This window comes from Syngnathoides biaculeatus, chromosome 13, assembly GCF_019802595.1.
Source record: "Syngnathoides biaculeatus isolate LvHL_M chromosome 13, ASM1980259v1, whole genome shotgun sequence".
Classification (NCBI taxonomy): Eukaryota; Metazoa; Chordata; class Actinopteri; order Syngnathiformes; family Syngnathidae; genus Syngnathoides; species Syngnathoides biaculeatus.
In genome coordinates this window covers 28561179-28612867 of record NC_084652.1, presented here as the reverse complement: position 1 = coordinate 28612867, position 51689 = coordinate 28561179, and the positions used below count along the sequence as shown (strand labels likewise).

Here is a 51689-nt window from a genome sequence, read left to right as displayed (position 1 = left end):
CGTAATAGCAATAATAATAATAATAATAATAATAATAAGCGGTCAAGAGAATAACGCATGGATAGCGATGTCTGTTTATGTAAATCGAGCAAATCTGATTAGGAAATAGAATTTGCAGAACGCTGAAGTATCAAATGCTGGCAAAAGAGTGAAAAATAACCCCCTTTAGCGGGATTATGAATAGTATAAAAATGTGCGACAATCTGAGTTTGACAAAAAACAAGCGTGTGTGTTCATATTATGGGACAGAAATTGAAGATTCAACAAGTCGTAATTGTTTCGTAAACTTTATTAAACATCTGATTGGGGACTCTGTTCTTTTCTTCCCGTTTCATTTCTTTTGTTAAAGTGCCTCCAGATAATCTCTTGGTAAACATTCCTTCGCGAAACCATCCTGGTCCCATACAGCAGCTGATCTGTTTCAATATCCTTTATGCAATTGTTCGATTCGCATTATGGTCCCCGGTTCCCGTCCGCGTTTCGTCAATATCTTTATACGATACTGCCTTTTACATCATTCACAATGGAGGAAAGAAACGCGAAACTAGTGCAAAGACACAAAGGGGGACTCCTCAGTCGAGCTCCCATAATAGCGGAAATACATTGAATACGTGTGACAATAAATAGAACTATATTACGGTAAGTGCGCCCAACTCCATTCTCCCACTCCAATGCAATTTCCTTGCAATCAAAGACTCCCAGTCACGGAAATCGATCGAAAGTTGACGTTTCACGCGTCTCACACGCAGCGAAATATTAATGAGGAGGAATAACGACGCGCACAATTTCCGCTCGATTCTTTGGCCGACAAATATTTCAATGACCCACGATTTACATCATACAAATAATCACCACGTTAAAATACCTGAATCTGCATACATTGAAAATTCAACATTTTCTATATGTGACTAAATACTTTTTCAGAACACGTAAACGAAATGGGAATCACACACGAACACAAATCAAAGACGGCAACGGAACGGAACAGAACGCGCTTCCTCCGGAGATTTCACACTTATATTTACGAGCTTATCTTGAGTAAATGGCATGCCTAAAATACTTATCCAGTGAGTATTGTAAATACACGCACGGTTGTGTCCAGAAAAAAAAAGAAAAAAAAAAATGTGCTGACCCTCGTCAGGTTTTGAAGCGTGCTCGGCTGCTTTTGGCGCACACCCACAGAAAAACGCACGACGCGAAATGATACACGATTGAACGCACGCACGACGAGAATTCCCGGCAGGACGCGGCCACCACGTACCTGCAACATGTTGCCATCGAGCTAAAGGGGGACGAATGTGTGCACATTAGGATTGGGGGGGGGGGTGGGGGGGGGGTCCTTGCCGTCTTATTGTTGGGTCTCTCCTCGGAGGGGGAACACGTAGAAAGAAGACTGCAGGTCGGTCTACAGGTCACGACCCAGCCTCTCGATCTCCTCGATGAGGAAGTCGATGTCGGATCGGGTCGCCGCGTGATTGGACACGACCATTCGGAAGAAGTTGACTTTGTTTCCCTGAGGCTGGTAGCCCACCATGGTGGTTCCCGACTCCATCATCATGGCCTTGATCTTCGGTGCAACCTGCGGCCGATCAACAATACCAAATGCTGTGCTGTCAATAAATAATCACGTCCAGAGCGCGTTTTCGTTTCGTCAGATGGAATGATGGCCGACGAAGTCGAGCTCGCTTTCAGAAAACACGCTTGAAATCTCCCAAACGCACGTGAGATCATGTGTTCCGGTCCGACGAAACCGAGGCGGAACCGGCATCCGGGAATTCAAGCAGGGGAATATTTGCCACGTACGCGAGAGCGCTCGTGCCCCAAAAGAACGCCGACCCTAAAGTAAAGCACGGCGGCGGCAGCCTCGGGGCTTGGGGCTGCTTTTCTCAAAACTGGGGTCTTCGTCAAGGGGAGCGGTGGGGGGGGGGGGATTCTGAACACATCTAAATCGCTGAAATGCGTCTGAGGGTAATCGATGGGAGGTACCCACTGACTCACTTAAGATGAATCTGAAGGTTTGATTCTGAAGACGGCCACGTCGACCGTCACGAGCACGTCGGCACAATTTTTCAACCACATGATGAGGAGCTGTTTATTTTTTAACTCTCCTCAGGAAAAGTTTTTGGTTGTTGTTTTTTTTTTTTAATCCAGATTATGTTGTTGCGTTGGTCACATTAAGGGTGTCGATGTGATTCATCGGGGAATGGATTTCTTTTTTAGATCACCTGACAATTGAATAAAAGCATGTTGACTTTTTATATCCAGGTAAAACCAGATGACGAAGGTTCGACAACTATTTATGAAATCCGGTCCGTTCGGTGGATCGCTTTTGCTTTTTTAACTCGAGCTCTCGGGAGGTGTCTCGGGTTAGGGTTTTTGCCACCCGGAAGAACCCTGGCGCCGACCGCTTAGCGACATGAGCAAAGATTGGACTGCGGTGTCTCACCCTGTGGAGCTTCTCCCGTCGCTCCTCGCTGTCAGGAACTCCTCTGAGGCTGGGCGGGATGTACCAGAAGCAAACGTTGGTGTGCTGAGGCTGCGGACGGAAAGAGTCCCGATTACCCCGCGAGCACCGTGCGGAAGCATCCCGAACGGGGACGGCTTACCACGCCGTCGAACACCATCTCGTATCCCTCCCTGTTCTTGATCTTGTTGTACAGATACTGAGACAGATCCAAGCACCTGTCTATGTGCTGCTCGAAGCCAACGGTGCCCTGCGAGGAGAAACCCAACATTCAAACAAAAGCACGTTAAAAAAAAAAAAGAGTGACGTGCTCTTGTGGGTTGGTGTCTTACCTTGGCTTCCACATGAGCCAGAACTTGAATATGTCGACATGGCGGCCGCACTGAATGGCTTTGTCGCCGGTGTCGTACGTGACGTCGTACTGCTTGTCTTGTTGGAACAAATAGCCGGCACACATGGAGTTGCAGCCCCCCATCAGCCCCTGCGCCAAACACGCACCCATGTCAGTCTCCGGCTCCAAGCCGTGACCTGCCCCACCCACGTTTGTCTACCTTCTCTCTGACCAGGATGGCGGAACACTGCAGGGGGACGCCCATCATCTTGTGGGGGTTCCAAGTGACGGAGTTGGCCCTGCGCGGCGGAAATGGGACGCCGCCGTCAAAACGGAACGGGAACCCTGCTGCTAGCGCGCAGGACGCGCTTCGGGATCGCAGAGGGAAGGGAGGAACGCTCGCCTTCCGCCGACCCGCCGGCCGTTTGCAGTGACGGTGGCCGCTACTACGTCCGACCGACAACTGATGCGATTATTTGCGAGGAATAGCCCAGATACTGGACCGGATTACGATAATACACACGAGAGATATTAGAAGACGATAAAACCGACTAGAGCAACGGTCATCAATCAATAGTGAGCGATATTATCTCTGTATGACAGGCCGGGAAATGAATATAACTTTTGCAAAGATTTCGATTGCGTGCAAATCAATTACCGTAGCATCAGATACTTGATGACCCTCAATTGTTCATTGTTGCAAATGATCGGTCAGCCGCCCGCTGCGCAAGCACCTCTCAAACGTGTCGAAAACGGAGAAATCTGGTTTTGCGTTTGACTTACCTCTCAATTCCGTTGAGCTTATGGCGGTGCTTCCTGGACATCAGCAGACCGCCGCCCCACGCTCCCTTGCGGGACAAAACCACAAAGGCGCCAAAACAGTCACGTTTCGCAAGGATTGTCGTACCACGTGATGCCAGTCGTCGGGGGACTTACGTCAACGTGCAGCCACAGGTCGTACTTCTCGCAAATGTCAGCAATCTCGTTGATGGGGTCGAAGGCGCCGTAGACGGTGGAGCCGCCGGTGGCGTTGACAAATAACGGCACGTAGCCCTGGCAAAGGGAAACAAGTGTCGGCGCTTGGCAGGCAAACAAGAGAAAAGTCCGACAGAGGGCGCGCCCACCTTCTGCTTGGCGTCAATGATCTTCGCCTCCAGGTCGGCAGGAATGACCCTCCCCCTGCAAAGATTGTGACATGACACCTGCTAACGCTATCGAGCGGACAGACGGGAGGCCGTCGGCAGTTGCCAGCGTCGGCCTCGCACTTTTTGGAAGCCTCCCGTTCCCTCGCCCGGAACTCGCCAACTGTACGCATATGCAACGGCCGCCCGGAAAGATGTTTTTCCGTCTCGGTTTGGCGCCGCCGTGAGAAGCCGGCTGGCCGTCACGTCGCTCCATCTCGTAGAACTTTGCACGCTATCTGTGGCGAGGTTCTCCAAACGGAATCTGCTCTTGACGGACCGCTACCGCCGCTTGAACCTCCGCAGTAGGCGTTTGCGCGAAGCCAGGCAAGGTCCATCCAGACCTCTGCACGTCAACGCAACATCGGAAAAAAATCCAAATCCTAAATCGTGGCGACTCGGGAGCGTCAGCAAGCTTTAGCCAGACGCACTCGAGGTTGTCGAGTACGGTGATCAAATCCTCTGCGTCAAATTGTCACCGGGGAAGCTGGATCACTTTGGGAAGCGTCGGCAGAATCGAACGTGACCTTGGACTGCGGAGTCCATCAAGAACAAATCCTGTTTTGAGAAACCTGCTCTGGATTGCGTCAGTTCTTCCGCAATTTCATCTGGCGAGGGAATGACGGGCTTCGAAAAACTGTCCAATGGCGGATGGGCTCACATCTGTCCCGAACCCAAATTGAAAAGGGAAAAGTATCGAAACCTTGAAGAGACCCCGTAAGGTTGGAGGCCGGATGTGCTGCCTACATCTTTGTTTGTTTCTTTGTTTGTTTGTTTGTTTGTTTTACGTGTCACGCGTACCTCTCGTCCGTGCTCAGCAGAATGACGTTCTCGGTACCGAAACCCAGAGCGGCGCCCGCCTTCTTAATGGAGTAGTGACTCTGCGGGGACAAAAGACGTCAGGCGAGCGCTCAAAAGGGAAAACCCATTCCCGCCCGCATTTCTTCAAAATGGAAAAGTATTTTAGGAGATGCTTTTGTTTGAGCAAATAATTGCTTGATCAGCTGCAGCAAAACTATTTGTGAGGTCGCAGGTTCAAATTCTTTGCGGAGTTTGCGCATTCTCCCGGTGCCTGTGTGGCTTTTCTCCGGGGACGCAGCTTTGCTCATACTTCCCAAAATCCTGCACGCCAGGTTGATTGAAGATTCGAAATGGCCCGTCGGTGACCAAAATTGTGTGTGCGTGTCATACAACGTACGTGTTCCGACGTGAAGAGAACCAATCGAGGAGCGGCAGACATCCCTTTGGTCTTGACCTCGGGGAAATACTTGTAACGTGCGATCATCACGCTGTACATGTTAGAAATAGCGCCCCCTGTCGTGGAGAAGAAATGGTTGTAAACCTCGGTTCGTGAAAAATGTTTGCAAACAAATTGCTTTGTGACGGGATTGTGTGATTTGCAAATATGTTTTAGTGATATTTGGAAGGTAAATTGTCTTGCTGTTCAAAAAATAAAATAAAATAAAATAAATGTAGTTATGTCGTGTGGCCAATGCTAGGAATTGTGCTGGGTGAGCACGCAAATGGACGGGAAAGCCAGCCAACCAACAGCACGTCTGAAAAGGGCTGAAAATGGTCCATTTGACAAGTCGCAGTTCAAGCATTTGATTGAGGTTTTCAGCCTGGAATTGATTCGTTCGACTTGCGGTGCTGAAATTGCTGACGGCAAAAGACAGAGAGCGGGAAAGTGGCCGGTTGCTGGTTTCGCGGCTCACCTGGCGAGAAGAGGCCGTCCCCCTCGCCGCCGGGCCAGCCGATCATCTCGCGCATCTTCTTCAGGGTCAGCTGCTCCATTAAAACAAACACGGGTGCGATCTCGTAGGTGAACCTGTCAATCAGACAAAAAAAAAAAAAAAAAAGCTGGCATCAGCGCGCGCATCTCCAGCTGCGCCATTCGCAGTTTGCCCATTTCATAACCTTTCATAAAGACTCGGCCCACTCAATTTCCTGATGCTGAAAATCTTTGGCCATCAAAGGCTGTCATTGTTTCGAAGGGAAAAAGAGTTCCAAGTATCAAAATGTGCGAGGTGACCCAAATGAGCTTTCGGGATTTTGCAGCAGGTTTTGGGACTACGGTCTTCTTCTGCCGTTTTCCCATGAGCGTCGCCGCTTCCTTCCCGAATGTCGCTGTCAATTTTTGCTTTAGCGATTAATGACTGAAATGTGACGTTAACCGGCAACTTTTTCAAATCTGCGGTGGCTCTCGGGAGACCCAAATGGGAGACGTCGACGCGCGGAGAAGCAGCGTGGGATTCCAAAAAGGTGGGAAATTGCGACACGTTTCTGCCACGAGTGATTGGATGAAAATTCCGCGTACGGGAAGAAAAGTGCGCGCACACAAAGAGGGCTTGCTTTTGCACGAGCTGCTGCTTGATTCCAACCCAAGCGCAAATTGGAGCGAGTGCGCTCATGAAAGCCGGCGATAGCGGCAAACATTCATGTTCAGATGCTGCCGGACGGACGAGCGCCGCCCTTTCATTAAAGCGCACAATGCGGCGATGGCAATCTGGCAATGCGGCGTCTGTTGGCCGAAGATAACGCGGCGCGTGCGTCACACGTCGCACGCAGGCGGCCCGGCATCCCCGTAGGAAAACGTCGTCCGCACGCAAAGTGGGGGGCGAGAGAGACCACTTGCGCCACGAGGCACGCGAAGGACGCCGAGGCCAAAACGGGAACGTCTGGGTCATTTCGTCCAATTCAATGCAATCAATTCCAAATTCCGCATGCAGAAATCAAGGAAAAACCACGGAAAAATGTATTCTCCCGATTTAACCTTTTGTTTTGTTCCTCCCCGGAAATTCCGCGGCTAAGCGTCTCGCATCCTCAAGTCAGAGTCCAAATTTTGCTCGAAACAATTTCAAATTTGCGGCTTTCGTAGGCTGGGGGTCGTCCAAGTGCGCTTTTTTTTTTAATAACAGTAAAGACGTAAACAGTTTCACAACAACAACAAAAATGCTTCCCATGGCGTGCCCTTCAAACTCTGCGGGGATGTGACGGGCCAGAGACGGAGGCTCGGACGCAAATGCAGGACGCTGAGGCGAAGGGAAGTTTCGTACAGGCAGAGGTCAGCGGCCGGCCCAAAAACGTGGCGACAAAAATCATCAAATCAGGTCACGTACTCGGAGGCCAAAAATATTCCACATTGACTGGACGGTGGCACAAGAACGCCGGGACGAGGCAACGAGGCAAATCCCTCACACACAAAAGTCACAACCAGCTGGTAAAATAAGACGTGACGCACCAGGCTTAAATGCATGGCGGGATTCGCAACCAGGGGGCAGCCACGAGCAAGGTGGCAGTGTGACCGGCGCCCCTCAAGCGCAAAAATGAGCCCAACTACTTCATAATCCTGACACACACACACACACTCAGTTTTATCCGATCGTCATTGCGGCAAAGAGATTTTCATCCGTCAACGCAAAATGGCTGCATCGTCCCAGATCCCTCTGGTGTACTGCGACAACTTCACGAGGCTCTCTTTGGCGGCGTTAATGCAAAAGACGCCTCGAGTAACGTTTGGAAAAGAAGCGACAAACGCAACAGTCCAGGCGCTCGGTGTTCAAAAAAAATTGATTACTTCATTTGGCACAGCGACCAATCAGAAGATTTTGCCATTCAACTTGTCAGCCGACAACTAGCAAGAAATCAAACGATCATATCAGTAAAGTTGCTCTTCAAAAGGAAATTCAGTGGGCCAGAGAAGACGACGGCGTTGTTTCAGATTCAAGACGGCATTTGATGTATTCCAGCCCCCGCAGACGACCCCCCCCCCCCTATTCTGTTGTCTCGTTTCACGCCATCATGCCGATAATGGCGACGATTATGGCAATCACAGGCAATCACGGGTCTTTTGAGGGTGCAAATGAGCCCCGAGTCTCCAGGGAGAGCCCCTAAACGCCCCCATTAGCGCCCCCCGGGGGCACGGGCGCCTTTTGTGTGACCGACCCCGCCACGTGCCGCCTCCATGCCCCCCCACCCCCGGGCCTTTGTGGGACCGCGAGGGGGCCGGTTGGTCGGGCGATCTGCCCAAACCAGCTCGCAACGAGCCCACGTTCAATGGGCCGGAAAGGGTCGCTGCTGCTGCTGCTGCTGCTGGTGCTGCGTGTGGTCGTGGGGGGGGGGGGGGGGTCGTGGGGGTGATACCAAGGGCGTGGCTTCCTGACTCGTCTGCTGGCAAATTGGAGACATGAAGCCTCCCAGTCTGCAATGATTACACATTGATCTTTTATTCCATCTTCGTATTTGCAACACTTTTTTTGTTTGGGGGGGGGGGCTAGCATGAATGCATCACATTGTTGAAAGAGTTCCTTTTATTTATTTATTTATTTATTTTAGGGGGGGGGGGCTTTGACAAACGTGTCTCCTTCATCACTAAAGCGGTCTTTAGCCACTTTTTCTGCCTGGACTCGATGCGGAGGCACAAGGCCTCCTGAGCGAGCTTCTCCGGCGTTCTCGGGTCAACTGCTTTGGGCCGCCCGTGTCCGCCGTCTCGTCCTTTGGGTCCCGACCTGAAGCCAGGGCAGGAGCGGCGCTCGAGCGCTAAATGGAGAATCTTCCGTCACCACGACGAGGATGACTCCGAGATCCGAGGTCCACGGCCTCGGATTTGGAGGTCCTGCTTTTCTCCAGCGAGAGTTTGGCCACGACGGCTCGATGACGCCGTCGAAAAATGGAGACGATGCCGTCATATGGACCTCGTCAACACAAATTTTGTTCGTGAAGGCAATGAACAAAATGGCGGACTCCATCCCCAATTGGGAACCAATTCTCTTTAGCAGCACGGCTTCTGTACTTTTCATTTTCCGAGCTGCTTATCCTCACGAGGGTCGCGGCACAGAGGCACGGGGAGAACATGCAGGCGTGGCCGGGATTTGAACCCCGGTCCTCAGAACTGGGAGGCCAACGCTCCACCGTCCCACCACTTCTGCACTTTCTCCTTTTTCCTCCTTATTTCTCATTGTTTTCTTCTGAGTTTTATGCATGTAAAATTCCAAAGTTGGGCCGCTGACCTTTGGAAACGTGTGAGTCTTCCGTCGTTCTGACGCCGCACGGCGGCGTGCGTGAACGTTTTTCGCGTCGGGGTGCGCCCGCGTCACGACAAGCGGGAACTCGATACGGTCGATGCCCTCGATGGGACCGGGCCTCGGTGACCCGGGATCAATATGCAATCTAAGTTCCCCTGAGGCGGGAAAGAACTAGACACGCCGGGCGGCTCCACGACGACCACGGCGGCGTGGCTGCGGAGAGCCGAGTGGCCTACAAACGCCAAATGCCGACAAACGTTTGTCTCGCTTCCCGACGGCCGGCGTGCGTGACTCACATGTTGGTGTTGGCCGTGGACGTGAGCCACTCGCCCGCCAGGCCGATGATGTCCAAACCCGACGACAACTGGTTGAAGAAGCGAGGGTGACCTGAAAGACCGAAAGCCACATAATAAGTGGCCGGGACAGACGGACGGGTTCTGTGCAAGCCCGGCACGTCATTTCACTCCAAAATGGAACCACCTCCTCACCTGAAATGATTGATCGATCGATCTATCTATCTATCTATCTCATCCCATCTCATCTCATCTCATCTCATCTCATCTCATCTCATCTCATGTAACCCATCCGCCATCATCTTGGCAACCTTCAGTCGCAACATATGAAGTGGCTGAACGTGTTCGGCATTTTGGGCTTGCATTTGTCCGGCGGCACCCCGCTAACAATCTTTCCAGTTAGCGTGCGACAGCCGTTTCGACTCCGGGCTGCCCCCCTCCCGACTCCCCCACCCCAAAACCCTCCAGCAGAAATCCACTCAAGGAGAGAAATCCCACGTAAATGTGCCGTTCGTAGGCCTCCAGCAGCGGGGACGTTTTCGCAGAGTCTAGAAAACGAAGGCGGTGTCCAAAACACAAATGGTGGCATTTCCAGCTCGTCTTCAGCGCCACAGATGTACTAATACTAGCAATTAGGAGCCACATATTGGTGTCGGGGGCCCGTTTTTCGCGTGTTATCCAGCCGTACCTGTGCGGACTCCGTATTTGAGGGTGTCCCTGCAGTCCACCAGGATCTGCTCCAGAGACTCGGGCTGGTCGGACAGCTCCAGGTTGAAGCCCTCCATGCCCTCCAGCAGCTGGTGAGGGTGGTGGAAGTCCAGAACCTTGGTGGAGCGCTCGAAGGTCTTCTTCACGTAGTTGGTCAGGATGTCAACCACCTCCAGTAAAAACTGCATCGTGGCTTCTTCTCCATTCTTGGCAGGCAACAAGTCTGCAAAAGCGGGGAAGGGGGATGAGGTAATAACATCTAAACATCTTAACGTTAAAAAAAAAACATTTTCACGCAACTTTATCCTATGGGTAACAAAATAATAATGAAAATAAAAGTATCGTACGTCCAGGCTTACATATATGTGCAATAAGTCATGCAGGGCGCATCGTAAAGATGCTCAGTGCTCACAGGAACAACAACAACAACAGCAAGAAAAATCATTTTAACTACGGGAAATAATGACTGGCGCTCCAATCACAACGCAGGCTGCGGGTACTGGTTCGAAACGTTTTGCGTTCTTTGGTTGGGCGCACCTCGGGCGAACAGGTTGGAGAAGTCGGTCTCGGTGCGTCGGAAGCGGGCGTCCCTGTCGCTGTTGTCGCAGGAGAGCAGCTTCTTCTGCGCCAGCCTTCCTTTCTCCTCCAGGCTGTTGTTCTTCTGCAGGAAGCCTGAAGCGGAATTGCGCGGGGCGGGGGCGGGAGCGGGGCACGAGTTATCGCCCGACATTTCCTTGCCGCAAAATTGCAAAGATGTCAAATCGAGGTGTGACGTTGGCGTCCAGTTGCGCTTCAGCATCATTTCAACATTTCTGATGGAGGCCGAAGCGAGGCTGGACTACGTAGAGAGAAGACCACGCCCCTCCCCCCACCACCCTACTCATTGGACAGCTTCCGGCTACTCCCATCCCAAAAATACAAATGAAAATTATGCCCTACCGTGAGCGATCCGCCGCCTTTCGAGGCCCGCCAGGCCCGCTGATTGGCCAACAAACTCGAGAAAATTGACCGCGGCCATCAACGCAAAGCCACGATTTATTATTATTATTATTATTAATCATACGATTTCACTTTGGGATAAATGGGGTCTTGCGTTTTTTAGAATTCCGGAGTCCGTGTCTGAGACCAAGGGATTTGCACCCATCGATTTCAATTTTCAATCGAATTCACTTTTGATCCGTTACAGTTTCAATTTCGGTCAATCTCACATGCATTGTTTATGATCAAAAACGTGGTTTTTGCTGGGGGGGGGGGGGTGTCATCGAAATGTATTTGCACAAGCATTCATTTTCTAATTTCATATCATGTAATGTAATTATGCTATGTATGTAGTTGCAAGAATTGTTTGTCAGAAAATTAAAACCAAACATTTTGGTTCACGCAACGCAACTGCAATCTTTCCCAAAATGTTTTTTGTGCTGCCCGAATTTGCGAGTGTGCGCTTTCTGGCATCTTTGTCCGTGTGTGCAGCGTGAAGAGCTTAGTGTGGACTGGCAGAGGGGGCGGGAGGGCCCGCAGGGGGAGCCAGGGGGGGTCAGAGTGGGCGAGAGGGGCTCTCACGTCCACTGACCTTTTCGGAGACGTTAACGCACTGCGACGCTTCCCTTTGGGCGGGCCGCACGTCACGTGACGCGGATGCTCACCTGACACTTTGGGGTTTTAATTTGGGGTTTTTTTTCCTAGCGCCAGACAAGATCCGCCGTGCCGCATCTTGCCATCATTTTCGGAACCGAGCGCATTATAAAAATGGGCCTTCATTCGTTTTACTGGCACCCAATAATAAAACGGAGGCCTATTCAACGGTGCAACATTTTGAGGTGACGAACGACGCTCCGATTTGCGTTTAATTCCATTGGTTGTTGGCCCGCGTTTTTCATCCAAATATTTGACCATCATCATGCCAGCATGTTCCGACCCACGTTGGCATTGTTCGCAAAAGACAGCCCCACGGAGCCCCCGCTGATACGATTTCTTGGATGCAGGAGACGACTTACCGCAGATCCTCATGCCCAGTTTCCGTGTACAGCCATGCATCCACGCATATTCGTAGGCTACAACACAATATAAACATTTATCAACCTTGGAGTTGCGGCGGGGACGGAATCGTCAGAATATTGCAAATGTTCTGCTTGTGTCCTTCCATTCGGGAACTTCTTTGGTCCAGGAAAATTGCCCTCAAATTTTATTGGCTACCTTCAAATATGCGTGGTTAGTTTTTGTTCATTTATTTATTTATTTTTATTTTTTTTTTTTCTGGATTTTGGACTCTTAATCGGATTTGAAGCATTCCTGGACGCCGGGACACAAGACGACGACGAGTCAGAACATTTCCAACCTCAGGTCAAATCAATTGGAACACACAGGCACGCGCAGGCAGCCGACAAGCAGCCAAGGGGCGCGTGGGAATCAGTGTCCGTGAAATGAGCCTACGGGGGGGGGGGGGAGAAATTAATTGAGCAAAACCTCGCCCATGTGCGGCCGATGGTCGGGGAAGTCCAGCAGACGCTTTTTACACGCACGCGCACAGGCACGAGCGCCCGGACATGCTCGAGCGGGCAATCGGGAGCGACGACAACAGCGACAAACATCCAAGAAACTTTTGCAGCAGCAGCAGCAGCAAGCACCACCACCACCACCACCACCCCACGTAAAAATAAAAATTAGCCGTTCGAAAGCGCACAGACACGCGCACGAGCCCACGCGCGGCCGGCCGCAACGGCGGACGTCGTGACGTCGTCCGACAGCAGCGCGACGTGGGCGAGTCACATCGAAAGAAGAAATTGGGGCCGACGGCCACGAGGCAGCAAGAAGGCATCGATCCATTGATTGGGAAACGATCGGCACGTCGCCTGCGGCCGAGGAAATCAGACAATTATCCATATTAATTTTGCACATTTCAATCATGCGCAAGCGAGGCTGGATGGAAGGAAATTGGGGGGGGAGAGTGATGCAGACAAGAGGGAGAATGTCTCAAAGGCGTCCATGCAGAACAGCGCAAAATTGTTTTTTGGGGAGGGGCGTGGGGTCAATATTCAAATGATCGCATATTGTTCATTTGAATATGATGAGAGTACGAAAACTCCAGGATGTCCCCGCCGGAAAGGTGCACTGCAGACAGACGTCGATGTCACTTTTGAACCGCGGCGACCGGCCAACCCCCCCCCCAGACGCAGAAGTGGGCGACGGGGGCGCGTCGAGAGTGCAAAGCGCTTTGAGCAAGGCAGCCTTCGACCGCTGGCGAAGTTGTGTTCGGTCGTGTTGACGTACTGGCGGTCGAGGGCCTTAAATTGCCGCTGCCGGGGTCCAGGTCTCCGCCGGCGCTTCTCCCCTCTGCCGCGGCCATGACTCGCGCTCGGTCAGAGTTCCGCTTTTCAGCTGCGAAAGGAGCACAAGAGCGACAGCCGTCAACGTCAGTCTGCAGCCACTTCAACGCGTGTCAGTGTTTCAAAAAAAAAACAAAACAAAAAAAAAAAAAAGACAAATTTCGTGCGCGATGCTGGCTCGCCCACTCGGCGCACTGACACAAGTGACACGTGAAGGACAAACGGGTGCGCATTCGACATTTCCGCGCCGATAATAATAATAATAACAAAAACAACATTATTATTATTATTATACTAATTGTAATCATATCAAGCAGCAACAAAACAAAAGCCACGGGAGAAAATGTGATCATTTTTCCCTCAGTGCGAAACATATTGTCCACAATAGCTTGCGCCGACGAAATTAAAAACGTCAACTGCTGATAAATGAGCTCGTAAATCATTTCTTCAATTGTTGCACAACGAATATGAGCGGAAAAGACAACGACGACGAGAGGAAGAAAACAAAACAAATTGAAAAAAGAGCCAATTCGTTCGTGGCCGGTCGTCTGCGCCTGATATTTTTCCGTGTTTTTCTTCAAGTAAAGCCGACGTGTCGCGAATCTTTTTCAAGCTTTGCGGGCGTCCGTCTTCGGCTCAAAGTCGCGAGTGTCGGCCGGGCCGCGAGGCGAGCGGACGTCGTTACCCGCACGCCGGAGCAGAATCCACAAAGTCCGCGCCGGCTGGAAATGGAGGCTCTCGGGGGTGGGGGCGGGAGAGGGAGGGAAGGGGGGGGTCGCCACCAATATCCAAGTCTCCACCGGCTCCCCGGAGAACGTCGGGCGGCTTCTTTATAGGAGCGGCGGCGGCCGCCCATTGGTCGGCCGCAGTCGTGCGTGACTCACACCAGAACGCCGAAGACGACACAAATTTACCTGCGAGACGCCCCCCACCCCCCCCCCCCCCCGACCCCCTTGGAGGTCCTCAATGCGCGCACGCGTGTGACCTTGAGAGGACGGCGCTTCGGTTCGGGAACCCGATCCGATCCGGATTCTGCACTTTGAGCAAAAGGAACATTTTGCCGACCCGACACGAGCCCAAATCGGGACTGTCAGAACGCTCCGACTGGGGCCCACCCCCACCCCCATCCACATCCGGAAATTCCGATTCCTATTCATAAATGAAAACTTGGCATTTTTCTTTCAACGCCATTTTCTTGGTCTTGTGTTGTAATGAGATTTGTTTTTTTTTTTTCCGGAGTGTTTGTTTGAACTTGAGGGGGGAACTGGAGGATCGCCCGTTTGTGTCCCCGCCCTCGCGTTGGCCATGTTTTGCAGCTGTCGGAGGGGTCGCAGGCGCAGAAAGGCAGCCGAGCTCGCGTCAGATATATATACTGGGTTTAGCACCACCGGATGTGAAATGTGCAGTCAGCGAAGAACGTAGGAAATTGCCAAGCGTCCTTGAGTGCCTTGAAAAGTGTCACAGAAGTAATAAAAAAAAGATCAAATGATCAATGCTTGCGGGGGAGGGCGATTGTACATCAAATATGACAACATAAACATGTAGAAGTAGTAACATTTCCATCTTTGCATGTAACGGGGGTTGTTTGACGATTTTCCTTTTTCTCTTCTGTTGTTACCGATGTAATAATCATTTGGATGCAGGAAATCTTAATATTTCTAGCTTATGACTGATTATGAAGAGGAAGGCTCAGATTAAAGAGGTTTGATTTGGTCTTACTTTTTCCATTCCTCTTCACCCTTTGAGATATTTTGATGCATCCCCCGTTTGTTGTTGATTTGTTGTTCTTTCAATGTCACTTTTCCAGGTGTGAAATAAAGACGTCAACAATTGGATTTGATTGATTGTGTTCTGTTGCACTTCCCCGGCCTAATGCGTCCCGCGTTTTACTTTTGCGTCTCCTCTCGCCGCAAAGCCGAAGCGCCAACAAGGTTTGGACTGTTGTTTGTGCATCTATGGAGTGCAATTCTTCTTTTTTTCTTGGTGGGTTGGTGGTGGTGGTGGGGGGGGGGTAGGTGTCAGAACAGCACAGCGGGCATTTCCCCCCCCCCCCCCGGCCCCCTCTCCGCATCCCCTCCACAAAACCCTTTGAGAGGAATGTCGCATAATGTCAGCAGAAAGGGAACAAAACCCTCGCAGTCGGGTTTGTGGAAATCCATTTTCCTGCGACTCGCGACTTCTTTTTCCGTCGTCCTTGTGGCGAGTCGTCTTCGCGTTTGTCGTCTGGTGCCCCTTTTTCTCATCTTCAAATCTTTGGATGCGTTTTTGTGGACTGGTGAAAAAGGCTTTTCACGGTCTTTCAGCTTACGCGGCGGTTTTAATTCTTCTCCGCAGTCAAGCCGTACCGGTGAAGACAAAAATATTCACAACACTGCAAGCGTCGTCATTTTGTTTCCCGTGACCCGAACGCCTCTTTCTAATCTCGATATTCCCGAGGACGGCGCCTGGCGACGGATCGCCCATCGACTGCGTCAACGGGAACCCCGGACCGGGTGACCTCAGCTGAGCTGGCGTTCGTGGCCAACAGCACCTGAACATATTAAGGACATATTTGGCTTTCGCGTCCCCATTTGGTGCCATCTCTCCATATTTAATCGGAACACAGGTTTAGGAAGTCAAGGTCCAGATGCGGGACGAGACCCCGTCACGCCGGCGAGCGTTTCCCGACCTTTCCTGGCAGATAGTTTGCAGTCTCGCGGCAGGTCCCCAAAGAAAAATGTCACAAAAAGTACCTGAAAGTGATCCAACCTCAAACTCAGTTGACTCCCCAAAGCGCTACTGGTGCAGTCTTTTGCAAGCGGTTTTCCCGCGATCGCTCAAATGATGCGGACGAGAGCCGCGAGGTCGCTTTGCCGGCGTTTCCTCCCCACTTTCGGCCTCGTCCTCATCCGACGGTGACGACAAGAAGTCGGAATTCCGAGACGATCCTTCGCCACTTCCCGAGTCGTCGTCGTCGTCGTCGCCGTCGGGCTGCTCTGCAAAGAAGAACCGACGTGCGTTTGTGGGCCTCCGCTACGTGCGGCCTTTGCGTTGGCGCTTTACCTTCCAGCAGCTTCTGGCGGATCAGAGGGAGGAACGCCGAGGCTTCCGGATGATGCGGCTCGTAGATGAGAACTGAAAAAGAGGGGAAAGAGTCAAGAGGCTCGACGTGTCGGCGGCGCTCCCCGTTCTCGCTACGTACTCGCCCGGCACAGTCTTTGGGCCCGCTGGAGGTCCCCGGTCCTCAGAGCTCTGAGGAACTGAAGGCAGAGATTATTTGGGTCGCAACCACCGGGAGATGTCGCCTCACCTCAACTTTCAGCGGCAGCGGAACATCAAGGTCTTTGTCCCCGTCGTCCTGGTTGTCCTCTCTGGGTGTCGGATGGGGTTCCGTTGGTGGGCTGGTTTCGTCTAGAATGCATCATCATCATCATCATCATCATCACCGTCCCTAAAATCCCTCCTGGGCTTTATTTGGAATTTGGCGAGCAACCTGCTGGTGAGCGCGAGCCGCGTGCAGCCGTCCCGTTTTGCCTTTGCGGCTCCCGACCGGGTTCTGGCGCCCCTTCGACCCTGAAAGCAGAGTCCGACACGGCCGAACGCTCGCGTTCATTCGGCACAAAATTCATTTTCATTTCTCTGTGTTGTTTTGCTGTTGTTGCGTCAAAGTCACTTTGACGCACTTTGAGAAGAGTTCTCGGCGACGATTCTGGCCAGCAGCGTGAGCGTGAAACAACTTTTGAAAGAAGTTTGTTTATGCCCGCTAGAAAGTTCAAATTTGTCATTTGTTTTGCAAAGTTGCCCCTCATCATCATCATCACACTTGCAAACAAACAATTCAAAAGCAACAATGCTGGCGGCGCCGTTGACTCAATCCGCACTCAGAAATAAAATCACCTCATCGCAGTTTTGCGGTGAGCTCGAGGGCTCAAATGTGCATCGTTGAACGATTTCATTCCTTTGCATCGCTTCATGATTATGATTATGTTTCAAGGGTTAGTTACATAACGGTGGAACAAAATAGAGTTGCTTTACCTCTTCGAAGTCATTGGACTCGTAGCAAAATCAATGGAAAGACAAGCCGAGTTTGCTGCCGGAAAGGTTGCCACGCAACAGAGGAGCGACGCACAGCGGTTGCCGTAACAACGCACCAAGAGTGGCTTTTCTGCAAAATACCGCCCCCTACCTCGAAGAAAATATTGCACCTCAGAAAAATGATATTTCACTGGAAACGTTGCACTCCCACGTCCAGAGGAGAAATTGACAAATTTTCATTATTGTTATCATCCGTGATGCTTTCAAATGAGCTGCTATGAGTATTTTAATGAGTTGTGTGGCATAAGTAGTACGCCAGAGTATGTACTGTAAGTACATCTACAAAAAGTGGACACTCCGCAGGGTTATTATTATTCATTTATTCATTTTTCTTTTTACAGAAAAAGTCATATTCCTGCCCGACAGGTGGGATAGGCTCTCCTGCAGCCCTTGTGAGGATACGCGGATGAGAAAATGGATGGATGGATGGATGGATGGATATTATTATGGTTGCCCCTCAGACAATAAAAGTTATAACTTGACAAGGGGTGGGATTTTTTTAATCTTTCAAGTGGACGATTTTGTTTCTGTTGGGGGTCCACGCGCTGCTTAGTGAAAAGTACGAGACGGCCCTCCGCCGCTTTCTTGGCAGGTCGGGCGCCGGCTAACGTCCGATAAAGCGGCGTGAGCATCGACCAAAACTTTTCAGCCGTCAAAATGCAAATAGGGCAAACGCTAAATCGATGCCGCGATACCGTCATCTGCTTTTTAATGGGGCCCGACAACAGCTGCTTAAAAGCCGCACGCGAACACAAAAATACACACGAGGAGGCGCAAAATCCATCAGACGCACTCGCCGAACAAGTCGGACGGGCAAATACAAAAACCGTTGCGCCCGGGACGTCGTTTGCCGCTCGAGTGAGCCTCGGCAAATTCTTTGCGAGTCCTCTGAGGTGCGGTCCGTGTGGCCCGGGGGGCATCTCGGAGACCGCTTGACACGTCGAGTCCTTTGTGGAACGACCGCTTCACGTACGGCAAAACAGTCGCCGTACGTCGACGCTTCAACGTGTCGTCGGACTTCCGTTCTGATGAAACCGCCAGCGTGAGGCAGGATGTGACAATTCGTCCTCGTGCTCACAATAATTAATGCAGAAAATTACAATGAGAGCGGCCCGGAGAGGATAATTGCTCAATTATGTCTCAAGTGTGCGCACCACAGAACACACACACACACACGTTCGGGCCACAAAAGAGGACGAAGGCAGACGTGACAAATATGGATCCAGCGCACTGCGACGTTCCAAATTTCCGCTGCCATCGCCGAGCAAGGCTAATTAAAGCGTGATGATGTAACCGCTACTCAAAAGAAAAAAATCGATCTACTCTAGATGACTGGTTGGCTTTGGCCTATAAAACCAAGGAAAAATGGCATCCGAAATACGTCGTAGGGACGACGGTGCCGGCAATCTCACTGCTTACTGAAACCAATCGTATAAAGAATCACGGCGCGACGGGGTGGGTCTCCCCAGCGATCCCGAAGTCCTTCTGGTCTTGGGAGAAGATGGCGGCCGAAAGAGAAGCAAACAAGAACGAAGATGTTGAGGCAGATGGATGAGATGCCAGGACGGAGCAAAATGAAAAAGCCTCCGGGAGGGGCAACGGCGGCCAGAGAGAATTCGCAGATGATGAGTGAGGAAATGAGCAATGAGCTTCGGAAGCAGCGACAAATGGGCCGGCGCCGTATTTTCCAACTCGTGGGCGGCACAATCGGAGAAACGGTCCAGTGAAATGTCGATGAAATGTTCACCAACTGAGGCGCGACATCTCCCAGTCAAGCGCGTCACGGCGGCAAAAATGCGCCTCCAGCAGGGTGTTTTCCCCTTAAAGCCGGTTCTTTCTATTCCGTCTTCTCGCGGGAAATCCAGAATCGGATCTAAAGTCCTTGCTGTGAAAGAGACAAGAGAAGCCGTTGCTGTCATGCTCCCGGATTCCAGCCAGGGCTGGGCGTGGCCAGCTAATCGGAAGGTGCACACCTGCGCCTCATGACCTTTGATTAAGACCCAGTCCATACAGGACCCGGGGGGCGACAGAGACTCTGCTAGATCGTTGCCTCTCATGCCTCGTGCCCGCACTACCGTACTCCGGACGTGTACCGACCAACGCCCGTCTCCCGACCTACCCCGTGAGCCTGCCGTTACTGATCTCGCTGCTTGTTTGGACCGACTCCCTGGTAACCGACATTGGAACGGATAAAGGCTTATTCCGCACTGCTTACCTCTCACCTGAGTCGTGCATTTGGGTCCACCCCCGAGTCTCGTCCGTGACAGTTGCCAAGAGTGTCGATAGAAGTCCAGAAGAGCTCGGCCAGCCGAGTTTTCCGCCACCGTCTCGTGACATTTGGAGTCGATGGCGAGGTCCCCCATCAAAAGTCATCTCGGTCAGCGAGCACCGAAAGCTTGCACGTCATCTGGTGAGGTCGCTACAATTGTCGTTGCGTTTTTGCTGATCGCCCAAAAAGATGCGGATTCCTCGAGCAATTCAAACAGTTTGGATGACTGATAGAGGAATAATCCGGAATAATGACCATTGCGCAAAGGATGCAGTTTGAAGCTTCCTGGGACGATATTGCAGTAGATTGCGCAAATGGTGCAGATGCCACTCGAGTGCAGGAGTATTGGTCGACGGCGGATTTGCAAACGGTGCAGCGTAGCGAGACTACGACAGTGAGCGCACGAGTCACGTCGAATCGGCCCGAGAGAAGTGCGCCAACAAAATTGGGAGCAAATTGCGAACGAAATTCATTGGTAAAGAAGTTGGCTGCAAGACGGAAGAAGCGGGAAGAGCTGCTGGCCCGGATGCGGAGGCTCCGAGAGGACCTGGCATGCTCTTGTCGCAGTCCCGGCAGCGTTCAAGTCCTGCAGGGCGGGCAGGGAGGCGCCGGCAATCTTTTCCGCAGTTTTGATTGTCCCTTGCGGTCGCAATTTGTCTCGTGTAGAACTGCCGCAACGGTTGCCGTGGCAGGCGACGACGCTTCAAAGACAACAACAAAGTTTTCGGCTGCTACGAAACTGCAGGACCAGGCCCGCTAACTGCAACTGCTCAATCTTGAAGTCGTCTCCGTGCCAACTAGGCAGCGAAGCGATGAGACATCAAAATGAAAGAAATTGCAGACAATGAAACTCAGCCAGGAGAGCGGGTGGTCCGGTAGCCAAACGGTCGCTGGTTCTTGCCCGAGGGTTTGGGTCCCCGCGGACCCGCCGGCCGCTCATTGGTGCAATGAATGTGGGCGTCGGGCTATGTGACGCGCTTGTGGCATTCCAATGGTGTGGACGAGCGCGAAAGAGCCGCAGTCCATTTGCCATTTGCCGCTAACGGTAAAGACATTTGCCTTTCTGCTGCCTTGGGTTTTTTTTTTTTGTATTTTTTTTCCTCTGGGTAAACGTCTCCTGCGCTGACACCGCCACGCTTCAAAAAGATCACCGTCATTTCAAATTGTCGCCTTTTTTAAGGGGAAAGACAAAATGTCTGCCTTGTACAGTTGACGCGTTGACCTGCAAACTCTGCCCACGAAAGTGCAAGCGGGATCCTTACAGTCGGCGGTTGGATTCCCGATTGCAGATCGTCCGCCGGTGAAGTGCCTTTGGGCGAGACCATCCGGGTCGCATTCCGAGAGGAAATGCAGCGGCCCGTGTCCAACTTGTTTCCACGTAAGAGCCGCGCGTGCCACACGACCGACGACTGCTTTTGTCCAGCGCCTTCATTTTCCGAACGGCCCGAGCGCGAAGGCGGCTAGTGAGCCCCGACCTCTTAGTTTCCTGTTCCTCCATGCCAACGATCGCGCCGTTTGAGCGACGCTCCGAGCTGGACGGATGCAACGAGGCCGCAGCGGCGCGCCAAATGACCGAGATTTATTCCCCGGCTGCACGGCCGCGATTATGATAACAAAACACGAGACGCCACAAAGAAGAAGCTGTCAGCTGAATGAAAAAGAGGCCGCGGAAGCGCGACGCCATCCATCAGAAGCGTCGAGCGCGGCGGGAAAGATGGCCGCTCCCGACGCCACCTCCGCCGTGGGCTGAATTTGATCGTGCGCGACGGCCCCTTTGGCGTTTCGTCACCTTTCCCTCGGCGGCCTCGAAAACGGGAACGCCGATAAGAGCCGGCGCAATAAGCAAACACGTCGGACGCCGTTTAATATTTCACCGCCACGGAAGAAGAAAGCGGCGCATCCGTCACGGTGACAGCGGCAGAATGCAGAGACGTTCCCGTCTTATCTGCACGGGCGCACGAGCGCCGGCAGAGATTTACGGGACAGGAACGTAATCGTGGCCTCGGCGGCGCATCCATCCATCCATCTTTCTCCTTCCCCTGCGTGACTTCACTTCCTCCTCTCATTTGCCTCCTTTTCCCCTTTTTTCGGCCCGACGGATGTCTCGTGCGGCTCCGGCGGCCTCGATTAGTTTTCGGGAGCGTGTCGACATCCGTTTAAGGCCTCCAATAAAGAAGTTGCTGACAGCCCGACGAGACTCTCTAATGGGCGGCGGTTAAAGCTCAAAAGCGCAAAGCATTTATCATGATTTGTGGAGAGTCTTGTTTTGCTCCTGCAGAAAGAAAAAGGAAATGTGCCTCCGAGTATTCTTCACTTCTCGTTTGGTCCAAAATGATGCCGGCAGGAAAGATGGCCGCTCCCGACGCCACCTCCGCCGTGTTATTTCAGTAGAGAAACAACAACACACGCAGTTAAACAGACTTCGGGTCGCCAGAACCTCAAACGCGTTCCCCGCTCCGACCTCGGTTGACCTCCCACTTGCTGTAATTCCGTCGATGCATTTTGGATGCCGCTTATCCTGTCCGGGGTGACGACGGGCTGGAGCCCGCGCCGACTGACTTTGGGCGCAATCGAATATCGTGATTGGCCCGCAATATTTCCGGGACTTCGACGTCACGGGCCCGTTTTCTCGGCTGCTTCTCCTGTTCGGGGGGGGGGTCGCCGCCACGGATCGGCTGACCCTCGGTCTGACCTCGGGCTACGTTCGTCTGCGGGGAGTCGGCTTGGAGTTGAGTGCCGGCAAAAGCCGCAGGACTCGAAGATGAAAGAGCTCAGCACGTGGGCAAAATAATCTGCCGCTAATATTTCTGAATGAATTGAGTGACTGCTCAAAAGGCAGATTTGTTTGTTTGTCTTTGTCGGGATGCGGAGATGGCGCAGGTGCAGAAAACATGGCTCCTTTGCGTGCAACACGTCTACAGGTCTTCAGAGCTTCTCAACGGACTGGTGTCTCCCCCGAATCGGCCGCTGAATGTTTGGCGTCAAGTTCGTCCACAAACTCCACGCGAGATGAGCAGAGGTTGCTTCAAGGTCGCTGGATGAGTCTGGTCTTCCATTTGAGTCCCATCACGGCTCAGAAAAGGTAATTATAGCGAGAACATCATGGACGCAGGCTTTGTTTCTTTATTGATTTTGCTGTTATCATAACAATAGCAATCATCATGAGGCGCGTTTGTGTGTAGCACCTGCGATCGATGGAGTGGAAAATAATAATTGATCCTTTTTTTTCCCCCCTGCTTTCTGTGCACCTGAAGAAGACATTTTGCATGCGGGAGGGGTTCGCGGTCTCCTTCTCGCCCTTCAACGCAGCCCCATAATTTGCCAGATGCTGTGAATTGCCTGTTACTATGGCAACTAGACGGCGGAGACTTTTTCGTTTTGCTCAATTTGGGCACACACACACACACACACGCGGGACCGCTGAATGTTCCGAATTGCAGCTCTGCAGCAAATGGTCACTTGACACGGGGATGACGTGCGGGCGGGCGGGCGGGCGGGCGCGAACATGCGTGGCGTCAAATAGTAGCAAATTCGTCAGCTTCGTTATTTGAGCTCAGCTGACAAGTTCGGCGTAAAAGCATCATAAAACATCACATTAGGCGCATCATTTTGCTATTTGTGATCTTTCGCCGCATTAGAAGTCTGGCATTTCAAAAATCTCGCCGTATGAAACAAGAAACGAAAGCGCGAGTCACCACCTCCACTAAAACGGGCCACGACTGAGGCACTAAGAGGGAATTAACACACACGCACGCACACACACATCAGTGCATCTGGTTGGCGCTGATAAGCGCCCCCCCCCCTCCGCCCCCCACACCTCAGGGAAGCCGGTTCAAGTCAAACACCTAAAAAGCCCATGTGGAATCTGTTGGGGGGAGGAGAGGAAAATCGTTCTGCGGGTGTGGGGGTGGGGTGGGGGGGGGGGTCACACTTCAAAGTTGAGACGTGTGCGCGAGAGCGAGATGCTGCAGGCTGGTTGGTTGGGGGGGGGGGGCGCTAATCAAAGAACAGCGTGTTCTCACGCACTTTTTTCAAGGATTCTAATTGAAAATTTTGATAGAATTGAGAGGGGCTCAAATATGACAAAAGAATGCCGATTATTCGGAAATAGTTTCACCAAATGGTGGATGATTCGTAGCATAATATTCAACATCAGGCTAAAAACAAAAGTACGCCATTTGAAGCGTTCGGGGGATAAAATTGTGGACCGGTGACGATGTCGCGCCTGTCCTCGCTTTTGCCCTCGGCGGAGTAAAATGCGCGATCCGCTTAAGAAATGCCCGCACGAGGTCGACCGCGGAAAGCACCCCCACCTTGCGACGTCATTCAGCTGTTTTTTTGTTTTGTTTTGTTTTTTATTTGTCTAGCTCGGCAAATTTCTGGTGGCGCTTTGGATCCGCTTTGAGCGGAGCGCCATCGCCAAACACCGGGAAGGAATTTACATAAATCTGCATGGCTAATGTAGTGTGCAAATTGAAGGAGTGACACTGTGACCCCCGCCCCCCCCCCTCCCCTCGCCGAGAACATAATACAGCAAGTGACCTCAAACTCAAAATGTAATCGACTGATAAATGTATTCATTTCCTTTCATTCGGACTGGAAAACAAACGGCATTTGTCTGGGTAATTGCCCGTGAGCAAGAGCGATTGGGGGTGCAAAAGTGCGGCCGAAGAGAAAAGGAACGAAACAAACCGGCCCAGGAAGAATGAGGTTGGCGGGCGGGCGGGGGGGGGGCTCTTAAAACCAAAAACGCAAAGATACAACAAGTGGAGGCAATCCAGCCCATTGCGATGATCATTTAAACCGCAACAACTTTGAACTTGTCACAACGTCAGCTTCTCTTCCATCGCAAGATGTTTTCTTCCTTTTTTCCAGACCTTGAACGGACTTTGCGGACTCGAAAATGTCGCTGACGCGAGTCGAACCTTCGGGCTCGGGATGCTTCGGGGCGCTCTGCGGAAAAAGACAAATGAGCTGCACACGAAAAGACGCAAAAAAAAAAAGAGAGAGATTAGTGACGCACGAGGACGAGGGATGACGTTTTAGGAGCGTTTCTTTTTTGGAATAGAATTCATTCTTGCCTCCCGCCCTCATACAAAAAAAAAAAAAAAAAGAAAAGAAAAAGAAAGAAAACACAGCATGGACGCGTTTGTGTAACCTCCGTCTGCGTACAGGCAAAAGATGGCAGCCAATCAGAATACTGCAAGTCGCCACTCCAGAAATGAGTCAGTGCGCTCAGAGCAAAGCGGGGATGGGGGGGGGGGGCAAAGCGGAGTGGGTGGGGGCCACGGTAAACAAGTAGGACAGGCGCACACACGAAGACACGCGCTAACTATTGTGGACAAGCCTTCGCTTTCCATTAAGTTCATCGCTGCCCCGCGGCGGCGGTAAAAATACTCGGCGGACAGGACAAGGGGGGTGGGGGTGGGGGTCGGGAGTGGGAGTGGGGGGGGGGGAAACGACACATACACAACATCGGCGGCTTCGGCCACAACAAAGGGAACGGAAAAATAAAAGATACGAGACGATGCTGCCGCCCATCAATTCTGATTCAGGCCTGAGGTTTCTTCCCAAAATCGCGTCTTCACGAAGCTACGCAATATTTTTCCAGTCGGAGGCGGTGACGTGCCACGACGGGGGCGTCAGGCCAAGCGCGTGCAGGCGCCGACGTGAGCGGGCGTCGGGGGCCTTCGGCGAGAGAGAAGCCCTCGCACACGACCCGGTGACTCGAGTCGCAGGCAGGTTCCGAGACTTGGGTCCACATTTCCATCCGTCCTTCCGTCACGGAGAGGTTTAATGAAGCAAGAAGGAATCGTCGCATTTATTAAGCGCTGAAGGTCATAAATAAAGACGGCCGACAATCAAGAGATAAAAACTTGTCGCCGTGACGGGAGAAAAAAAGGCTGGGGAAAAAAAAAAAAAAAAAAAAAAGTCACGATCATTTCCGACCATGCGCCAAGTTTTTAAAAGGCGTCCTTGACCCCTTCATTTTCTGATCAACATTTCTGTCGTGGTCTGCATTTGTTTACGATTTCTTTTATTTTCTCTTGTTTTCATTTCCCGTCTCCCTTTTTCCACGTGTAGTATTGCCAGTTGGTTTTGTTTGGTGATTTGATCGGGAGATCGATATGACCCATTCTGAGCATTTTATGCTAATCACTTAATCGGCTTTATTGTCATAATTCGCCCATCCGCAAAAGACATTTCGTTTGCATGGTATGTGAACAGTGTTTGACTACAAAAAAAACAGATTATTTTAAGATTTGTCAGACATCTTTTGGTGCACAACTTCACCATTGCACTGGCATGATTACAACAATCAAATCTCGTATTCCGATCACATTTTTTACGATCAGATCTTGTCAACTGAAATGCGCCACAATCCTCTCGATTGCACTGACTAATAATAAGAATTAAATGGGGCGAAAAAAGCACTGAGCACTATCATCATAACATGGCAAAAAACTAAGCATTTTTTTGTCATGAAAACATTAATTTTTAATTCAATCAGATATATTTTTGGGAAATAAGGACTCACAATGGGCAAATACATGCCAAAGGCATTGTTCATTTGTCGTCTCTCCGAAGTCCGATTTCAGACAGAATATTTAAACTTCTTTCCTCGCATTTGAAAATCAAATTCAACTTGCAAAACTCTTGATTATCAAATTCATCAAAAAATTTCACATAAAATGTGTTTTCTTGCTTATGCACTGATAAAGTTTGGCAAAATATTGACATCGCTTTTTCGGGAAAAACCGTCGGCTTATAAAGGTGAAGCACAGAGTGAACAGTCAACAACAACAACAACAGGAAACAAAACTTTTTTCAAGTCAATTAAGCTCATTCGTAAATAAATAAATAAATAAATAAATAAAAACTTTCCAAACAAACTTGAAATCTTTCTAACTTGCCTGAAGGAATGTTTTCTCGAAGCCACGAAATTGGTGATTAACGCTGTCGCTGCACAAGATGGCGGATATCTGCTTTTGGGGACTTCCGCTTTGGTGGCCAACGAGCCATCCAGTCTTTTGTTTTTTTTTTTTTTTTTTTTTTAGATCAGCGATTCGGATAGCTGAGATTGTTGTTTTTTTTTGTGGTCTTCCCCACGTGATCGCGATCTCCAGCTGCTGTTGACAAAAACGCACTTTTAATCTTGTCCTCTCCTGCCCTCTAGCGGCTCGATCCTAAAACTACAACAAGGCCCGACTACTCAATGACGTTCATGAGCTGACACACTTCTTCGTGTTGAGGAAAATAACTTTTCCTCATTAAGTACAGGGGGGAAAATTAATTTGGAGAACGTTTGCTGATTTTGTCACAGGGAATAACTTGAAATAAATATTGCAAGACAAAGTTATCCTCGATGGAAAAAGAGGTCACCTGCGACTAATTATTTCAATCCTTCTCCCTGTTCCCCCCCCCCCCCCTTTTCGAAGTATTTTTCCTCTTGTTTTTCTGATCAATCAGGCCACATCGAACAGACGAACAAACTTCAACTGGTTCAAATAAGATAGTTTGATATAATTAGCGTTGCACCATCCTCTACATAACCTTAATTCAGCCGGCAAGGTAAACGCGGATGGGCACCTTGAAGATGTGCGAGCACTCGTCCGCCATTTGTGAGTCTGGAGAGTCACTCGCAGTCCGAAGCTTCTCGCGTGAGTTCGACGTGTCCCGATAACTGGCAAAGACGTCGTCAGAAAAACAGAAAATAAGTAGTGGGGGGGGGGGGGGAATCCGCGTGGCTTTTCTCAAGGTGGGCACTCCGCTTTGCTCCCACATTCATTCGAATCATTCTAAATGGTCGTGTGTTTCTATTTACCCCGCGACTGCCTGGCGAGCAGCTCAGGGTGCGCCCCGTCTCCTCCGGCACTCTCTCGACCCTCGTGAGGACGAGCGGCTCAGAAAATCCCCGGATGCGTGGATTCACGTCGCCCTTCAGATAAGCTCGAGAAGGGAGCTGACAAGGGCGCCTCCGTCCGCAGCAACAACTGCACGGAAAGGAAAAGCCGAGAGGGCCGAAGAGGAAGAGGTGAGCTGCCCGGGGACCTTTTGGCAACTTTTCTGGCCTCTGACCTCTGACCTTTGGGTGCGGCACAAAAGAAAAGGTCCCCGATGTGAGACTTTTGAAAGTTGCTGAATTCCAGGAGTGCGCAGTTTTCAAAACTGATTCATAATTTTTGGGGCATTCGGGATTGTAATTGGAGGGCTCGCTTCGGAGAGTTCTTTCATGTTTATTGCTATCCTTCAAGAACGTTTCAGCAAGTGAGGCTGTCCCAACTTGTCCAAACCTTCACTGACAAGAACTTGTTTTCACTCTTTACTTTTGACTCAAGTCAAATCCGTTGGACTTTTCACATGTCTTTTTTTTTTTTTCAACAGATTTGCCCTTCTATTTTAGCCACCGCCTCCCATTTTGAAATTTGGCAAGAATTTGAAGGCGGACACGAATCGGTCGGTCGGTTACCGAGCAACGCCAGCGGGCCGGGACCGCTGGTGCGCAGTGCTGCGGTCGGCCGCCAGGGGGCCGTAAGGCGGGGTCTCGCCGCGTCCGCAAGCCTGAAAGCGGCGAGCGCGCCCCCGGCAAACATTAGCTCGACGTCGCGTCCCGTTTGAGAGCAAAATGTCCGCCGGCGCCGGCAACTGGCAGCCTTTCGTCTTCGGCGGCTTGGCTTCAGTGACGGCGGAATGTGGTGAGTGAGTGAGTGAGGTGGCGGGGTCGGCCGCTACGGTACCGGTCCGTCGGCCTCAGCAGAACTCGCGAGTGTCGCGTGTGTCCCTGCAGGCACGTTCCCCATCGACCTCGCCAAGACGCGCCTTCAGGTTCAGGGCCAAGTGGGCGACAGCAAGCACCGAGAGATCCGCTACCGAGGGACGCTGCACGCCATCGTCAGGATAGCGCGAGAGGAGGGCGTCCGGGCGCTCTATTCCGGGTGAGAAGCATGAAACCGCGCGCTTGCTGTCGGCTTTTGCTTCCCTTCGGCAACCGGCGTCACTTCCTGCCGGCGGGCAGTCCGCAGGGCGCGTCTTCCGGTCACGTGCTCCCTCTGCAACGTGTGCCCTTCTCAGGATCGCCCCCGCCACGCTGCGCCAGGCGTCCTACGGGACCGTCAAGATCGGCGTGTACCAGAGCCTCAAGAGGCTGCTGGTGGAAAGGCCACAAGGTGAGGCCGCCTGTCGCGAGCCGGACGCGAACGCGGCGACCGCCTTTGTTTTTCCCGCCTTCTGTCTGGCGTCCAGATGAGACGATGGCGACGAACGTGCTGTGCGGGGTCCTGGCCGGAGTCATCTCGTCCACGATCGCCAACCCCACGGATGTGCTGAAGGTACCTCGTCCGTCCGGGACTCGGGCTGGGAACCCGAGGGCCGGAAGACGGCGCCTCGTTTCTCCCTGACCTCCAGACCGCTCGCGGGTTAGCGCTTTTCGCACAAACGTCCCTGCAGGTCCTCTCGTGCGCGCGCTTAACGCAGACGCACATCTGCCCTTTTGTCGTACGTGATGTTTATTCTTTGTGCTCCCAAACTGCGCCCGCTAAAATCTGATGCCAGGCACAGAAATGCGATTTGCGCGTCGACAATCGCGAAAGCCGCTCAGCTTGTTTCGTTGCAAAAGCGCAAATGGAGGGTTTTGCCTCCTCTCAGTTTGTAAAAAGAGAATTCTAGAAACAAAACTTGCACCTGAATCGTCTCCGTGCGCACGCAGTCTATTTATTTTTGGGATCCGCTTCTTGTGTTGGGTTCGGTGACTCAAGTGTGCAGAAAGTGTCGCACGCGTGGACCATGTTCCTGGCGTCGTCCCACAAAGTCCTCACGGGTGGCTTATTAATAGACCGGAGCCTCCCAGGAACTCCCCAACGGAGTCTCGTGTCAAAGATGCGGCTGCGGCGACGGCCTTCGCGTAACAAACTGGCGGAACCGAAGCGGCGTCTCACGGCTTGATCGCCGACCGGCTCCAGAATGGCGCCGAGCTCTCTTTGGGGCGAGCGCGTCGGGAGCGACCCGAGGAATTCGAAGCCAGTCCAGTTCGGGGAGCTGAAGCTCGTTGCAGTGATGGGAGAACAAAGCAAAACACTTGTGCCTGTAAAATTTCATCACGCCTGCACGCTCGCTATTTACAAGGGTTGTGCAAATAATGGAGAGGGAAAAAAAAAAAAAGTCAGCAAAGTCCCCTCTGCCAAACTGCGACTGTTCCGACCCATAAGAACCAGCGGAGTAAACCGCCACGGAGCCAAACGCAGATCCAAAGAGGTCCGTTTTCCACTTGGTTCCACTTGAGCGTCTGTTGAGCATATGGAACCGGGATTTGAATTTGAAATGTAAAACGATCACATTTTCAAAAGTTGCTCCACTTCGCTGCGCGACATTCGCCATCTGTGCCACCAGGCAGGGTTACTCGGGGTCAGAACCGAACAGCCGGCCAATCGCATTTAGCTTTGTTTCGATGTGGCGTCACATGACTAAGAAAGCGCAAGTGCCATTGGCTGGTTGTTGGGTTTTGACCTGAAGTAACCCTGCCTCACGGTGGCACAGATGGCGAATTGTCCCAACTTTTTAAAATGGGATCATTTTATATTTCAAATTCAAATCCTGGTGGCACTCATCCACTTCCGTAGAGGACAACTTGTCCATTCTGAAGCTATCGCGCCAGACATAAGCAACCAACGTTAGGTCGGCGTGGCGGCGCCGTCGCCTTCGGGTCGCTGCCCTCGGGCCTCCCTCAAATGCGACGGCGGGGGCAGAAGCGTCAACTCGTTTGCCCTCAGATCCGCATGCAAGCCCAGGGGAGCCTGATCCAGGGAAGTATGATGGGCCACTTCGTCCACATCTACCAGCAGGAAGGCACCAGGGGACTTTGGAAGGTACGACCCGCTCGGCCGGCGTCCTTTCTCCTGTTTTGGGGATCGACCTGTCGTCGCTCGTCCGTCAGGGCGTCTCTCTGACCGCTCAGCGGGCGGCCATCGTGGTGGGCGTGGAGCTGCCCGTCTACGACATCACCAAGAAGCACCTGATCCTGTCTGGGCACATGGGTGACAACGTGTATGCGCATTTCTTGTAAGTGAGACCTGGGGGCGGGGGGGGTGTATAAAAAATTAAAAAATATCTAAGTCTCGTCCTGCCTCAGCCGTACATTTTGTCACTAAGAGGAACTTGGACAGCGCAGCCCACGCTTGTTGTTTGAAGGGGCGAGCAAAAGAAACGACGGGCGCCGCCAGACCAAAGTCTCAGCTTCCGATCGGACCTGCTCTCGTTCTAGGAACGCATGGAAAGGCATATTTTGGATTCTCAAAATCAACTACTGGCAGATTTGAACCCCATCCTCCATTATTTTTTTTTTTTTTAAAACATACATTTTTGCCGTTTTGTGGTCAGGCCAAAGCACCGTCGTATACAAGTTGCGGTTTGGCGCCATCTTGTGGCACCTTTGTGTCCTAGGACTACATTATGAAGAGAAGCGAGTGGCTTCAGCTGCGCGCGGTGATCTCAAAGTAGTGCTTTGACGCCATTTTGTGGCACGTGACAACTTTTGTGATTGCAGTTTGTTTCCTTGCTGGGATCAGGATTGTTGTCGTTGCACCGCTTGCACAAGACGAAGTGCTCCAAAGCATCTTGGGCTGAGTCTGGCGTGAAGGGAAGCCGGACCCCCAAAACATTTGGCAAGGGCAAGAACGGACGTCGCCTTTGCGGCACGGCGCTAATTTCTGCAGCGACCGGCGACGCCTTCAAATCCCGAGAAAATTTGTTCTGACGTGGTCCCGCTTTTTTCTTCTCCGATGGCACGCAGGTCCAGCTTCGTTTGCGGCCTGGCGGGGGCGCTGGCCTCCAACCCGGTGGATGTGGTCCGGACGCGGATGATGAACCAGAGGGGGGCCGCTTTGTACCACGGAACCCTGGACTGCGTCCTGCAGGTGCGTCCTTCCGTTCTGTCACAACCCCCCAAGGATTCCTCCTCAGTTTTTCGTCTGTTAGCAAGACACCCCGCCCCCCCCTTTCACAAAATGTTGCTTTTATTTTGTAGTTACTGTACGTAAAAATCGAGAGTGAAAGACTGAAATTACTTTTGAGGATAAATTCCTGAAAAGCTGTTTAATGACGCGACATAATCAGAAATGTTTTGATATGACAAAAGAATGCAACTGCTTGAATAAGGAAGGTCGTAATCTGGAGCCAAATCGATACCCGTGACGGGGTCCAAGTCCACGATATTCCCTTGGTCGTCTTCTCGGAGCCCGGCTTGACTTCCGTCCAGTTCTGGTTGTGGTTGAATATCTTGCGGTTTGCGACCAAAAATCCAAACAAAAGGCAACCCGGGCACTGCTGAATAATCCTCGAGAGACGAGAAGTCGCCTGCTGTGTACTGGCCTTGTTTTCCAGACGTGGCGCTCGGAGGGTTTGGCGGCCCTCTACAAGGGCTTCATCCCCAACTGGTTCCGTCTGGGCCCGTGGAACATCATCGTATCCTTCCAGCCGGATGTCAACTGACATTCCGGGAAAAAAGACCAAAGTTGCCCAAATGTTTGCCTTCCTTGACTCCACTTGCAGTTCTTCGTCACGTACGAGCAGCTCAGGAAGTTGGAGGTCTGAGAGACGAAGAGCGCTCGAGACCATCGTCTCGGGTCTCGGCGGCGGTGCTGGGAAGCGCGCGCGCGTGCGCGTGGCTCCGGGTTTCCTCGTGAAGACGGCCGGGACCTTTGCGCGTACTTGAATCCCAAGTTTCGTTGCGATCGGCGTGGCTTTTGCGTTTGCTTTTGCTTTTGCTACGAGGCCGTCGAGTGCCTTCAAGTTTGCCCACCGAGGATGTCGCAGAGCGGCCGACAATCACGGCGTCGTTCCCGTCTCAAAGGGCGAGTCGCTTGCGGTTTTTTTTTTTTTTTAACTCCAAATTGAGAGTAAAAACCAAGGAGTCGCTGCTATATGTTGTAATAAGTTATTTAAAAGTTGGCGCAAATGTGAAAGATTTGCTGAGCGAGCTGACCTTGCATATTTTCATGTCCATGTCTTCATTTCATCGCTTTCTTGACTTTCGGTTTAACCGCTACTTTGCGCTCCGGTTCCGGTCCAGTTCAACAGTTTTGCGCTTCCGCTGAGCGAAAGCTTTCTGCTTCCCGGCTTTTCGGGCCAATGTGAATTATGTTCCTTTTTAATGTGGCCGTCAATGTGAAATAAAAAGAGCGCTCATCAAAAGAAGCTGTGGTCGTGCTCCGTTTTAGCCACAGCGGGGCGCTGTGTATCTCTCGTGGGAGCTTCCTGGGACGGAGCGCCGGTCGCGTTCTGGTTCTGGGGGATTGGCCGACGCCCCCCCCCGCCTCGCCCCGAACATCAGGCCGTGCGTTGTTCACAACAGTCGCACGTGTCGTTGTTCTTGTTTGGCTGGCTCAGTTCCCCAAAATCAGATCAGATGAAGGGAACGCTGTGTTGTGTTCATGTGTCTCGCTGACACTTTTATTTTGGCGGGGGCGCTGTGGAAATTCTGGTGAAATTGTCAATGAAGCCACCCCAAGTTGCAGTTCTCTCTTTCTTCTTCTGGAGTCCTAATTTGTGGTTTTGCCCCCCCCCCCCCCCCCCCCAACCCGCAGCGCACAAAAAGCAGCTCCCACATCTCTCTTCAAAGAGAGCCGCTGCTAGAAAACACGAAAAGGGCACGCCGGCCCCCGGGTGCGCCCCTTTCCAGTCTGTCCGGGTGGGATTCCGGCAGTCACGGGCGCGCTGCGTTGTGGGTTTGATTGGCTGCCCGGCCCAAGGGCGCAGGCAGTTGACGCTTTTGTGTTCCGAAGCTCCAAGTCCGCTTTTGACTGGCTCTGCTCCCAAACGCCCAACACTTGTTTGTTTTTTCAGCCGCTGCTCACATGTCCAAAGTTTTCCTGGCCAACGCGACGCCTAAAAGTACCTTTTTTGTTTTTCTCAGCGGTGCCGATTGTGCGGGCCAAAGTCCACAGCCTGCTGCAACGTTACTGCGAGACGCCCACATCTTCTGTGGCTGGTATTTGAGCCAAATTTACCATTTATTTGTCTTTTTCAAACTGGCGGGCACACCTGATCGTGTCCCGGAGGACCGAAGAGCCGCTTTCCGGTCCTGGCGGGCACACCTGTGACAAACTAGTCCAAAAATCCCTGATGTTAAAAAATTGTAAGAAGATTGTTTTCCCAGGTCCCCGTGGGCTCGCCGTAGCGGGCTCGGCGATCCGAACCTCGGCTGCAGAAGCTGCCTCAGAGGACGTGGAGGGCGAATAGACCTAATTTCACTGTTCACACATGGTTGTCTTTAAAAGAAAAGAAAAAAAAAAAAAACCCCCCATGCAGGCTTTCAATAATGGCGCCAATGACAACGCAGAACGTGTACGAATGTGGAACCTCACGCAGGTTGGGAGCCAAATCCCAAAAAATCCCCAGTGAGTCTTTTGCAGGGTTTTGTTTTTGTCCTGCGGACACGAACACTGGAATAAGTGCCAATGTTGACAGCGGTCCAGAGTCCCGTTAAATTTGTATTTTCCGGGCTCTTCACGGACAGCTCAGACCGTCGGACCGCGAAGGTCTCGGTTTACGTTATTGCCCGAGTCGGAAATTGGTCCTGATCCAAGAATTCCAAGCAAACAACTGGCCCGCTAAGTCGGGGGTTGACCTACATTCGCACACCAGAGGAAGACGATTTGCAGGATCACAAGGATGAGCTGCCGCGATGGTTCCATGAAGACCAAAGTGGCCAACGCGGTGAATGTTGGACGAGAAAATGCCAGAGGAAATTTGCAGCCCATCTGGTTTGAATTCTTTCATCGCTTCACCGCTGCGACTTGTTTGATTGCAGATGGCCGAAATGTGAAAAGTTCCCTCGTGGCTGCCGCTTTTTTTCTGATGACCATTTGGTGCACTTTCAAAACGAAAAAACGCGACAATGTGATATTTTGTCTTGTGATTGAAAAGTGACCTTGATGAAACAGATTTGTCAAAAAAAAATTACAATATGTCAATGTTTTTAAAAGTGTTCATTTTGGTATCGTTTCGAGTCGACGTACGTGCTTTAAACTCTCGTGTCGGGCCAGGTGGGACCCCCAGGCTTTGCGTTTGACACCGATGCCTTCGTGTAACAAACGAAACCGGTCTCGACCCGCAGGAACATCTCGGCGCCCTCTTAGAAGATGCTAGGAATGGCCGTAGCCGTCAACTCATTGGGCAAACGTCGGTGTTTCTCCGGTGGTGACTTTGGGCTTTTCCTTAGCCGTCTGCATCAAAATCAAAAGGTGAAATATTCCCTCTTTTCTCAAATTTGAGCTTCAGCTGCCCAACTAAATGATGCTTTTGGACCCGTAAGTCCTGACAAATCGTTTGCAAATGAGCCCCGGCGGTTCTGGGCGAGTGGACCGCGCTGGGAGTCTTACCATCAACGCTTTTGGGCTGGCGACCGCGTAACCTTTCATTTCTGCCGCCCACCCTTGAGGACTTTCCCGCTGCCAGAACCGAGACGAGCTTGCACAATCCTCACGGGCGGGCCCTCCGCGTGGCAGTCGCCGCCTCTCGGGTGGGGCTCAGCCCCTTCCCGGAATCCGCGGACCTTCCGACGGCTTCTTGCCGTGGAACGACCCCCCCCCCCCCCCCCCGCAAAAGAAAACCTTTCACGTCATCCCGGAGTGGAGCTCGAATCCCCCCTGATGCGTCAAAATCGACGAATGATGGCAGCGAGCCCGATTGGGTCCGCTCGACAGCGTTTCCTCTCTCGTTTCTATCCTGCGGGGTCACTTCAACACTTCAATCCGGAGGGAAGAAAATGATGCGCCAACGTTTGCTTTTCAACTTGTGATTAACAATCAAGCAGTTTTTCCAAAGTCCGGACTGCTCGGACGGCTTCCGCTTTATGCGAGCGCCACGGATGAATACGGACCCCCCGGTCCCGATTGCTCCTTTTCTTCAGCCTGCGTCGCTTCCGACTTTTGAATCCGAATTTTCTTCTCCTGACGTTGTCCAAATTGGCTCGGGCTTTTCTCAACTTTTCTTTCCTGAAGGATGTTTTGGTGTCAGTAATGATTTTGCAGTAATTCTGTTTATAAAAAAAAAGAAGAAGAAGAGAAGAAGAAGAAGAAGAAGAAGGGGAACGTTTAGCCTCCCGCTTTGCAGCGACGATTGTTTGAGTGCATCAGTGCATCTTTTGATTGGCGATATCTTGTGACTGTCAGGCGAAAACATGCGCCAGCTCATCAATACGCATGAGTGCAGAAGAGAGGAGTTTCCTAATGTTTCCCTCCTGATTTTCTGTGAAAGATTCCGGGGCTGGGGGGCCGGTGGGGGCATTCTGGCTAAGATGTGTATCGCTTGCGAGCTGTTCCGTCAGTTCGGCTGCAATTTATCACACGTATAAGATTTCGTTGGCCAAACATTGGAGCGTTTGCTTTTCTGGGGAAGAATTTGTGCGCGCTGTTTTTTTTGTCTTCCTGCCTGTTTGGATGACTGCGATCTTCACAACAAGTTTTGGCAACTTGTACTCGTCTCGTGAGTCGAATTGATGTTCCACCTTGTAAAGCAAGTCAACCCCCCCCCCCCCCTCCCGGGGAAGAAGCGGCCAAATAATCATTTGCGAGGCGAGGCACCGCCCCGCACGATACCGTTGATGTTTTTGTGTGGCGGCCATCTTCGTCCCCCGACCGCAACCCTATTGAGAACCTGTAAAAGGAAGCCGTACGTATGGGGGTGGACGTCGGTACACCTCCGAGCGGCATCCCTGCCTCGCATCCTCAAGTGAGATGCACACAGAAACCAGAACTTACAAGTTGCGGGGCTGTAGAACGAGGCCAGCGTGGAGAAGTGCAAAACGACAAACCAGGGCAAAAGTTGCAAATCATTCATTTGACTTCAAAGCCAGGACGAGAGGGTCAGGCTTTGAAGATGGCCTCGTCTCGCCAATCCGCAGACGGCAGATCGGTCGGATTGAGGGGTCCCCGGCCCAGACCGGGAGACGTGCCCTGGCTCGTCCCCGGGGGAACAGAACAGACCGGAACAGTTCACCGGGAAGGCGTCCGACTCGGGTGCCCCGCGGGCTCGTCTCAACGCGGAGGAGCGGCGGCTCCGCTCTGAGTAGTTGCGACGACAAGTGGGAACAATCTGGCTCGTTCTTCAGCCTCACAGGGATCGCGTCTTCAAAAGTCGCACTCGGATCGGCCCGCGGAACATTTCTTACCTTCTCCACTTGTAAACTTGTTGTTGAATTGCACTGTTTTGGCCAAAGGTGCCATCGGACACAAAGCGTACAAAAGTCAAGCTCCCAAAAGGGGCTTGGAACATCAAGCCAACCGCTGTGCAGATTAAGTCTTATTAGCAAGTTTCTTTCGGCTTGTCCCTTTCGGGGTCGCCACAGATGAACGCACATATCTGTTTGGCACAATTTTTTACGCCGGATGCCCTTCCTGACGCGAGCCTTCTCGGGGAGCTGAGGCCCCAGTGGGATACGAAAACACAACCCCTGGTTTACCAAACCAGTGCTCTAAACCACTGAGCACCACGGGGCCTCTATTAGCGTCTGGTTTTTTTTTTTTGTTTGTTTTTGTTTTTTTAATGTACACAGCAGAAGTAAAAGTCACGTGAAGCTGAGGAGGCCTGCCAGTCATGTGACATTACAAGAGGAAACGTTAGCTAATGGACACACTGATACATTCATTATGTCTCGCACATAAAAAAAAAAAAAAAAAAGAAAGATGAGAGGGAACCGAGTTGTTCTTTTCATCTTGCGCTTGAAAGGCTTTTTGTTGGTTGCTTTGCACGCACGCATCCAAACGGACTCGTTCACAAGCAGCAGCATATGGCCACAAGTTCCTCATATTTCATCTGTCACATTTCCCATATCAGCATTTTTCAAAAAGCTGTTGAAAGTAAACAAATAAAAAGATGGTCCAGAAATGTCGGTACCCCCCCAACCCACAATGAGACGCCCGCCGGCCGTTGGCCCAGGTCTGGCATCCAAGCGACTTCCGATTCTCCCCAGCCGCCATCCCCAGGTTGCAGCTCGACTTCGGTTCTCGGCGCTACACATCGGTCCCGTCCGTCCGCGAGTACAAAGCGTAGCCGACGTGTTTCGGCACTGAGCCGCTGTACGCTTCCTGTTTTTCAGCTTTTGAAAATGTTTCCGGGGCCACACGGAAACCGGATCACACCCAAGTGTTTGAAGTCTCGTCTAAACGAAGAACCTCAGACGAGAAACCATCTCCCCGTAGTTGGGCCTCTTGGAAGCGGACCTCGGGAAAACCGCCTTCCCGTCCACAAAGAGTCGCGTTGTTCCTTTCCGCTCGCGGGAACGTCGCGTAGCACGAGGCCGCCGACTCGGCGCCCGCACAAAGTACAATCGATGCAATACGCCCAAAACGTATCCAGTGGAATGAATTTGCAAAACGACGACATCCACACGAATAATCCAACGTTGTCTTACGGTAGGAGCATAACTTTAGACATCCCGTGTGTCACACCACTTTTTCCAAAATTGGTTTCGAAAATGACCTCAGGGTTGTTTGACAGAGGTCCCGCTGTCCCGCATTGAAGTTGGGGCCCGGGGGGGGGGGGGGCGCGATACAAATCCAATCAGAGGTTCGCTTGTTTGTCAAAGCGGATTCGCTTAGGTAACGAAACAATAAACAGCTGACAATCTTGCTACACGCACACAGGAAAAGTGCAGAAAGAAATATCATTAACCCCCCCCCCCAAAAAAAAAAAAAAAAAAAATCCCATCCTGCATCCGTTTGCGGAGCGTGGGTGAAAACCTGACGGTGTAGGTGCATGTAAAAACTAAATAAAATACAGACCGCTACATTCGTGGGGCAAAAATGTTGAAGTCATAAAATGTGTCATGATTGGAATTTTGGTTGCGTTGCCAAAAAGTGGAGGCGAGAGGGGGTGGACTCCGGCGGCAAGGTGGGACGGAAAAGGCCAACACTACATTTTTTAAAAAAAAAAAAGTCCAATACTCTGAATTCACACTTGAAATAAAGTCACTCCAAACAGAAGCCGACAGCACGCAGGAAATTCGGAACCGACCAAACGACGAGGCACACCTGGACGTGACGCCAACGGCTGCGGGGAGCCGACGGGTCGACGCGAGGACGAGGACAGCCGGAAACAAAAACCCAACGGGTCAGACGTATGGAAGTAGGATTTGAATTTGAAATGGAAAAGTTGCATTTCAGTGTAACTTTTCAATGTTAACAATTCACTGTCTGAAATTCAACCGTCTGTGCCACCAGGCAGGGTTACTTCAGGTCAGAACTGAAGAGCCAGCCAATGGCACAATTTCAGAAGGCCAATTGTAGCAACTATTGAAAATGTGACATTTCAAATTCAAGTCCCGGTGGCACTTCCATAGAGACGAGCCTTCAACACGAAACACAAAAAAATGGAAGCGCAACTTTGCGTTTTACTTTTTCCCCGGACTAAATTTGTTTATTTTTTTGTTCCTATTCAGGAAGGGAAATGAAACAGTTGGTCGTCCTTCTTGTCCCTCGGCAGATGTTTTTGGGGGTAATCGGGGCCAGACCCAACCGGAGCCGAGGGAACACTTGCGGTTCCGACGGCCCAAATGAGCCACTCGATGGGCTTGCGTGGTTCGATGATGCTGCAGAATCTTTGAGCGGGCGCGACGGAACCGTCCAACGGTGAACTCGGAAATTCTTCACCGGTGAGCCAAAGGTGTGAAAAATTTTGAAGAGGTTCTGTTGTTGTTTTTTTTTTTTATGTCGGAAAAAAATGATTGCTTTGAAACTCTTCTGTTCGTCCTTTTGGGGACAACCCGAAAAAGGGAAATATTTGGACGAATATGTCATTAAAATCCAACATATGGGGGAAGGGGGGGGGGGTAATCAACAGGTTATTATAGATTATGCATTGTTGTTTTGGGGGGAAAAAAACTATTTTGTCAAGATGGCAAACGGAAAATGAAATACCACATGGAGGGGAAGAACCCGAACAAGAACGCCGCTCGTCCGACGTGAATGCGCTTCTGGCTGCTGTGAAGGGCAAAGGTCCGAAATAACGACCGCTGGGCGGAACTCAAATATTGGAGCGCACGCTAAAATCAAAACGCGGGTGACGGAAGTCGTCGGAAGACGGCCCAACGCTTCTGTCGCGATCACGCGACTGGGCCCCGATGGTGGACTACGGCGTCGTGGTTTGAACCTGGGAAGGACTGACAAAAGTTCTGCGTTTGAATCTCGGCCTAGAGGTGGCATGATGGCGCCGCGCTCGAGTGGGTTTCCTCCCATGCACGAAAATTCTTTGCGCCGTCGTTTATGTTCTGCGACTGACGCTCTGTAAACTGACCGACGGACAATATCGGCGACCAATCGACATTGGCTGATGCTGGAAAGTTGTTTCGTCTCCAAGGAGGAAGACGACTTTGACAAAGGAAATCATGCAGCATGTGGAGCAGCAATAACATATTTCTTTTTTATTCAATTGTATCTTGCGAGGCCCATGTAATAAAAAAAAAAAAAAAAAAAAAATCATCATCCCCAAAAGGCAGACTTCTCGCAAAAAATGACTTGCAACATCATCGGAGGTCCATTCCGTCCATTGGACTTTTCTTCACTTTGACTTCCTGATTGGAAGACAAAATTTCCTTTTTATTCTTTTCTATATGTGCACAATTTTCCCTGTAGTACGCATTCATTTAACTCTAGATCTGGAGCATGTGCCTTCTTCTCCGCCGCACCCCCTCCCCTCCCCAAAAAAAACTTTCATTCTTCCAAAGGGTTGATAAACAATACATTCAATTCCATTGATTACTGCTCCCCTTCCCCCCCCCCCCCCCCCACACTATACTTTGTGTGAAAAGTGCCAAATCCAAGTTTGCAAGTCTTGTGCAGCCACAATCAAGCATTTTGGTCTGCTGTTTTCGCCGAGATGGAGAAACGCCAAACCCTTTGCGTGTTTTCACCAGAATAAGACCGAAGCTCACCTATATGAGCAACGTTAGCTTCCCAGGCCGAGAGCTGAGAACCAGATCCAATCGGTACCTCAGTGACGCTCACATGACTCTTTGCATTTTTCTACTTTACGCCGTTGAATGTTGTGTCGTTCAAAAGAAGACACGAGTGTGCATCCGCGCGGTTGGTTCGACCGCCTTCCGCTCATGGTCGAGTGTTACAGGTAAAGAAAAGAAAAAACTTCTTTGAGGGTTGCCGATTCTTGACCGGATGATGACGTTGTCCGCTCCGGTCGAATTTGGGATTCCCAGCCATTTTTTTTTTTTAACTTTGGGTCTTGATCGGAGCCGTGCGAGCCTCCCGCGGCCGCAGTCCGCCGACGTCGGTCATCGCTATCGGTGCAAATCTGGTTCATATCGGGGGTCAAATCTCAGGCCATTTGCCGCTGCCCTCCGCCCCCCTTGACAAAAGCGCGACCCAGGAGTCGAATTCAGGGAAAACGCCGTCTCGTCTGTGTCAAGGATTAGTTGATGTGTTTGCAAAGAGATAAACCAACGTGACGCACAAAAAGAGAGAACGTTTCACACTGGCAACAAACCCTGGAGCGATTCCCTCCACTGGAATTTGGGTTGTCCTGTTCTCCCTCCCTCCCTCCCGTGCAGTTGTTGCAGTTCCTCCGCGCCTCCTCCAGATCAAACGAGGAGTGGTCGGGGATTCGGGATGGGGCCAGCTGACTTTGGCCCAGCGCTGGGACGGAAGAGGATGAGCGCGTTCCCGCGGCTGCGATCCCCCCCGACGAGCTCAGCCGCCCGTCGGACGTGAGCGACCCCCCCCCACCCCCACCCCCCACCCCGCCCCCTCCGATTCCCTCGCCGGAGGACCTTTGAACTGAGAGGTCGGGGTCCTCGGGGAGCCTTTTCCGCTTCTGCGAGGACCAAAAAGTAAGTCGGAGCTTTGAAAATTGGGGGCGGGGGTTGCTTGTGATGACCTGTCGTGTTCGGTGGGGTCTCTGAACTTTTTCTTTTTTTTCTGCGCAACGGGAGAATTAGAAAGACGTTGCGTTGTGATCAATACTGGAAAGGCCAAAAGGTTGCAGAATGTTACGGCATCGAAACGTGACATCAGGAGAGGAAAGGCGCTGCCACGCCCTGCGAGATTGAACACAGCTACGAGCAAACAGGACAGGGCGGGGCGGGGCGGGTTGGAACCGGACCACCACATTCGTTCAACTCTTTCAAATATAAACAATTTTCAGGACCCTCCGTCATGGAGGTCCCGTTCGGCGTCAACCTGCTTTTAGGCGGAGCTCTCAACGTTTTAGACGCAAAAGATTCTGTCTTTCGTGCCCAAATTTGAGCCGACCCACTTACTCTAACGACCCATCCGTCCATTTTCTGAGCCGCTTATCCTCACAACGGTCGCGGGAGTCCCAGAGCCTATCCCAGCTGTCAACGGGCAGGAGGCGGGGTCCACCCTGAACCGGTCGCCAGCCAATCACATCGAGGCAAACAGTCGGACTCACAATCACACCGACGGGGCAGTTTAAAGTGTCCAATTAATGCGAGCATGTTTTTGGGATGTGTTAGGAAACCGGAGTGCCACGCAGGCACGGGGAGAACATGCGCACTCCACACAGGCGGGGACGGAATCGGACCCGGGACCTCAGAACTGGGAGGCCAACGCTTTACAGCTGGTCCACCGTGCTGTCTATTCTAACTGCTTTAAAAAAAAAAAAAATAAACTGTTTAGGAATGCAAGTAAAGATGTGCATGAAATACCTTTTACAAAAAAAAAAAAAATACAAATCAACTACAGTTCAGCATTCAAAATTCAATTTTGATCAATTCTGCTCGATTACACAAACATGGGACAAGGAGTCGGACCCAAATCCAGGACTCCGAGGCAGCGGCATGATGTCCAGGGTGGTACGATTCCAGGCAGAGGTCGTACGTAGGTAAGCGCTCCAAAAAAGTCCGCGGCACAAGAACGCGAGGTCAGAACTAGACTTGGCTGCGGCCGAGAAAACGAGGCAAATTCCGGACACAACAGACGCTCGTGTACTCGCGTAGTCTGGCAGGCGCAGGTGAGGAGCCGCTGCCAGTGGGCGGCCCCCCCGCAGGACAGAAACAATGCTAACATTTGAGTAATTAGCAAAAAGCCGTCAACGAATTCCGTCACTGGGGAACGGGATCTTTGGTGCGCGTCTGCCAACCGACCGAACCTCTTCGCTCGGTCCATGCAGGACGGACCCAGCGGGATGAAAAAAAAAAGAATCGGAGCTAACGTGGCCGGCGAGCGTTGACGCGGCCGCTCTGTCTCACTTTTAGGCATTGACCGCCATGAAGAAGACTTTTTACTACTTGGCCTTGCTGCTGCTGGGCCTTCACTCGCCGACGGCCGGCGGGCAGCTGGAGCCCAAAAACCGAAGCCCCCCCGACTCTCTGGCGGGAGTCGTGGAGCGGGACGCGCAGGGTCCGCTGAGGCCCAACATCAGCGCGCCGCGGCGCCGGACGCCCCCCATGTGCAGCGCGCCCACCGAGATCCGCGACACCTTCAAATACATCAACACGGTGGTGTCCTGCCTGGTCTTCGTGGTGGGCATCATCGGCAACTCCACGCTGCTGCGGATCATCTATAAGAACAAATACATGCGCAACGGGCCCAACATCCTCATCGGCAGCCTGGCGCTGGGAGACCTGCTCCACATCGTCATCGGCATTCCCATCAACGTTTACAAGGTGAGCCGCGGACGGAATCCGTCAAATTTCAGTCAGACAGTTTCTCGCACTAATGTCGGGGATTTCATCGTCGCGAAATCGTCCCCCGGGCGTCGTCCGCTGTCGTCCATTCCCAAACCCGAAGGGGGTCCCGCGTTTTTTCGGAGCATCTCCATTTCCAAATTTTTGTCTCCCGCATGTTACGAGCCGAATAGTTTGAATGTTTTGAATGTGTGTGTGTGTGTGTGTGTGTTTTTCCTTGGGGGAAACTGTTGATTTAGGGGGGGGGGGGGGGGGGCCCTCACGGATGTGGACACGCGATCGCGATAGAGCTGACGCTTCCGAAAGGGGCTCAAGATGGCCGACACTAAAGAAACGTGGCGGCGTTTTCCCGAGTCCGAAGTGTCTCCTGCGGTTGAACTCTGACCTTTGACCCCTCTCCCCGCAGCTCCTGGCGGAGGATTGGCCCTTCGGGGTGGCCCTGTGCAAGCTGGTGCCGTTTGTCCAGAAGGCCTCCGTGGGGATCACGGTGCTGAGTCTGTGTGCGCTCAGTATTGACAGGCAAGCCCACCTCACCTCTCCGAAATGTTTCGTGCGCTTTGGAGTAGCCGACGCGCTCGGACAAAAGTGCATTGGGAATAGTTACGGTTGCCTCACTAGCAGCTAACGTTAGCAGCAAACTGGCCAAAAAGCGGAAGGAGACGGTCGTCCCCGTTGGTCGGTCGCACCGACGGCGGGCCCGCCGGGCAAGAGCGACTTCGGCGCCGCAAAGCTTCAAAATCCAGCATTTTTTTGAAACTATGTGGACTCCGAGCGAGCCTTTTTCCACATCCCAAAACATTTGTCGTGAGCCAACTTTGCAAAGCGTGATAGAACTTGGCGGGTGGGCGGCCATTAATGCCAACCCCCCCCCGAGACTTGATGGAGGAAAACATATCGGACGTACGACAACACGTTGAGATTCCCGTCAACAAAGTTTCACGTTCGGATTGGAGAAATGGCCGAAGAGCCGTTTACGGGTATCGTAGGAAAGGGAAAAGTAAGGTTCTACATGGAGCGCCCGTCAAAATGCCAGCATTGCGCCCATCGAGATGTCCAAGTCCAAATGGTCGGCTCCACTCACGCAGGTATCGCGCCGTGACCTCGTGGAGCCGGATCAAAGGGATCGGCGTTCCCAAGTGGATGGCCATCGAAATTGCGCTCATCTGGATTTTGTCCGTCACCCTGGCTGCGCCCGAGGCCGTCGCGTTCGACATGATCACCATGGAGTACAAAGGAGAACGGCTGAGGATCTGCTTGTTGCACCCCGTGCAGAAAACGGACTTCATGAAGGTAAGCCGCCGAGCACGTTCTGTTCACGCTCACAATCAGAACCGTCTGTCCCACCTACGCAAACTTGTCGGCGCAGCTGCACGCGCACCAGAACAGTCCGACGCTCCGAACGTATCAAGCGCCACGTCGAGCGCGGTCCGGCCCGCCTCCGGGTTGGCCGAACTCGAGCCGATCCATCGCTTTCTTTCATTTCTGCAACCACACAGCCACGTGCAAATCTTGCTTCACGTCTTCCGCGGCCATTCAGAGACCAAAGTCAAATGTTACATTTTTTTGTTGTCCTTTTAAACGGAGCGCGTCAAATAGTCTTCCCGCCATTCCCGCCTTGCTGACTCCCCCTGTGATTCTTGCTAGTTTTATCAATCGGTCAAGGACTGGTGGCTGTTCAGTGCTTATTTCTGCCTGCCGTTGGCCTGCACGGCCATTTTCTACACTCTGATGACCTGCGAGATGCTTCGGAAGAAGAACGGCGTCCGAATCGCCCTCAGCGACCACCTCAAACAGGTTCGTTCACCAAAGGGTGAGGAAACCGCTCATTTGACTCCCCGATGGCACACGTTATTGTAATCGCCGCAGTTTCTCATTGTTATTACAAATCCATTTCAGATTTCTTGAGAAGATTTTGTTGCACTTTGTCATCGTCTCGTGGGCGCATTCACTGATCACGCTGGTTGTACTTTAAGCCACAAAACTTTTAGTCACAGCTCCGGGAACTGAAAAATACACTCGGCTGTGTGTTTGACCTCAGATACTCTTAATCTCATTTAAAAAGATTTTAAAAAAAAAAAAATATATATATATATATATATTTTTTTTTTTTTTAATGATTTTTTGTGGTTGTGAGGGGCGTGGCCAGGCCACTGCCCTGGAGCTGCTGTCGGAGTCTTTTTGTTTTGTTCTGTTTTAACTTCATCCAATGGTTAAAACACACACAAAATGACCCCCCCCCCCTCCCCTCCCCCCAAACCGGAGCCTCTTGAGAGGATAATCACTTGAAATCCGTCCGAACACGAGACTCGCACTCTCGTAGACGATTTGCACGAAAAGGAAGAAAACGGGCTCTTTGTGCGCCGCCAGAAGTCCCGACGGGACTCCCCAAAGGGAAAAGAAACAAAGCCACTTGTTTGTGTTTCTGTGGGCAGCGGCGGGAGGTCGCAAAGACCGTCTTCTGTCTGGTTCTGGTCTTCGCTCTGTGCTGGCTGCCCCTCCACCTCAGCCGCATCCTCAAACTCACCATCTACGACGAGAAAGATCCCAACCGCTGCGAACTGCTCAGGTATGCACGTGCGAAGGTGAAGTGCGGGATTCGTCACGGACGCCGTCTACGCCTTTTGCAGTTTCTTTTTGGTCTTGGACTACATCGGCATCAACATGGCGTCCGTCAACTCCTGCATCAATCCCATCGCCCTCTACATGGTCAGCAAGCGATTCAAAAATTGCTTCAGGGTGAGCAAAAAGCTCCGTCGGAACAAAAGTCAACACACCCTTGATCCAATGTCTGCTTTTTCTGATGAAAAAAATTACGCCCCCAAAAAAAATGAAAAATATGTGCGAAAATGTTCCACGGAGCGATGAAACAAAGGCTAACTTTTGGCCCTTGATTCGGAAAGATAGCACAAGTGTCGGCGGCGTGCTCTGGCCTGCTTTTCTTCAGATGGTGAGGACACAAATTTTCAGGCTTCTGGGAAGAGAAAAAAAAAAACAAAGGCAGGAAAAGCCTACCCGAGCATCTAAAAATGTCGGGCTTTAAGCTGTGGCAGATGTGGGCCGACTTGGATTCCTCCCCCAGTTAGAAGAGGGTGTGCAGACTTGCGAGACGACATTATTGGATTTCGCTGGTTTCTGTCGACTTAAGCGCGACATTCGGACGAGGGTGTGCAGACTTTAGCAATCCACCGAAAGTTACTTATTTTGCGTGACTTCCGGCAGTCCTGCCTGTGCTGCTGGTGCCTTCCGGCGGAAATGCTGACGGCGGACGACAAGCAGTCGTGCGTCAAGCTGAAGGTGACGGAGCGCGCTTCCGACCAGAGCAACTCTCGCGTCACCAACAAGTCCACCAGCGCCTGAGCTGCCCCCGAAGACCGGGCCGCGAGAACCGCGGGGTTCGGACAGGCGGAGGAGGCCCGCGTCCGTCCGCGACGCGCCGCCGAGTCTTCCCGCTCGCAATCGGACTCGTTCAACGACGGCAAAATCGGGACCACTCGAAGCAAGAAAGTCGGCTGACGGAATTTGAGGACGACGAGGACGACAATGAGGATGAGGATGAGGATGAGGATGAGGATGAGGATGAGGCGTTGTGTAAGACCAACCGTGAAAATACGGAAACGGAGAAAAACCTGCCGGTCGGCGATTGAGCTCAAAGCGAAGGAACCGCAAGTACAAGATGGCCGCAGGTACTCGACATGTGCGCTCAAAGTGGACAAGGGGGAGCACTACCCGCAGAAGGTCTACTTGAGAGTTTGTGTAAATACATATTTGTTCTCCCTTTGCGCAACATAAAGTTACATTTTTTTTTCTTTCCAACTACTGGTGTGCTTTTAAGCGTGTTAAGAACGTTCAGCTCTTTTATTATCCTGTTTGATATTATTGATCCTCATCTTCATATTTGAGGTTTTGCTTTATTTGTCTTGAGTGCAGCTGGCGAACGCTTCCCCATTTCTTCCATCTCATAATTGCTGTAAGTGGCTCATTTTTCTGATATGACTTTTTTTGAATTATTGTCAGTTGGTCCTCCTCCTCCTCCTCCTCATCACCATCATCATCATCATCATCATCTTCCTCCACCCTCTCGAGCGATATTTGCCCGCGATCATTTTTATTATTATTTTTTTTTTTTTTAATGTTTTCTGGAGATGCAAGTGACATTTTTGGATTCGTCGTCTCCTCGGACTTCTTTGAGCTTTTCCAGTTGCTGCGTTTCCAAACTGTCCCTCTTTGCCACGCAAACTGTTTTTGGGTTTGGCGCCAAACCACCGGAGAGGGCCCGGTGGCGCCGTCGCAATACACCAGAGGGATCTGTGATCAGGCAGCCGTTTTACATTCCGAATACGTGATTTCCGAGATGTGAATCAATGTGTGTGAATTTGTGAAAATGTCACAATCCTTATCGATTGTATCAAAACGAAAGTGATGTCATGATGATGAATTGATGTACTTGTACCTTACAACAAATCCCGCAAGATGTATCAAGCCGTGCGCGTCTTCACTGCACTTTTGTCTTGAAGTGTACAATATTTGAACGGGCCAGCAGGAGTTAAAATTGCCTTCACGGTCCACGGCTACGTTTTGAAATCATCAACAACCTTTTGAAAGCGGGACATTGGTGCAAATTGTACGAATACGACCCGCGTGCGACGGCAGGCGGGCCAAAACAGAAGCGCGTCGCGGTCTGGCTATCCGGAGCCGAGAACCTTCCCGCGGGCCAATCGGCCGTCACGCGCGTCACACGAACGGTCGCGGAGCCAAAGAAGCGCCGGCTCCATCTTGTGACCGCTCAGCTTCTCCTTTCCGGGTCTTCCTTCCTCGCCTGGCGCTCTTTACTTTGACCCGACTGCAAGATTCCGCATCTAATGTGCGAAATGTGTCGCCTTCACCCCGTGAAATCCTTCATTTGGGCCGGACCCACAAAGTCATCGAGTCATATCACAAAGAGTTGCCGTTGGTGTGTATTGGACTTCCAAACGAATGCAGGAAGTGTGTTTTCCGCGATCCGGGGACGACATGGCGGCGGCGGCGGCGGCGGCCCCGCGGGCTACATTTGGCATTTTCTTTGAATCGGGGAGGTCTGCGGGAAACGTCACGCGACACAACAGACGTTGTGCATTCCAACAATGTTTGGAAATTCCAAAAAAGCTGTCAAACAATTCCAAGATGCAGAAATCTTGTTTGAGGTCACGTTAGCAAAAGTTTACAACTGGCGTCAACCTTTTGGTTGGGGTTCGACCTGACGTGTCACCAAAGTGCGTCTGGAAGACTTCGAGCTACTCTGGAAGCATCGCATCCATTTCTCTGCTGTTCTGTTTTGTTTTGGGTTTTTTTTTTTTTTTCCCCCCGGTCACGCGCGGTCCGTTTGGCCCCGACGGCAAACATTTTTCACATTTTCTTCTCGGAGCAGCCAACATTTGAAGAGTTTGTTTTCAAAACGAGACATGGGCATTTTTTCTTTTTTTCTCATTTACGAAACTCGTGCCAAAATGATCCATTATTATCGGAGCTGGATAATTTTGGCGCGAGTTTCGTAAATGTAAAAAAAAAACAAACAAACTCTTCATTTGCTTATTTACACGAGCTGATCCGACGAAGACTTTCCAGATTATTTTTGCCAGATTTGTCTCGAATACTCGGAGAAGCACCTTTTGCTGAAACTTTGACAGTTAAAGGTGGGGGGCCATACGCTATACAGATGTCCCCCCCCCCCCCCAAAAAAAAAAAAAAAAACCTCCTTTTGCCTTCAGTGCCTCTGGAAGTTGTACTTGACTGGAGTACACGCCCGTCTGACAGAAACGCAGTGATTTACAAGTAAAACTTTCCACCAAGAGACTGAAATCCTTCACGTCACGTCTTTTGCTTTTCAGTCTGGCAGCAACATCTGGGGAGGAACAAACGCGGTACGACTCCAGCAGGGTACAAGCACGCCCGCTACTCGGAGGTACTTCGGGGGTGTTGAACCCGTGTTGAACTAAAGCGCAAACAACAAGTTCACAAAGCAGAAAACACAACGAGTACGAAAGCAACGCGGACGTCAGATGTTTTGCGCATACTTGTGATGTTTTCACACCGTTTGTGGTCTCCACTTCCCCGCTGACATTTTTTCACATGCAGGGGATGCAAGATAGTACAAAATACACACAGACACACACACACACACACACATAATCCGGCATCAAAAAGAAGCGAGAGGAATTCATCCCGTCCTGCCGGCCGGCTGACATTCCGCAGCTTCCCGAGCGTTTTCATCTTCCGTCGGCAGATGTTCTGAATTTGAAGCTTTGGGACCAGAAGAGCAGGCAGGTTGAGCAATTTCATGAAACTTTTATTTCATAGGACGTTAAAGACAGGAAATGAGCGGCAGACCAACGCGGGGTGACGGCGACGACGTGAATGAGCGCCCACGCGAGTGCCAAATGGAACATTTTGCCTTTCCAAAGGGAAGAAGGTTCACTTTTGTCAGACACGCTCACAAGGGTTTATCAGTCTCTGAAATGCTGAAAATTGCTGCGTGCCCGAGAGCGCATTCATTGACGGCGCTAAAGGTGAAAACGCCTCAACTTTGGTGTTGGGAACGAGAACGACGGCCATTAAAACCTTCCATTCCCGGAACGCAGATTGCGACTCGGTGGCCGCTTGGCCAATTGCCGGCATCGACTGACGCTTTGCTTTCCGTCCTCGTGCGGGCCTCTCCTACTCGTTCCCACGACTCGATCGACTTTATTCCTCTGCAGTTGCCACAGCTCTGCGCGTGGCCTTTGTTCTTGAAAATGCAAACTAGTACACTTTTCCTCCATTCTTCAGGGATCTTCTCGCCGGCGACTAATCAACAGTGATTAGGTTGGTCAAAAACAAATTGCTTCCTTACCTCCACCGTTATGTCATCAGGACCGGGCGTCTTTCCATTTTCCATTTTTCATCCCCCTGACTGATCCTTCCCACTCGCCTCTTCTACTCTTCCTTCCTCAACTTCTCAAAGTATTCTTTCCATCTATCTGTCACACACACTACACGTTTCCATCTCCAGCCTTAATCACCCTTACCTGCTGCACATCCTCCCCTGTGGAGCTCCTTCTCTCCTTCGTTCGCGTCCAACCTGGCGTACCCTCCCCACCTCTACCTCAAGGGGGGGGCGTCGGCATCACAACAGGTACTTTTGCTCAAAGGCTCGTCACTGCTCAGCGATAAGCCTCAATGGCGAAGTGGAGGATCGACGGCCAGCGCGAGCTTGATGTTCGAGGCGGAGAGATGAATCAACTAAAAGGCATCATATCGGCAAAAGAGCCGACGCTGGGCAGTCGTCGCTCACGCCTTCCACATTCTAAGTTGAGAGGCCAAATCCACGATGAGCAACCTTCTGGGATGTTTGGTAGCTTAGCCTCTGACTACATTGTCCGTCGCGTACGTCCATTTTCTACCCTCTGAATTATGGCGAAAGAAATATGGAGATGATCAAGCGCGTGATCGGTCATTTACATCAACCAAAGCTGCATTGACCCCAAGAGCAAAAAGCGGCATTTGGAGTTTCTTATCACGGAAGATGATCAAAGTCAAAACTGGAATATGACATTTTTGTTGTTAATGTTGTTGCTTGACTTTTTGCTGTTTCTATTTCTGTTTTTGGTGCTGCTGCTGTTATTTTTGATGCAAATCTTTCCAATTCTGCTCCGTTTGACTTCTAGCGGAAGATTAATTCCACATTCAAGCAAATTTATGAGGCATCCGAAGCGGCGATATGAAAACAAAGCACGATTGGCTGCAGACAAAAAGCCCTGAAAGGCATTTCTAGGCCCTACATTACTACTTTCTATGTGAAATTGTAGACTGCTTGTACAATAATTTGACTGGCGAGTTTGCGCTTCGATTAAAAAAATAAAAGAGGAAAGGAAGCTGTAAAGTTATCTTGTGCCACTAGGGGGAGTCAACGGCCTTTCATTCCGTGTCTCGGAAGAACAACAATTTTTGATAAAATGGCAGTTACGCCTCGAGCGTTACTATACCTAAACCAACATTTTCCACATCATCAAGATATTGGGGGGGGGGGTTATCATACTTGTAGCTTAAAAAGGTGTCATATTGTTCATAGCAAAAAAAAAAACACGCACTGTGTCTCTTTTGACCAAATTCCAAGTGGGTTGCTTAGCTGACTGCTTTCCATTGCAAATACGACCGTGTTTACATTTGCTCCACACTGACAATCGTTACTAAGGGTTACCTTGACTCACAACACAGGTAACCAATCACAACTCACTTGGTGGTGGGGGGGGGGTGAGAATCTGGCAAATCTACACCGACTCAGATTCACCTTTGTGAATATTCCACAATAAGAAAGTGAAGCGGATGACGAACGATGTCTTGTTGTCTTTTGGATCGTC

General features: G+C 51.3%; 4 protein-coding genes and 1 long non-coding RNA gene across 9 annotated transcripts; 2 read left to right on the top strand and 3 right to left on the bottom strand.

Annotated features, from left to right (window-relative positions):
- Positions 1-310: 310 nt before the first annotated feature.
- LOC133511117 (glutamate decarboxylase 1-like) lies at positions 311-13545 on the bottom strand. Its single transcript, XM_061839749.1, has 16 exons — positions 13269-13545; positions 11996-12052; positions 10539-10673; positions 9982-10224; positions 9297-9387; positions 5692-5804; positions 5175-5290; positions 4778-4857; positions 3920-3974; positions 3732-3848; positions 3579-3643; positions 3016-3094; positions 2798-2945; positions 2607-2716; positions 2447-2536; positions 311-1579 (listed from the first exon to the last, which is right to left on the bottom strand). The coding sequence occupies exons 1-16, from the start codon at positions 13342-13344 to the stop codon at positions 1406-1408; spliced, it is 1749 nt and encodes a 582-aa protein (XP_061695733.1). The 5' UTR covers positions 13345-13545; the 3' UTR covers positions 311-1405.
- Positions 13546-15444: 1899 nt separating this feature from the next.
- Positions 15445-17411, bottom strand: LOC133511116 (glutamate-rich protein 2-like). The gene is made up of 6 exons (XM_061839748.1): positions 17339-17411; positions 16797-16876; positions 16614-16714; positions 16506-16563; positions 16367-16438; positions 15445-16299 (listed from the first exon to the last, which is right to left on the bottom strand). The coding sequence occupies exons 1-6, from the start codon at positions 17350-17352 to the stop codon at positions 16100-16102; spliced, it is 525 nt and encodes a 174-aa protein (XP_061695732.1). The 5' UTR covers positions 17353-17411; the 3' UTR covers positions 15445-16099.
- A 5334-nt stretch (positions 17412-22745) lies between these two features.
- LOC133511097 (uncharacterized) lies at positions 22746-27634 on the bottom strand. Its single transcript, XR_009797792.1, has 3 exons — positions 27493-27634; positions 27258-27351; positions 22746-24620 (listed from the first exon to the last, which is right to left on the bottom strand). It is a non-coding gene; the product is annotated as an uncharacterized LOC133511097 (long non-coding RNA).
- Positions 27635-28104: 470 nt separating this feature from the next.
- On the top strand, positions 28105-32849 carry LOC133511096 (kidney mitochondrial carrier protein 1-like). Of its 4 annotated transcripts, none has more exons than XM_061839710.1 (9): positions 28105-28363; positions 28456-28603; positions 28740-28834; positions 28911-28996; positions 30434-30529; positions 30598-30722; positions 31453-31576; positions 31971-32123; positions 32211-32849. In XM_061839710.1, exons 1-9 carry the CDS (start codon positions 28294-28296, stop codon positions 32250-32252), a joined length of 939 nt encoding a protein of 312 aa, XP_061695694.1. In that variant the 5' UTR covers positions 28105-28293; the 3' UTR covers positions 32253-32849. The 4 variants fall into 4 exon arrangements, with proteins under 4 accessions (XP_061695694.1, XP_061695697.1, XP_061695695.1 ...); XM_061839713.1 differs by having other exon boundaries at positions 28224-28363; positions 32043-32123; XM_061839711.1 differs by having other exon boundaries at positions 28224-28363; positions 28684-28834.
- Positions 32850-38585: 5736 nt separating this feature from the next.
- Positions 38586-47792, top strand: ednrba (endothelin receptor Ba). Of its 2 annotated transcripts, none has more exons than XM_061840144.1 (10): positions 38586-38771; positions 39100-39323; positions 41221-41499; positions 42886-43296; positions 43724-43836; positions 44403-44607; positions 44962-45111; positions 45750-45883; positions 45945-46053; positions 46537-47792. In XM_061840144.1, exons 4-10 carry the CDS (start codon positions 42898-42900, stop codon positions 46672-46674), a joined length of 1248 nt encoding a protein of 415 aa, XP_061696128.1. In that variant the 5' UTR covers positions 38586-38771; positions 39100-39323; positions 41221-41499; positions 42886-42897; the 3' UTR covers positions 46675-47792. The 2 variants fall into 2 exon arrangements, with proteins under 2 accessions (XP_061696128.1, XP_061696127.1); XM_061840143.1 differs by having other exon boundaries at positions 38586-38786.
- The last annotated feature ends 3897 nt before the right edge of the window (positions 47793-51689 follow it).

What these genes read in the sequence shown, in the direction of transcription:
- LOC133511117 (XM_061839749.1), bottom strand. Translation starts at nt 13,344, where the DNA reads ATGGCCGCGGCAGAGGGGAGAAGCGCCGGCGGAGACCTGGACCCCGGC. An exon ending in CTGCTGAGCACGGACGAGAG is followed by an intron (nt 3,975 to 4,777) that starts GTACGCGTGACA and finishes CAATCTTTGCAG; the next exon opens with GGGGAGGGTCATTCCTGCCG. An exon ending in AAGCTCAACGGAATTGAGAG is followed by an intron (nt 3,095 to 3,578) that starts GTAAGTCAAACG and finishes TCCGCCGCGCAG; the next exon opens with GGCCAACTCCGTCACTTGGA.
- LOC133511116 (XM_061839748.1), bottom strand. An exon ending in CGGCTCGCGCTCACCAGCAG is followed by an intron (nt 16,715 to 16,796) that starts GTTGCTCGCCAA and finishes GATGCATTCTAG; the next exon opens with ACGAAACCAGCCCACCAACG. An exon ending in CGCTGCCGCTGAAAGTTGAG is followed by an intron (nt 16,564 to 16,613) that starts GTGAGGCGACAT and finishes CTCTGCCTTCAG; the next exon opens with TTCCTCAGAGCTCTGAGGAC.
- LOC133511096 (XM_061839710.1), top strand. Translation starts at nt 28,294, where the DNA reads ATGTCCGCCGGCGCCGGCAACTGGCAGCCTTTCGTCTTCGGCGGCTTG. An exon ending in GCACCAGGGGACTTTGGAAG is followed by an intron (nt 30,530 to 30,597) that starts GTACGACCCGCT and finishes CTCGTCCGTCAG; the next exon opens with GGCGTCTCTCTGACCGCTCA. An exon ending in CCCTGGACTGCGTCCTGCAG is followed by an intron (nt 31,577 to 31,970) that starts GTGCGTCCTTCC and finishes TCCAAACAAAAG; the next exon opens with GCAACCCGGGCACTGCTGAA.
- ednrba (XM_061840144.1), top strand. Translation starts at nt 42,898, where the DNA reads ATGAAGAAGACTTTTTACTACTTGGCCTTGCTGCTGCTGGGCCTTCAC. An exon ending in TGTGCGCTCAGTATTGACAG is followed by an intron (nt 43,837 to 44,402) that starts GCAAGCCCACCT and finishes CCACTCACGCAG; the next exon opens with GTATCGCGCCGTGACCTCGT. An exon ending in TCAGCGACCACCTCAAACAG is followed by an intron (nt 45,112 to 45,749) that starts GTTCGTTCACCA and finishes TTCTGTGGGCAG; the next exon opens with CGGCGGGAGGTCGCAAAGAC.